At 37.6% G+C, this 71,470-nt stretch overlaps 2 protein-coding genes across 2 annotated transcripts in view; one reads left to right on the top strand and one right to left on the bottom strand.

Annotated features, from left to right (window-relative positions):
* LOC108678875 (synapse-associated protein of 47 kDa) overlaps nucleotides 1–17,038 on the top strand; it is a 67,770-nt gene extending 50,732 nt beyond the window's left edge. Inside the window, exons 4-7 of the mRNA XM_018167370.2 lie at nucleotides 5,852–5,991; nucleotides 6,536–6,660; nucleotides 9,023–9,166; nucleotides 15,194–17,038. Of these exons, the coding sequence (XP_018022859.1) occupies nucleotides 5,852–5,991; nucleotides 6,536–6,660; nucleotides 9,023–9,166; nucleotides 15,194–15,357 (573 nt within the window). The 3' untranslated portion in view covers nucleotides 15,358–17,038. The remainder of the gene's footprint in view (nucleotides 1–5,851; nucleotides 5,992–6,535; nucleotides 6,661–9,022; nucleotides 9,167–15,193) is intronic.
* Nucleotides 17,039–38,882: 21,844 nt separating this feature from the next.
* LOC108678873 (homeobox protein GBX-1) lies at nucleotides 38,883–52,812 on the bottom strand. The gene is made up of 6 exons (XM_047882281.1): nucleotides 52,067–52,812; nucleotides 43,150–43,227; nucleotides 42,438–42,682; nucleotides 41,421–41,511; nucleotides 41,124–41,381; nucleotides 38,883–39,434 (listed from the first exon to the last, which is right to left on the bottom strand). The coding sequence occupies exons 1-6, from the start codon at nucleotides 52,734–52,736 to the stop codon at nucleotides 39,148–39,150; spliced, it is 1,629 nt and encodes a 542-aa protein (XP_047738237.1). The 5' UTR covers nucleotides 52,737–52,812; the 3' UTR covers nucleotides 38,883–39,147.
* Between the last annotated feature and the right edge of the window lie 18,658 nt (nucleotides 52,813–71,470).

The following is a 71,470-nucleotide window of genomic DNA, read 5'->3' as shown; positions in this document are numbered from 1 at the left end:
TCTCCCTCGCCACGGTGGGTGAAGGATACTATCCTCTCCCTCGCTACGGTGGGTGAAGGGTGTCTATCCTCTCCCTCGCTACGGTGGGTGAAGGATACTATCTCCCTCGCTATGGTGGGTGAAGGATACTATCCTCTCCCTCGTACGGTGGGTGAAGGATACTATCCTCTCCCTCGTACGGTGGGTGAAGGATACTATCATCCCCCTCGCTACTGTGGGTGAAGGATACTATCATCCCCCTCGCCACGGTGGGTGAAGGATACTATCCTCTCCCTCGCTACGGTGGGTGAAGGATACTATCTCCATCGCTACGGTGGGTGAAGAGTACTATCCTCTCCCTCGCTACGGTGGGTGAAGGATACTATCCTCTCCTTCGCCACGGTGGGTGAAGGATACTATCCTCTCTCTCGCCACGGTGGGTGAAGGGTGCCTATCATCTCCCTCGCTATGGTGGGTGAAGGATACCATCCTCTCCCTTGCTACGGTGGGTGAAGGATACTATCCTCTTCCTCGCTACGGTGGGTGAAGGATACTATCCTCTCCCTCGCTACGGTGGGTGAAGGGTGCCTATCCTCTCCCTCGCTACGGTGGGTGAAGGATACTATCCTCTCCCTCGCTACGGTGGGTGAAGGATACTATCCTCTCCCTCGCTACGGTGGGTGAAGGATACTATCCTCTCCCTCGCTACGGTGGGTGAAGGATGTCTATCCTCTCCCTCGCTACGGTGGGTGAAGGACACTATCCTCTCCCTCGCTACGGTGGATACTATCCTCTCCCTCGTCACGGTGGGTGGAGGGTACCGGCGTCTCCATGAATTTCTTCACTTATTTTTTCTGTCATTTCTGACAGAAAATCAATCCATTCCTTTCTATAATGAATAGTGCTTCTACTTCCCTTAACTTTCCTATGTAAATGATCAGAAGGAATGACAATTATATCATAATTCAGAATTTTTCTGTCAATTTCTATTCATGACTAAAATGTCATGAACTCAACTGGCGATCAAATATCAGAAGTAATCTCTTGACCCGCCTTCTTCCAAGTTTCTGTGATCCAAGTCTTGCAACTTGAACCATTAATGCGGCTACATAAATACCAGCAACATGTCGAACATGGCATACAATTATGCTTTCTGGCGTGTTGGATGAGCTTTCTCTCGACTTATACGTTGATTTTGTGTTGCTATAACGTATCAGTTCTTTGTACGAGTACCGGGTACTATGACCTCGTTTGCAAAATACTCTGATGTAGTTTCATTTTCTGGGTTGAGAATATATTTATCCGTATTGATCTACAGTGGGGGAAAAAAATATTCGTACACTTGAAAAATCGTATTTTAATGTATGTAAGTACACAAACTTACAATGCGCCTCTATACATAATATAAATCACTTCTCCTGTTCAGTTTGTGTACTTACATACATTAAAATACGATTTTTCAAGTGTACGAATATTTATTTCCCCCCACTGTATATAAACATCGCTGTCGTTGGTTAATGTGATGAAAACCTAGCCTTAATAGTTTTAGTCACAAAGCTGTTTGGATTGTCTAATTAATTTATTGAATTTATTTATACTTGGCTGTTATTTTTGAATTTTTTGGACAGTCATACGCGGTTACGAATTCCGCCTGTGCGACTCAATGAAATTTTAGTGGCGATATCGCCCAAATATTTTTCGTAAAGCCATTCTCCAGTCGATTTATTTAGGTACGCTGTACCTGTACCTCAAAGGAGCTGTACGGCAGGGGCCGTACAGCTCCTTTGAGACGTACTCGACTCTTCATTCCGTAAAATTTTTCCAGGAGTTGGTTGACTACTGTTGACTACTGTTTACTACTGTTTCCAGGAGTTGGTTGAACTATACTGTGATTTCTTTCCACCTCTCAAATAGAATATTCATATAACGAGTCGCATAACAATTTTTTTTCCTATTGTAGGTCGATTTAACGACTGACTGTGCCTTCTTAACGATCATATCTGTTTTTTTTTTCACGTCGCATCTTAGACATTGTCAAATTTTTTTTTTATTGTTCGCATTGTTAATATCCTGGCTTTTATTCATAATAATACCAACCCTGGGTGGTCATTATGCTGGTCATTGCCAACGAAGTTTCTGCCCTCGAGTTGTTGGTTCTTTGCTGTCTCCAGAGCTTCAATTAGAATTCAATTACCGGTATATCTGAATAATTAATTCAAATGTCATCGAACCTACTGCTGCGCGGTCATTCATTTCGGTGTAATCTGATTTCTTTTTGATAATTAGTATTAATCCCTAGCTGCTTTCGGTGACGAATTTGCTAAAGTTTTAATAACGTTATACCTACATGGATTGCCAATTGTGATAGGTTGTTGAAAATAAATACCTACGGTCTGCCAATCGAATCACCTTCGGAGTAGAACTTTTTCAAGTTAATTAGCTATAGCTTAGGCTGTTCATACATATTTTTTTAGAAAAAGCGATTGTGCAATATGTACAACCGTATCGATATTACCAGTCATAATTTTAATCAATTTACCAAAATCAATTAATCATCATGGAAAATCAAATTTCAATTTTTGATCCCATTCCTTCTGCCAATTCCTTCCTATTCTCCCAATTATAAAGAATTTTCAGGTCTGCTTGACGGTGACAAACTCCTTTATGTTCAATGTTTGGAAAAATAAAATTTTAGTTTATTACAAATCAAACATTATCTAAATTTCCTTGATTTATATTGTTGTTTTTTTTTTTGGTAGAAACAAGATATTCCAATTAATCCCAAAGAAAACTTTTTTTAACCGTGGCGCATTAAGTAACACCACTAAGGTTGGTAAAATTTTGATTCAACATTTATTTGAACTGGATAAATAAACTTGCCATCTCCTTACAAACTTTGAACAGAAACATCACCCGTTTTATTACGAGAAATGTTTGTTTGGTAATGAGGTAGGAAATCGTTGATAAAAGATGATGCGAACTCAAGTCTTTTTCTAGGCAGATGGGTAGGAGGCCGTGAGGGATAATCTTGGAAGTTCCTAGAGTGGTTCTCTGCGCGGGCGGAATAAACCGAAAAAGTTATTTTCCTAGACTAGGAAAGTTAAGTTACTTAAGTTAATCTGTGCGCTTAATTGATTTTTTCCTCTTTCTTAGGAATACTTTTGACGATATTTTAATTCCGTGCAATTAATTGGCGGACTTGGCTTCAAGATGCTAAGTAAAATTTATAAGGAATATATTCATAGAAAATTTAATCAATGACTAATTTTTAAATTATTGGTGTTGCTGATGTGTGAACATATATAATTTGGGTCCCCGTAAGCTAACTTGGTTGCATATTTACATGTTTTTCGTAACTATTTTCATAGGGTAAGAGAATATCGAAGAAATGATTCCAGGCAAATTTAATTGTGATGCACGAACCTTCTCAATTCGACCATAACTGAAGCATTGCACATGAATCTTTAACCGCGTAACCTTTCAGCGCCGTGATCAAACCTGCTTACGTACACAAGTTATTATTCTTTGATTACGGTATGATGCATTTAAGAGCTCGCAACTACAGCACAAACCTACTTACGTACACCTGTCATTATTCTATGATTTTGATGCATGTAGAGGCCCGCAACTGCAACACAAAACTACTTACTGAAACAAGTGATTATTCTTTGATTATGATGCATGTAAGAGGCCGCAACTGCAGCACAAACCTACTTACGTACACCAGTGATTATTTTAACTATGATTAGGATGCATGTAAAATAAGAGACTGCAACTGCAACACAAAGCTGCTTACGTACACCAGTGATATTGTTGACTATGATTACAATGCATGTAAGAGGCCGCAACTACAGCACAAACCTACGTACCCTAATGATAATGATGACTATCATTACGATGCATGTAAGAGGCCGCATCTACAGCACAAACCTACGTACACTAATGATAATGATGACTATCATTACGATGCATGTAAGAGGAAGCAAGACACACCTGCTGACGTACACTAATGATAATGATGACTATATCATTATGATGACATGTAAGAGGCAGCAAGACAACCCTACAAATACCGCAGTAACTCTGTTGCTCTGCGGTCATTTGTTTGGGTCTGGGCGGCCATAAATTGCGGCTTTGTACCAGGCTCGGCATTATGACGGGCTTTATTTAACTTGAATTACCTACCGGACGACAGAGATACTCGATCTTGTGAGCAACACTGTTAGAAAAAACATAACTCAGTACTCACAGCAGTGAGTGACAGAGAGCGCATTTTCTCATCAACGAAAACTTGAGGTCACGGACGGACGGACAGACAGACAGACGGACATGGCGAGCACAATAGTGCATTTTTTCCATAAATGAGAAAATGCGCTAAAAACGGTGTAAAAACGGTCCCACTGGCGTTCTAGTGGCCGGTCGACTCGTGAAAATAAACTGTTTCGCCGTTTTTATCAGATGTTTTACGGATTTCTAGTGTTAAATTAGAGTAAAAACGGCGACACGGTGTTTCTTTTCACGTGCCGACCGGCCACTGAAACGCCGGTAATACCGTTAACGGTAATTTCTCTAACAGTGAAGTTACTCTAAAATATTAAATAGCTCTAGGTAATTACCCGAGTTGGTACATTTCACGCAAGGATTCAGTCTCATTTTACCTTCCTTATCATTTTAGATGAGGTGTGTTAGGAAGGCCTCGAGAATGCTTTGTAATACGTACAGACTTGCGAAATATTAATTACATGTAGTGCTAAGAGGTTGTAGCTTGTCAGGCTGACATTCTGCTCCTTTGGTTGGTATTAAGTATGTGCTGGTATGTTTCTATGGTATTTGTCGTGGTGCCTTCGACTGTTGTACATCATCGTGTTTATATGGTTTCGTTCTGTTGTTCTGTTTTTGTTTTGAGCCCACTTCAGATTTTTACTTAGTTCCCTCAATATGTAACGTTCCCCTTGAATTTCTGATTGAACGAGACATCACGATAATTAAAGTAAAATCAAAATTAAGAAATTGTAATCGCTTCTTATAAAAATAATACTTATAATGATAATATTAATAATAATGGTTGGTTTGCCTGACTGTCTACATTATGTAGCTCATATCAAGTCCTGATGATTCTGCCCATAAATTATTTATCAGCGTCTTAGACCAACGTTAATATTTATACCGATACTGTGAAATTAATCGAGTATTGATTACCGATATCTCGCTGGTGCTGCTGCGCCCGTTTCTACTGGTAAATGTTTTACTGTTATTTATCCTCGGAAATGTGGATATTTCGTCTCAAAAAATTTGTTTACAGCGAAATAGTGTACAATTTTGGTCCTGAGTCAACACCAATAATTCACTTCATTTACGTATGCTTTTCGTTGAGTGTTTATTATTAACTATTCGATTTTTCCAGTTCTAAATATATTATTAAAGTTTACTTTTTGACACGTTGAAGGTGATTGGGCTGTTGCGGAACGTATTTCTTGAAGGACTAATTCTAGTAAAATATGCTTAAAAATAATGAAATGATCCAATTAAAAAAAATGTCGATGAACATAAAACTTTGTTTCAATGGGGAAATATTCCCTTTATAAAATACCTAGCATGACGTAGACTAATACTAATGAATCAATTGCATTACGTATTTGATGCACGCATTATTTTATTATTTATCTAATGTGCAAAATTATCTCTACAGTTGATTTTCACTATCACTGAGCGGCACGCTATACTGTATTTAGATTCACACTCATTTAGCACATTTCTATGCTCATTGTACATATATTACTGACCTTACATTGTAACAAATTTCGAAATAATGACAAGAAATCAGTATACGAAGCTATACGTGGCCCCGCTAACGCAAATGCGTTATGTGCAGGAGAGAAAGAACTTCGTACGCAACCCTCCCACGGGCGTGATCTTCGAGTTCGACTTGGACCAATTCCTGCCCGTAGCGCAGGCCACCCTAGCCGCCGACCCCAACCTCGACAAGATGCGCTTCGAGCTCGTGCCTAAAGTGTGAGTGCCTAAAGTGTGAGTGCCTAAAGTGTGAGTGCCTAAAGTGGAGTGCCTAGAGTGTGAGGGCCTAAAGTGTGAGTGCCTAAAGTGTGAGTGGCTAAAGTGTGAGTGCCTAAAGTGTGAGTGCCTAAAGTGTGAAGGGCTGCATGCAATGCGGAGTGTGAAGTGCTGCGTGTTATGCGGAGTGCCGGGTGCAAGTGCCATGTGTCATGTAGAGTGTGAGTGATGTCACAGTGACAGTGATCGGACGACATCACTATTCATCACTACCGTATACTAATAATGAAGTGTGTGGACGACATCAATATTCATCACTATCCTGATGGTGCGTGGACAACATCACTGTTCATCACTACCGTGTACTAATAATGAAGTGCGTGGACAATATTCATCACTATTCATCACTATACTAATAATGAAGTGCGTGGACATCACTATTCATCACTACCCTGATGGTGCGTGGACAACATCACTGTTCATCACTATACTAATAATGAATTGCGTGGACATCATTCATCACCACTGACAATGAATTGTATGGCAGCGTGAGCGAGGAGGTGTTCTGGCGTAACTACTTCTACCGCGTCGGGCTCATCAGGCAGAGCACGGAGCTGTCCTCCATGGAGCAAGATGGAGACGCTCCTAACGCCAACGACGCACCAAACAAAGGTGAGTCCACTCACTGCAACGGTTTTTATTTTCTTTATTTGCTCTGCAATCGAAAATTCATTTGCTCTGCAATCGGAAATTTATTTGCACTGCAATCGAAAATTTATTTGCACTGCAATCGAAAATTTATTTGCTCTGCAATCGAAAATTTATTTGCTCTGCAATCGGAAATTTTAGTGCGTAATGCAAGTGAATATTTAAGTGCGACCTGCAAGCCTTTACGTCCTTGATTGAAGTGGTTCACTCCCAACATATCAGGACATATGTTAAAGTCGCCATAAATCTTTGACTCTGAATAGGAATTGGTGGATAATTGCTTGTTGATCATGTCCAGGTTGATGTTCTTTTATTTTGGCTGGTTCCCGCTTCCGTTGTTGTTTTGTTGAATTTGTTTTTGCTATATTTTGTTTAGCGCATTCGATCTCTCCAAAAATTTCGACAACTATTCAATGTCTTCGTTGCGTATTTATTTTTTGGCTTCTTTTATTAAAATCTGAAAACAAGGTTCCAATTTTTTCTCAAAGCCTGTAAATAAAGGAAAAATTTTCACGGGTTGGTTATTGTTTCTCCACCTAAATTGGAGCCTTAAATTGTTTTTAAATCTCCCAATTATCTAATAAAGGCGTCGTGGCAAGCGCCGTCAAAGTCCATTCTCAATTCTTCTTTTGCATTATTGAAGAAAAAAGTTTTTCAAATGCAATTGAATCCCCATAATTAAGCTAGGTTACCAAAGTTTAGTCGATATGTCACCTGAAAGTTTGGAGCCAGCCTCGTCACCCCATTTCTTTGCACATTCTTATTTATCGTATTGTCTTCATGTCATCAATGGTTGCTGGTGATGTCAACAAAGTCTGTACAGTAATCGTGAGCGATAGGTTTACTGAGTATTAGTTTTACTGGGATTCATAGTGTTACTCGTTCCAAGTAAGACGTTCCAAGTGAACGTCTTTCTAAAATATTTATATCCTAGAATTTTTGGTCGATTCTCATTGGGCTCGAATTTTCTCTTCCACAACTCATTGACCGGTCACTTTATATGCTTTACCATCACTTTATTTTATTACTTTATTTAGTTTAATGTTAAATATCCTTATAATAACCTATCCCCGAATTCTCATTTTAAAATGTTTCATGCCTTATACGTCCATAAATGTTTATAATGCCTACAACCTCATTTGCATGTAATTCCCATTGAAATGTTTCATTGGTGCTAAATGTGCTTTGTGCATGTGACATTAATGAAGAATCTTGAATGCATTTTTATGCCGATAAAATCTAGCCATAAAAAACGTATTCTATTTCTACAGTTTGAAAATATCCACAGTAACTTGTACGTGATTTTTGCTCTAAATAAAGCTATTTAATTCAGCCTTTGACATTAATTAGTTATTCCGTGCATGACTGTCTCAAAGAAAAATAGTATATATTTTTTGCCGTTACATTGAGCGTTCATTTCGGTATTGTCTGCTCTTGGTCTTTCCTTTATATTGATCCTCTTTATATTATTATTAACCTTTATTAATCATCTTTATACATTATTTTTATCCTTTATTGATCCTCTTTATATTGTTATTAACCTTTATTGATCATCTTTATACATTATTTTTATCCTTTATTGATCCTCTTTATATTGTTATTAACCTTTATTGATCCTCTTTATATTATTATTATTATCCTTTATTGATCATCTTTATATATTATTTTTCCTCTATATTGAGAACTTATACTCTCCCTTTACAATTAAATTCCAAGCAGCATGGAATTGGTTTTACTTATCCTTGTTTCCCGTTGTCCATTTCCAAGGGCATACTCTAAAATTATAGCTTATTATTTCTTAATATTTAGATTCGGCTGCTGCGTATTTTTCTTCAGTTGAATTGTCATTTCAACTGATCAAAAATATTCGACTATTACTAATTCAAATAATTTGAATATTTACCACATATTGCCCTCTGTACCTTGACCCTGTTTTTATTTTATCCTTCGTTTCCTTACTAGCTTGCTTCATAATCTTACTTTATTACCTCTTTATAATGAAGCATCAACACATAATTTTTTAATATATTACTCTGAAACATCAACACATCATTTGTTTATTTTATCACTTTTAAACATCATCATTTGTTTATTTTATCACCTTCAAACATCAACACATAATTTGTTTATTTTATAAGCTTCAAACATCAACACATCATTTGTTTATTTTATTAGCTTCAAACATCAACACATCATTTCTTTATTTTTATCACTTCTAAACATCAACACATCATTTCTTTATTTCATCACTCTGAAGCATTAAGACATAATTTTATCAATTATTTAGTTTATTACCCCTCCTCTGCTAACCCCACTCCCCCGCTAGTCCCCGCGCCCGAGCCTCCTGTAGACGCGGCGCCAGAAGTTGCCGCCGCTGACAGTCACGAGTTTGTGTCGGAAACTTTCCAGCCGTCCAGCCAAGACTTGGAAGACGTTAAACGCGGCGTGTCCACCATCACGCAGGCCGAAGGTAATCGCTGGCGTTTGGTAGAAATTCTGTACAAAGAAGTGTGTGAAAACAGCACTTGTGCATTGGTTTTAAAAATTTCCAGCGTAACGCAGGCCGAAGGTAATCGCCGGCGTTTCGTAGAAATTCTGTACAAATAACTGTCTGAAAACAACACTCGTGCTTTGGTTTTAAAAATTATATGGGGTCATGCTGTTCGAATTTAATACGTAGCAGCACTTGTACTCTGGAGTAAAAATTTATATGGCATCGTGCAGCTCGAATGTAATACCTAACAGCACTTGTGCTCTGGATTCAAAAATTATATGGCACTGTGCAGTTCAAACGTAATACCTAACAGAACTTATGCTCTGGATTCAAAAATTATATGGTATCGTGCAGTTCGAATGTAATACCTAACAGCACTTGTGCTCTGGATTTAAAATTTATGTGACACCGTGCAGTTCGAATGTAATACTTAGCGTCATGAGATGCAGGGAAATCACTGATGAAAATGCACTCGCACTCTGTTTAAAAATTGTACTCAGTGGTCAAGCGATCCGTATTCTATTTTGAAATGGCAAGCAGCATGCAGGCCGAGCCACAGGACACTCAAAGAATTCATAAATTGTTTCTGAAACCGAATTTATGACACAAACTTTAAATAATGACTGGATGGGGCTTTTAATTGCATGCATAACGCTTGCCCTGTGAAATGCGAAACCTGTCTATTTCGGTTATACGTCGCATATTATAAACTACTTCATCGAAAACTTATTTAGTTCTACAAGTTCAAAGATCAAATGTTGACAGTTCAAAAAAGAACATGTCATAAATTGCGTGAGCAAAAAAAAAATGAAAAGCGCTCAGTTTGTCTGGGCAAATGTTATTAGAACTTGTCTGTTATTGTCGCACTTAAACGAATAAGTGATTAATATTAAAACCTTCACTTCGTCGAGTAATTGTAGTGAGGCTTTTAAGCGATAAGATAATAGCAATGCTTTATTCCGAGTTATATTTAAAGTGGCATAGCAGGTAAACCGTTCATTCATCATCTATTCCCGTCAACACTCAGAGAGATAGGGAGATTTTGTCCAAATCGAGATGCACTTCTTGCCATTGTGTGGACCATCACTATCTTGATAGTGCGTGGGCGGCATCACTGTTCATCACTATCCTTATTGTGATGACCCACTTCTGCCTGGCAAAAAGGCGTATCAATGCTACGTCGCGAAAGTATGTCAAAGTTTGGACAACATGACCTATTTATTTTTTTGAGTGCGTATTGCGTTTAATATTGACTGCTAAATATTGCTCGTGGTCACGCCTCGAGGTTTCAAGTAGCGATTATCGGTTTAATCTTTTTGTTGCTCACTGCCTTATATTAAAATTTGAATTACTCGGACTTGACTAAAAAGAATTTCAAGCCTTATTTTTTGAGGTGTTTTTAGACCACCATCACTTTTTATGGTGCAAAGTTTTGGTATATCTTGTTCCCCGCTACGCTGCTTCGGCTTCAATATGTATCTTTGAATAAACTTGCTGTTTGAATGAATATTTAATAACCTGCATGACTTATCTTTGTATTCACGCATTATTTTTGCACGCGTCCTGCATGTGTCTAAAAATTAATTACAATATTTAAAGTTTGAAAATCTTCAAGCAAATGAATCCAAGACACCGATGAATCTTTCTGTAAATAATAGCAAAATTATGCTGTGTTTGCTGTATGATGTCATGTGATATTGTTAGTGTATAGTGAATATGAGCATTCAAATAACGCCGTCCATTTCTGCCTTAGCTGCTCATATTATTCGGTGATCAAATATTGTTGATGTCTACCAACGTCATCATTAAAATTTTCATGTTTTTGATTTATGTAAATTCCGGAAATAATTTTCTTCGCATTGCTCTTTGTAAATCCTGCGTACCTAAAGTATCTTGGCTTGCCGTAAACCATCATGCGTATCTCATAAAACTTCCAAATGATTTTAATTCTAAAATCCTGTCCTATATTTGAAATTTACTTTATTTGGATCAAATTCCGCAATCCTTGGTAATCCATGACTCGGTTTACCAGACAATTTATTCGTTTTTTCCCATCAATTTATGCGATTTGTACTTTTTTCAATTGCATTGGCCGGCAGAAATCTATGACACCTTACATTTATTGTATTTTAAGGTATCAAAACCCATATAAATAGAATTATTGCACCAACAATCACATCTTCACTAATAATTATAGAATTTTGGTCTGTCTTGGCCTTTTTTGTGAGCAGATTTGGCCGTTTTTTCTTGCCTCCCTGTCTGGCAACCCTGGACTAGTATTTTGGCTTTCATGTTGGAATAGTTTGGACATTTTCTCTTTCGAAATTATTTGTGAATATGCAATTTAGATTGAAGCTGACCTTTGATAGGCAAACGACGAAGATATACATGAAGTTTTCTTTCACTAGCCAAAGAAAACTGTTTATTTCTTTGTAAATATTCCCAGTTTTATATTTTTCCGTTATGCATCTTCTGATTTCCTGTAATGTTTTTTCCCAATGTTATAAAATTTTGCTTTATTTTCTCATTTCGTCCGTTAACTCATGATTGTTCTTGTTTTTTATTGCCTCTGACTTCGTCTTTTCTACTTCTTTGGATAATCTCGTTTCTTTTCTATTTGTCCTTAACAAATTTTCGCTCGTCTTATGAAGATTTTTTCGGCAATTGTCTCTCATGACAAATTTTAATCTATTTCAAAACACTTAACCTTCTACTGCCTAGCATTGCCGCTTCATTCTCTTCTCAATATGATATTTCTACTAGAATTGTACACTCGAAGAAATGAGTGGGTCATATTCCAAGAACAATGCACACATTCCAAGAACTTATGTCATAATCCAAGAACTTTATTAATCATAAATCACTAAATTTTCGTACGTATCTCTGCTCCGCATTTTTACCTGACCAGACAGCGTTGTGATGACAGATGAAAGGACATATATGTCGAAAAGTTCACTTTTTTATGTACGATCTTTTTATATTCTCTATCATAAATCTCACTACTTTGCTAGAAACTGTTAGATTAAGCAAACCTCGACTGAGTTCGAGTTTGAATGAGCTGTGCTCGCTTGATCAAACTTTCTCGATCTTTCTTTCAAACGTAACACTTTCAATTTAAATAATAATCCTGCGGGACTTGAATATAAGTTGGGCAGTAGAAGGTTAAGTCTCGCTAACACTTGTGATTAAAGGTGCTTATATATGAGGCCTCTAATTGCGGCCAGTAAAACTTTCACTTGTACTGGCCAGTACAACCGTCATTAATTATCATGCTACTGTCCTCGTTTAAAGGGTTGTTACTTGGTCCTTTCTTGGCCAGTAGCGCCTATACACGAGGCCAATATCACGGTAAATAGTGGCGGTTACTATACGTAAGTTGTACTTGCCGCCACTACTGTCATCGTCTAGAAGCACCTTAAGCCCTGACTGCGTATTTGGTTTGGTCTGGCTTCTTGAGCTGCATTAACCACAGCGTTCTTTGTATGTCCCTTAGGTTAAAGCTTCATAGTCTCCCGGCCATACGCTTAATGGAGACTTGGACACGCTGGCGGTCAGTACTATACTTCTACTGCTACTACTGTTACTACTGCTACTTCTGTCCCTACTGCTACTTCTGTCCATACTGCTACTTCTGTCCCTACTGCTACTTCTGTTACTACTGCTGCTACTTTTTCTGTCCCTGCTGCTGCTACTTCTGTCCTTGCTGCTGCTACTTCTGTAGTGATATTCTATTACCGCTACTTGAATTACTGCTTCGTTTATCTCCTGCTCCTACTTCTGTTAGGCTGCCTCTGTTTCCTTGCTGCTATTCCTTTTCATTTAAAACAGCTCCGGTCTATTCATTAATACTTCGACTTGAGTTACTGCTGTTCTTAACTCACCAGTGACTGTTCTTTAGTAACTGTCATTTTTCACGCCAGCACTTCTATGTTGCCTCCAATTAGTGCTACCTCTAGTTCTCCGTCTTGTATTGCTAGTTCCTCATCCCGAGCTATTGCATATTGCAGTATTGCTGCAACCTACACCTACTTATTCATCCTTCACGCTATTTTGCTCCCTTCACTGCTTTTTTGCCCTCCCTTACCTCCTGCCAGCTTTCTACAGTTTACTATCGCATGCTCCTGTTTTTACTGGTTGGATGCTGCTTCTTTCCTTCTACATTTTTCAATGCTGCTATTACTTCATCAGATTTACACACTTCTCGCAGTTTTTTCTTTACCATTTCACTATTGAATTTGTCACTTTATATCTCAATTATTCTAGCCTCTTTCTTAAACCGTCTTTTGTTCGTGGTCGTGTCTCCAATTATTATCATGTCTTCCTCATAGCTGATTCATTTCTTTCACTCGCTTATCTCAGTTTAGGTCTCGCAATGGTAGCATTATTATTTTGCTTGCGTCCTGTTATTATGTTTTGTATTGGTCACGCTTCTGAAGGTTTTTTTTTTTTTTTGTTGATACCAGAGACTTTGATCTTCCGATCTTATTGCACTGTATAATTTTTTAGTTAAAAATCAGATCAGACTGAACTGAGTGGAAATCATTAGAAACTTGCTCTACTGCATTCATTATACTCCCTTACCGTTCATACCCTAAGTTTGTGTATTAGTTACCCTGAATTTGAAGCGTTGAATATTCGTTCTACTTGATGTGGAATCATCAGTAATATTAGGTGGAAACCTACCCTATACCGCATCACAGCGTATAATTATTGATCTCTAACAGTCAGATTCTAACAAAGTAACGAAGGTTACAGGGGCCATACTCTCAAAACTCGCTAAGTGAACATAAGTACTTGCGCTCTATTTTCTTGTCTGTGATTGGTGGATTTTGCTTGAAAGGCCGTCAATGATTGGCTGATGAACTTACGATCTCCTAACTTTTTTTGAAAGTATAGGCCCAGCTGGTCTATAAGTCATGTATAAGACCTTATAGGACTTATAGTCCTGTATAAGTTCTTTGACTATAAGAACATGTATGCACCGTGATTTACGGCACCAAGTTATTAATGGTTTCGAATAATGGTAATTATCACAAGACAAAGTTAAGACGCAAGCTGATTTTATTTATCTCGCATAATACGTATGGAGATCAAAGCTCTCCGCTGTCCCGTGTGCAGGCAGGCACGCATTTTAATTAAGCCCCAGGTATGCATCATGTTTCAGATTATTAATTATGAAACAAAGTAAAATGAAATATTTCTGCTGTCGTACTTTGATGACATCCATTAGGCCAGCCAAAAGTTTTATTTGTTGATTATTTTTCCACTTGTAATTATTTAACGCATTGTAATGAACCTCAAAGTCTTGTAGGTCTCAAACAAAGGTTGGCTAGAATGTAGCTTTATTCAACTAAATTATCACCTGAAAAGAGAAGACATACAAAAATTAACACCAGCATGTTCCTAACACTATACACTGAAATTTATAGACAAATTTCACATCACGCATATCTATATATTTATACATCTTGTGTACAGTCTGCTTTGTTTTTATTTGCTGAATATTTATCATTTACAAATTTTCAATTTATTATCGACTGGTGTACAAGCATGAGTTTTGTTCCATTTTTATTCACAATATTCAATAACAGGCGCGTATCATCACTACTTTTGCTAGGTCATATTTGCTAGCATTGCACACTCGTGTAGTTCGTGTATTTGTGTTAAGCTTTTAGTGATGGTTATTAGTAACAATAGTTTGTAATATTTTAGCATTGTACTGTGTAGGTCGTGTATTTTCGTTAAGCTTTTACAGATGGTTATTAGCAATAATAGTTAGTAATCTTTAAGCATTGTACTCGTGTAGTTCATGTATTTGTATTAAGCTTTTAGGAATGGATATTATTAATAAGAGTTCGTAGCATTGTACTCGTGTAATTCATTTATTTGTATTATAATTTTAGTGATAGTTTTTATTAATAAAAGTTAGTAATATTTTATCATTGTACTCGTGTATTTAATCTATGTGTTTTGCGCTTTTACTGATTGTTTAATTTGTTGCAGACAAAGGGGAAGAAGACTGGGAAGCAGAGCTGCGGGAGGAGCTGGGGGGGTTCGAGGTGGTGGAGGGCGGGGGCGCTAAGCCCTCCAAGGGGGACGACCAGTGGGAGGAAGAGATACAGAACATGATCGATGCAGAGGACGACGATACCAGCGATCTGCGATAATTTCTTTATTTTACGCTTTATTTTACGTTCAGTAAGAGGATACCAGCGATCCGCGATAATTTCTGTGTCTTGCTTTATTTTTTGTTCAGTAAGAGGATACCAGCGACCTGCGATAATTTCTGTATCTTGCTTTATTTTACGTTCAGTAAGAGGATACCAGCGATCTGCGATAATTTCTGTATCTTGCTTTATTTTACGTTCAGTAAGAGGATACCAGCGACCTGCGATAATTTCTGTGTCTTGATTTATTTTATGTTGAGAAAACCAACGGAAGAAACAATTTTGAACATTCTGGTAAACCTGCGAGAATTATAGTTAGTATTATTTTAGATCATATGTGTGATTATTGTATCTTATTTTCCTATATTTTTGGGCAAACGTGCAATAATTCAATCTTTTTTTTATATTTCTGCTAGCCAGGTCGTTCACCGCAGATCATTTATCGACATTATCGCAGTTCAGTGTCACAGTTATCGCATTTATCGACATTATCGCATCGTTTACCACAGTTTATTTATCGACAAGCCCCAAGAGTCGAACAATTAGTATCCCAATTTCCCAGTGTTCGTTATTTTGTTTATATTTAGCTCATTTATAATTTTTGAATTTTTCCTAGCTGGACTTATTATTTACTACTGTATTGTTCGAAGCGATCAAAAAATCTTGTTAGAAATAGTGAACTCGTTGTTAAAAATGGGGTTTTCCGTTTGCAGGAAGATACATTAAAAAATATGATTAATAATAGTAATTTATTTTTAAGCCTTTGAAGTATTTGAGTTGGGCGTTGTCGAAAAAACTTTGATAACTTACGTCGTCTGCGCTCGGGAAATTTTTCATTATAATCTAAGGTCGTTAATTACTTTTCACGTTAAAATTGCGGTATATTTTGTTGTGCAGGGAGATATTTTTTACTGGTTCTCAAGATATGTACAATGCACATGAGTCGCACTCTCGATCATGGAAAAATCGCTGTCGACTGTTTGTTGGTTCACACGTTACTGTTTTCTTATGTTAAATATTTAGCCAAATATAAAGGCAACAGGTAGAGAACCATGAGGAAGTATATTGGTCGGAAGTTTAATTTTCATGGGCATTATAAATCGGATTCCTAATCGGATGTTGATCTTTTCTTTTCTTCATTTCTGTACGATCGTTCGTCAGGGTATAGGGTTCAAGTTTCTGCTGAATAATGAGTCCGATTATTAAGAATAATTTACAGTAGGATTCTACAATGGGAACGAAAAAACTGCGCTCACCAATTCTCTGAAGTAAAGAAATGTTGCAGCGAGTACACCAAGTGAAAATAATCTCGATTTTATCATAAACTCAGTATTTAGAATTTGTTGGAGGGTTTTGTGTTCCTCTCGGTGGACTGCTGTGAATTTTACATATTCTTATTCCATTCCAGAATTTGTCGTTCTTTTTCGGTTTCATAACTAAAATCATGCCTGCCTTCCTCGAGTCTCCATCAAATGGTATCCATTAAATAAAGAGCGTTTTATGAAATCATTTGATTCTTTTCAATCGTAAATTAACTATTAAACAATTAAATGGTTAAGAAAATCACGATATTTTCATTGAGAATTTTTCTATTGAATTTTTTATTTATGACAGTTCTTTGCGAGTGAAGTGATCGAATAACAATTATTAATAATTATAATTAATAATAATTTTAATTAATAATAATAATTAATAATTATGAGTGATTGGCGTACAGCTCAACTCTGGCATGTCAATTGCCTTCCTCCTGCAGACTTCAACTTTCTACAAGTCTCTGATTCATCATTCACAAATTCATAAACTTGACATTTTCCAAATATTACATTAATATCTGTCTGGATTCCATGGGTAAAATATTTATTAATTAAAATACATAGTTGGACATTTAATGATGGGTAAAATAGTTATTAACCAAAGAACGTAGTTGGGCATTAATGACGTCAATTAATTTATTAATGCAGTGTTATTCATTGAATAATTTAATTATTAAGAATTTGTTTTCTCGTTAACTTAAGAGATTTTGTTGGCAGGTTTACCGGTCGCTGGTCGAAGAGGTCGCGTTATTTGCAGTCGTAGAAAATTGAACAAAGTTTTGGTATTATTATCAGGCAGCTAATTTAACGCAGGGTTAATGTATTAAAAAAATAAGAAATGGAGCTGTTTACATGAATTTCAGTAATAATTAAAGTGGTAGAAGATTGATGTCGAGAGGCAGTTGATATTAAGTGGGATAATTTATTTCAAGGGCTGATTGAGTGGGTAGCAGTGTCATGTTTTCATTATTTAGTAGAAGGGCTTATAAAAATTTTTCGTCGCAGGGCGAATATATTTTTCATGCGACCAATCAAAAGTGGTGTCATTGCCGGGTATGAGATATAATTTATTTGATTTTATGAAAGAAAATAAATTCGTGATCAGAGATGTAGCTTGACGTCCATCTCCGTAGGGTTGATGTTGATGGTTTAGTCAAGTTAATGAGGTTGATTAGGTTAGTGGGGCTGTTTAAGTTAATGAGGTAGTTCAAGTTCACGATTTGGGTTAAGTTAATGAGGTTGTTCAGTACGTTAGCTCCTCCTTAACAGGGTGACATTCTTAATGGCGTGGCAACGTTCTCTTCAATAAAGATTTTACCCACAAGCTTTGTCACTCGCGCTCCACTTCCAGTAAGACAACGAAGTTTATTTATTGCACCATTAAGTATTTAAGTAAACCATTTGATGATTAAGTACACCATTGGGTAATTAAATAAATCATTCAATGGTTAACCATTCTATGTCGCAGAGAACTTCAATGTTCATCATCATCAGACAATTGCCGATGAATTATTCTGTTGAAAATTCGTGCCTCTAAACGGAACACTAAATTAGAAAACAAACTTTCCTGCTTACGATGCTACGTGAAGAACAAAACTTAGTGGTTTTTAAGGGAATGAGTGCACAAGACTTAAAGAAAACAATTGACAAAGAATAAAATGAATATTAAAGGAAACGATTAAAGTAATATTGAAGAGAACGTTGCCGCCTCAGCGTCGCTCTGACGTTGCTGAGATCGATGGTTGAATTGATACAAGATTGACCCATGGTTGAATTAATACATGTATTAATTCAACCATAATTGAATTAATACAAGGTTGACCCATGGTTGAATTAATACATGTATTAATTCAACCATGGCTGAGATCGGTCTCGGCGTCACGCATCTTCCATGACTGACTTAAGTCAAGTCTCAATAAATAAATAATTGGTTCTAAGTCTCGTTATTCAACGTAAATTATTATTAAACTTTGAGAAATGTTTATTGATTGATGTATTTCGAACCGTATCTTATTCGGAATTTGTGTGAAATTAGCTAACTTTAGAGATTGTATTTATTTTCCACATTATTTTTATATTAATGCTTCGTGGTGTACTATGATAGTGTGTATTTCTCATTTGTATTCAGGATAATTTGCTGTGTGCTTTATACATCGCTTAAGCGTTCCATACACGGCATAGGCTCTGTCCTTCCTTTACGGCACGTTTTTTAACTACGTATATTCACGGCCTTTTTATTAATCCAGGTTCTGTTTATTGTGGCCAGAAAAAAATTTCGCTGCCGAGATTTTGTCTCCTGATGTCATTTTACCTGAAATTGATGAAGAATTTCCCGTTAGTGGTAAATTGCAAGATTTTTTATCAAATATCTAGGAGGGCGTAATGCATTACAAAAGAAGCTATTGACAATTTTTGTTGAATATTTTTTAGCATTTTTTTACGACAAAGCGTGGGGAGGCCGTTTCTCTAACTGCAGCGTTGCCAGCAAGAATACGAAAGCCATTCATAGTTAGTTTTTCCTAATTAATATTTCATGCTTATTAAACATTCCGTTGTACTCTTCTCACACAATCCTGAACAATCTGTAGACAATTTCTCTGCATTGTTACCTTCAATAAAGTCTCTTATTTTGTACTATATTTTTCACGATTTCAAGTTATGTAATATCAATGTCGATAATTTAAAAGAATCAAAAAATATCTATTTTACTCTTGGTAATATGTCAATATTACTTCTTGTGTTATTATTGTTTATCAATGTTTTATTTGATCAAATTTTGTTCGTGATAAGAAATTCACGTCGCCGAGGAATTAGTGACGTAGCGACCCTGTCTCTCTACACTCACAGAAATGATTGATTTTTGTCCAAATAACGACCACATTTCAGTCCTTATGTGAGTCATCATGATCATGTTTGGCCCAGCAAAATAACCTATCAGTGCTAAGTCTGTTCTCTGTGCGGTAGGTGAGATATTTTTTATTGGTTTTCAAGATATGTACAATGCACATGGGTCGCGCTCTCGATCATGGAAAAATCGCTGTCGATTGTTTGTTGTTTCATGCGTTACTTTCTTCTTATGTTAAATATTGGGCCAAATATGAAGGCAACATAGGTAAGAAAATGTGGCACTATTTGGACAAGATGACCCATTCACTTATCTGAGTGAGTGAATTGTTCATTCTTTCCTGCTCGTCTTTGTTTTTTTTTTAAGATCTGACGCCCCGATTGTGGTGAATTTCGTTGCCTTTATGGGCATTCATTTTAAATTATGGGCAATTATTAAAGTTAAAAGCTTTATTTACTTTGGTACTCATTTAAGTATCCTGCAGCTGGTTATTTTCATTCATTCATGTGGCTTATTTTTTAAATGATAATATCTATTTCATTAGCATTTTCTTCTGTAATAAAGTTCACTCGCGGTTATAATTTCACCACAAAATATCCTAAATCAAATCTTTTTGTGAATCGCATTTTTCCATAAATTTCCCTCGCTTTAAACTTTCCCCCAAAAATAGGACGTTTCTAAAACCAACAACTGTACGGCGCTTTACATCGCGGGTCAGTCCTGTAGTCTGAGGCAGTGAATGAAGCTATATATTCAATATATATGGACCAGCGGCATGTATTTTACATTCATTGGCTGGCGCCACATATGTGATGTGATAGCAACATCCCTTGATCGCAACTTGCACGGTGCGCAAAGTTTTTTGGTGAAACCCAAAATGATCGCCCCCAGTTTTAACTAGACGGTATTGATTGATTTAACTAATTTCTTGGCTGTGCCATGTTGTGAATAAATTTTCAGCCTCAGATGGCCCTGTTTCATCTAACTAATTTTATCAATTTTTTCCATAAAACAGCTAATGTCTCCCTCGAAACCATATTCGATTATAGTTTACATCAACTAGAACTTGCTAGAAATTAATGCTACGAGCATTTGCACCAATTTAATATCTAAATCAACCAAAAAAGTTGTTTTTCGTAGCGCTTGCTATTAATCTCAGTTATTTATTGTAAGTGTTACCTAGAAGGCCTATTTTTCGTTTGCAAGGCAACTTGTTAAGAGATTTGCACCAACTTTGTTGCGAACATAAAAGATACAGATATTTTACTTAACAGTTCTTTATTATTGGCTAAAATATTACGTAAATATGATAATTAATGTTATTATATCATTACTGTACTTCAGGGTTAAGGTAATTCAATAAGATGATGTATTCCAACAAGAGTGAAGCTGAATTTGTGAAGCGTTTTGTACGTGTGACCTCGACCGCTGCTGAGAAGCCGGCACAGCCTGGAAACGAAGGCTCTTAGAAAACGTATTAAAAGTTTTACTTGTTTATTAAACGATGGCTAATATGAAACGCCATATGCACAATTCCAAAAATACGTATTAACTCCTCAAAGCTCGTCAGAAATAAATCCCACGGCGCCTGATGCAAGGAGAAGTTTGTGGGTACAAAACTGATGTTAAAATTTATTTGTCTCGTGTTGCCATTTTAATATTGAGGAGCTTTGTCTGCACTTCATCTCGAGTTAAATGAAGCATTAAATTTGATTGAAATAGTTGTATTATAAAAAAACTGTCACACTATATGTCATGATATTTGTTCATTAGCTTGATATTGGAAGTATAGACTGCAGTTTGCCTCTTCCTGGCTGTGCTGCTGGGCCTCTGCCGCCGCCTCTCCGAGCCTCACTGGGCCTCGCGGGTGTAGTCGCTTCATTCCAAGCGGAAGACGTTGAAACAATGCTGATTACAATCTGATTTCGTTGAAACAACTTTCAATCGACGTTATTTCAACCTGACATGCCTGGTGGGTAATTTTTTTTTGCATTTTTGCGCCGAACCTCGTTACTTTATTCACTCCTTGATAGTTCCTTAATCCTACTTCTGTTTCGCTTCCCCAGTTTTGTTTCGTGTTTTTGGATACCTTCGATTTTTAGCTTTACTTCGATTTCTTATCAATTCCTATCTATAATTTCTGTAGTTGTTTTATTATACATATTTTTTGACGCTTCCTGAAATGTTATTTTGACTTGAAATCATTAATTTTTACGAGTTTATGTTCGAGATTTTTTACACGTTTCTTCCCATGATCATTCTTTGGTTTGCGACTAGCGCGGAGAAGCGACGATAGGAACTTCAGAACTTGTAGCGTACGTGAGTGCAATTGTAAAAACTTCGACACCTCGTTGACGCTTTTAATTACTTCATTGGTGTATCCAACTTCATAATTTATATTTTGAATAAAGAGATGTCGAAAAAATTGCAAGTCCGTTATCCTTGCGCTTCAAAAGGAGGTCACTTGGTTGTGGTAGTCAATGGCTACCAAGTTCTGTTGTTTCTTGCCCGAATTGATAAGAACTGCCGGAATTTTCTTATCGGATTCCTCATTTTGCTATCGAAAGTGTTGTCTCATCCATCCAAGCATTTAATCCAGAAACGCCCTCTTTTAAATTGAACAGTAAAAGAAATTCACTTCTCTTTATGCCAACCATTATTCGCTTTGATATTTGAACATTTATAGGTTTTAATTTACTCAAGGGATATTCGTATGCATCAATTATTCAACTCGTCAATATGAAACAAAATCTATCGCCAATTATTTTCAAATTTTCTCGTTCGTTCAGACTTTGTCTGTGGGCACACAGTTCTCGGTATCAATTATAAGATGAATCCGGCAGTTTACGAAGAGGCTCGGAGACGCCTGTTGCTCTGCAGCTCATCTTCTCTCGATGGTCAGCTTACTTTTCTGCAATCGCGATTAACCCATCACATACGACCGTCCTTTATAAAACTATTGAGTGAAATTCTCCTCTCGTCTGCACGGTAGTCAAAGGTATTAATTAGATACAGTTCGCCTGCTCATAAACTCCTGTTCATTCCTTGCTAAACTGAACCAAAACTCGGCTCTGGCGGGACTGCGATGTTGCTTTTTCGTGTTGCTAAGACAGTCGTATGTGAAGGGCTTAAAATGTTCTAAAATGGTGTTCGTAACTGTTGTTCGGCAGCTGCCTCCTGCCTTCATGTAGATATCTTGTCCCCATGTTAGAAAAAATGCTCGGGATGTCTGCATCCCTCCAATAAATAATGAAACGTAAAGTGAATTCTTTATCCTGAATTTCGTTTTTCAATCTGCTAATCGTTTAGAATTTGTCAAGTTCAGAGCAGTTCTTTCTTCTGAGCGATAACTTTATGGCAGCGACGATTCTCAAATTAAAAAAATATTATTTATTACTAAAATTTTATATTTATATAGTATTATTCGTCGTTTCCATAGAGGCATCGCTCAGATAAAAGAACTACTCACGTTCGTGTTTCCGCAATGTTATTATTTTAGGAATAACTAGCTCATATAAGTCATATTTCCATTTTGTGGAACTTTTATTCAATTTAAACCAAGTCTATTAATATTTTAACATTCATGCAGTGAATATTTTGTTAAATGCAATTATTTAGTATTTGAATTGCCTTAATCCAGGCCCTCAAGCCTTTCGCGTGAGCTCGCGATTGAGTTCCGTTGCATGGGCAACTCGCTGGCCCCTGCTAACTGAATGAGAACGTCAAACTACTGACTTGTAGCCAGCGAATAAACTTTGTACAACTTGTTTACGCTGAAAAACGCTCACGACGGAATGTACAGGATCCTCGAGACGTCCATGTAAAATTATTCTATAACTTTGCTAATCGCTAATTTTATCGCTAATCGTGCTAAACTAATCGCTGAAGTAATATAAGCACATATCGATAATTTTCTTCTACCGCAAATTAACAACGAATTCGAAAAAAAGTTATGTCAAGTTTATTCACCATATACTGTCTCGATGTAAGCTTTAGGTTGCGCATGAACATTTGCCTCTATTTATTCATGCAATTGTCTCCGATCATTGATGATGCCCTGCAAGCCTTGGTTTATCCAATAACTTGAATTACTATTTCATTTATTTAAGCTGAAGGTGGGATGTATTCAATTTCTCAAAGGATTGGCTTTGTCCCACCCTTGGTGTAACACTTGATATAATATCACATACCAGAACAATTGCAGATGCAATCATTAATTTTATGATGCATTTCTTGAATATAGTACTTATTCTTCTCTTTTACGTTCAGGATGTGCACAATATTGTTCAATAAATAAACACATATATGTAAATATTTCAAACATTTACATACTTCATGCACGGAGTTCCTTTCAAAATTCTACACGCATTCGTTCGATAAATCCACGCATTTTTTTTAATGAACACGCTTTCACTCACAAACCCAGGGTCAGTTTCGGTCAATAAGTTCTTCGATGAACCGCTTAATCAAGTGGTTCCTAACCTGTGATGCTCTTACCACCAGTGGTATGCGGGGCTATCTATGCAAGTGAAACGCTAAAAGTTTATGGCTTATCAACAATTTAATTATTTACTGAAAATTTGTTTAATTACAGCAGATAATTTAGGAATATTTTTCAATCGTTTCCAAACGCCATCTAGTTACTCCCATGAGCCCATTGTTGAATTCAAACAGTACACTCACGTATTGCTTCAATTATTAGCGCTCTAATAAAAAAAACAATACTATTTATCGTCAGACAACACAGAAAGATGAGTGCTGGATAAAAAGAAGCTTGGGAACCCCTGCCTCTAACTACATAAGCGCAATAGTTACGGCAGTTTCCGGAATAATTGAATTATAAAGTTGAACAAAACAACAAAAATGGATACAAAAACGAAATTAATATTAATTAATAATTAATATTAATAATATATAATAAACGATACAAAATGTCCACACTTAACCATAATTCGCCGGCGCGTTGCTTGGGACCTAAGTATATGTATACGCCGCCTGCTATCGCTGTGAACCACAGACGGCAAATTATGTCACGCTAATTCCTTGCTTTATTCACTGCATAACTACGGAATGATCAATTAGAGGCTAACAGCGGAATGTAAAAATTACGCTAGTGGCCCACCAACTCACGCGTTAGGTTCCTTCCTCTCGTCCGGCCGCTCAGCGGCTCCGGTGGTGGCGGCAGCCGCTCATTTGCGGGCGCCTGCATGACGAGCGATCTTGACTGTCAGTTTTGACAGGTCGCTACTTAACCTCCACACTTCGATGGTTTGCTCATGACAGCTTCACCGTCCGTGATAAGGAGTGGTCACTAATGACCGATTAAGGTGTGCTTTGTAGCGCCATGAGTATAGGAGTGCTCAATTTTTGAACATGATTATCCTAATGGCCGATCAAAAGGTGTTCCGCAGGCCATTAGTAGGGATAGGTAAGAGCGCCATTTCTGGCGCGTTGTGGATGGTATTATTTTAATGGACCCTGGACTTGCGATAATTAGCGCTGAAAATATGAGCGCTTTTTAGCAAGCGAATTATATTCGTGATTAAATGTAAAAAAAACTTGCTGATGTAGTGAAAGCTCTATCTCATCTAGCCTCTCGATTCGCACTTTTGTGAGCTTAACAAACTAGAACATTGCATGGCCAGGATTTGCAACAGCGCTAAGAGAAGCAAATCTGCTAGAAGTGTGGCCATAAATAATATTATTGTAATTACCAACTGCATCATTTGTAGCAGCAACAACTATAACAATATTGTAGCAGCAGCAGAAGCGGCAGCAAAGTCATAGGAGAGTTTTAGCAGCAACTGAAGCAGCAGCAAAGGCTATAGGAGTATCTTAGCAGCAGCAGTAGCAGCAGTAAAAGCTATGAGTATCTTATAGCAGCAGCAGAAGCTATAGGAGTATCTTAGCAGCAGCAGAAGGAGCAGCAAAAGCTATAGGAGTTTTTTACCAGCAGCCGTAGCGGTAGCAAAAGCTATAGGAGTGTCTTAGGAGCAGCAGTAGCAGCAGCAAAAGCTATAGGAGTGTCTTAGCAGCAGCAGTAGCAGCAGCAAAAACTATAGGAGTATCTTAGCGGCAGCAGTTGCAGCAGCAAAAGCTATAGGAGTGTCTTAGCGGCAGCAGTAGCAGCAGCAAAAGCTATAGGAGTATCTTAGCGGCAGCAGTTGCAGCAGCAAAAGCTATAGGAGTGTCTTAGCAGCAGTAGGTACCAGCAGCAAAAGCTATAGGGGTATCTTAGCGGCAGCAGTAGCAGCAGCAAAAGCTATAGGAGCGTCTTAGCAGCAGTAGGTGCCAGCAGCAAAAGCTATATGAGTATCTTAGCAGCAGCAGTAGCAGCAGCAAAAACTATAGGAGTATCTTAGCGGCAGCAGTAGCAGCAGCAAAAGCTATAGCAGTATCTTATAGCGGCAGCAGTAGCAGCAGCAAAAACTATAGTAATATTTAAGCAGCAGCAAAAACTATAGGAGTATTTTAGCGGCAGCAGTAGCAGCAGCAAAAGCGATAGGAGTGTCTTAGCAACAGTAAGTACCAGCAGCAAAAGCTATAGGAGTGTCTTATTAGCAGCAGCAGCGGTAGCAGCAGCAAAAGCTATAGGAGTATCTTAGCCGCAGCAGAAACAGAGAAGGAAGGCCATGACCGCTAATCATATAAATTAGGCAGCAAGAGCACGCCTTTGACGGCCGCATCCTGCACCAGGAAACAGCCGTTACTTATGCTCGCTTCTCGTGCTACTTTGAACCACTCCTTCAGCTCCTATTAGCAGCTCGGCATGCCTCCAATTTGCTTCATCATAATTCCCTCTTGCACTTGTATTTTTGAGTGACAACTTAATTATGGATTTTTCCGGGCGGGTTAACTTGACATTTCTATGTTCTGAATAACGTAGTTTATTGGGTTAATGATTTTGTTTGGTAGAGTAGCAGTGCTTGTGTAGAGTAGAGTTTGTGGCAGTGCTTTGGAGGTGAAGTTGTTCGGATAAAAATATATGCAAATTTTTTGTTTTCTCTCGTAAATTCTAACATCGCGATTCGAGTGATCCAAACAAAAATATGTAAAGCTGCATGTGATATTCGACATTTTCTGTTTATGTACTTATGCTCTAGTGATATGTACTTCCATCTGTTGTTTAATTAATTTTTATGATACTTCCATTTGATAATTTCAAAAATAGACGTTAAGGATTTTTCAAAAAGGTTTTATAATTTCAAAAAGAGACGCTGTGTATTAATTCACGCCCCGCTCCTACTTCTGTCTTGGTGGCATCAGAGCTCGTAAGATTTCTCCCGAATTCTCTTCCCACGACCGTTTCGGTCAAAGCGCGAAAAATCGCGTCTTTGTATCGTAATAAGTTTACGAAGGCAGCGAGAGGCCGTTATAGTCAGAGTCCCCGTTATCGTCAGAGTCCGATTTCGTACGGTCAACGGGTCAGTGAATCTGCACCACATCGATCGTCTCGAGTCGCTAGCATCCATGATCGCGCGTGTCGGTGTTATCCGCGATGGAAAATTGTGCTAGTGCTTCTCAAAGAATATATTGTTACAAAAAATTGCCAGCTTGTGAAAGCTAAGAAAAATAATAATGATTAATAAATAAATTGTAATTTATAAATTGCGATTGGTGTCTTCTATCATTCGGTATCGACGATTAAATGTGCGTTTAATTAATAAACTTATGCCGTGGAAATTTTGAAGAACAAACGCACACGACCGAATAGAAATCGATTGAATTGAATTGCCTGCAACTTACTTTGACTGTAAATTGCAGTGGAATACCATATGACTCACATCCATTTAACACATTTTAAAATTAAATAGAATAATGCAACCATATTTCAGAGCGGCGGTTGCGTCAAATTGTCATATAACAAATAAAATTATTTAACTGCCGTAGAACAGTTAAAAAAATAAAGTTTCGCGTTTCATCACTCAGGGTTCAGGGTTTTTAACATTTGAAGGATTTAAATGGTGGGTGAAAAATTGCAAACTCTTTCATCGAAGTTCTTTCGGCGTCATTTTAATTTCGGGCTCTATGTGTCATGAGGCCAATTTAAGTTCTACCTGTATTGTGTTTCGTGGATTCAAAATAGACTGCAACAACGTGGGATTTCTCATTTGTTCATCTTATGGACAGAAATTCACGACCCCGTCCCGTTTTGAAAGAATTCAAAGTTGTGTGATCATATTTCCTGAAGCCTCAAGTGCACTCACTGATTCTAATAGCATTTCTGATTAGCACAAGGTGTTTATTTACCTACATTTATCATGGTCAAGTATCGTCTTCATAGTAGTGAGTACACATTCATTTACATACGAATGATTCGAGTACATTACTCAACGGTGGGCTGTCGCACGCCTATCGCTCTTTCCAAAAGCCACGCCACTGAATTTTGAACGTATTTTATTATTCATTGATGATCGCCGCGTATGTTAGATGATATGTGAATGGAACAAAGAAAGCTGTCTTATGTTTACCACCCCTTTTACTATTTACATGGGGGCCTCGCAACGACGATCCGAAGTTAACTATCGTGCCCGGTAGACTTCATTAGAGACTATTTGTCAGACCCAGGGTTCGTTAATGTTACTTCAGTGATGAAGCCTACATCGTAAATGACTGGCGACACGTGACGCTGAACAACGGACCTACTCTTAATGTAATAGATTATGTTCGGCTGAAGTGCCATATTTGCACCTACGTAAGTCAACTCTACAGGCTGTTATTGTGAGCGGGGTGTTTGATCAACTGTTCACCTATGATCATGTAGAGAAAATTTAAATATTGTCTTGAATAATATTAACCTGATTAGTGCGCAAAAGTTCGTCGTAACCTAATGATTATTATATGTCGCATTAACAAACTTGAATAATGAGAGATGGCTTCGTTCAGCTGTGGGCACATACCTAACATCTGAACTTTAATCTTGTCGCATTGTGCTGATGTATTGAGGTCATTGTACCTATATACTCTAAAATGTTCATCAATAGTGCGCAAGGAATTCGCACGTGGAGAATTTTACTTGCCTAGAAAACATGGAGCATAGATAATTTTGAATTGAGAACTATTCAAAACGATTTAACCTTATAATGTTTCAAAATACTTTCACGTTATTGGTTAAATGCTTCTATAACATTTCTATTTACACATCTATTCAATTTTACTCTTTCTCGACAAACTTGAGTGCTCAGTGAGGTCTCAATAATCCAGATGTAATATTTCAAGTCTCCGTTGGTATTAATGAAGCTGTAATTTCATTATCAGCATGAGCTACGACCTCGCTGATGTTTCAATAAAAAACGAGGCAACATTTGCGCTTTTCAAGTAAATATCAAAAGAGCCAAGTGATCCTCACTGGCCATTGCCACAGAGTAGATCTAACTCAGTCACGCATGTGCTCCCATTGCTTCAATTGAGAATTTTTTTCGGTAACTGTGGTCGTTTGCTGGCGCCTAATATGATGATTAGGGACTATTACGAGTCTAGTCGTCTCACTGAGGCTGGATAATAACGCACCGCTCACTCCAATTACCGTGAATGATCGTTTGTGTGAAGCTTACCGCCCGACTAAATGACCGTCATTGAAGTGCCTCTCTTTATTATGATCCCATTAAGTAAATTGCAACCAACTTGATTCGCATATTTTTACTCTGCCATGTGCTTGTGCTCATTCAGAAGCCCTGGCTCTAGAAGTGTTAAATTCAGCCGAACAAATAATTACATTAAATAAAAATTTTTGGTTAAATCTTTAATATGTTTTCAAGGCCTTAACAGCATACGTATAAAATTGTATAGTTTGTTTGTATAGATTATAGTTATAAAATTGTATAGTTAACTGGATTTTAAGAATATGAATTTAAATCAACTGGTTTTTGAGATACTAAAAATTCATTTCATTCTGTTCTATTTTTCTTTCTGGGGAGAATCTAGTCAACTTCGTACAGTTTAAGTACTAAATATGCATTTTTGGTTAAAAAATTTCCGGATATATCACCTATGCTATTCCAAAATTTCCAACATGCTTATTTTATCAATTCATTTTCATTCTAAACGAATGCAATTCTCTTCGCTTATATAATGAATTTATGACGAATCAATTTACTTGGCACCGTTGATCACGCGTACGTAAGATTGCCTTCAAATAACGTTTGCGTCGGGAAGTTTTTCGTCGACCGATCGCCACGAAGTGGTGGCTCACTTACCTGTCCCGCGGTCATCAAGCTGCCTAACGCCTCATTATCCTCAATAAGCGCATAATTTATCATCAATGCAAGAAATTATAAGCACCATCATCAATTATATCTCCCTCTCTTTTCTCTTTAGCCGTACGAAACGATTCATTATTTACGTTTGATCATTGCAGGTCATAAGGAATAGATAGTGTGCACGGCTGGAATTCTGTATTTTCGTGATATTCGTAGAGCTTAATAATTGAACTGTCGCTCGTAGATCCAAATAATGATATGAAGTCTACGAAACTGAAAAAAAATCTTTTTTCACAATATAATCCCGTTTTACCTTACTCACACAAAATATTTTTGATACCTATTCGGATATAGTTTATTAGTTTCACTGGCTTATTAGGATAGAGAAATTTGAATAATTTTCGTTTAAGTTGTAAATTGTGCCTTGTCTTTATCTTGGAATCGTAGTTATCGAAGCCCAGACTTTCTCGTAGGGCGTAAAGAAACTATTGACAAGAAAAGCAAAAAAAAAAAATTCTTGACATTGGAATTATTTCATCATTTGACTTTTTACTAGCTCCTATGCATGCATACTTATAACGACATGAAAATTAAACAGAATAAAATAAAGAAATATGTAGCAGCTGATTGTTCATAGCTTGCAGTAAGTAAGGTGGCTAGTTTCATCTTATTTTGTTTCGCCTCCGCTGTAATCTTTGTGACTGAATCAAAGATTGATGAAACGAGCATACAAATCTAATAATTCCAATTAGCCAAAAATTAATTAAAATCAATTTTGACCAGTTCCGGCAACATATGAGTGATTACTTGCTCGTTGTAGGCATTCCGTCTCACCGGAGAAGAGTGACGTGCGTTCAGTACGCAGTCGGCTATCCACGTTGTTGAATATATGATAATAATAATTTTTATATTTGTTAACTTACAAGCAATCCTGTTTTCTTGCGAGTCTTTACTTATTTTAAGAGCACACGATTACAGACAGTTTTGCTGACGGTGAACTGTATTGTCGTAAGTAAGAATGTTGATCTGTACGACAATCCAACGCTTACTTCATGACTGCAATTTCGGCTCTTAATTTAATTATTCTCTTCAGAGGTAGGCGGATTTTAACACTTTGTTGAGGATTTCGATTGATTTTGAAATGAAATGATTTTGAAATGAAATGATTTTGAAATGAAATTTCAGGAATGTCAGATACTTCCGGCAAAGCCAGGTCTTGCAGCAAAATAATTGTCGTAATTGTAAATTTGGTGCTGGATTTCAACTTCCCCATTTTAAACTTTACCAAACTCATTCTAAATTTAATGACCTTCTTCTTAGTGTCATCTATTTCCTGTATAGCCCTCTCCTCGCACTCCCTTCTTCTGCCCTCTCAATATATATTCCCCGTATAGCCTCCTCACACTCCCTTCTTCTCGCCTTCTCAATATATGTTCCCCGTATAGCCCTCTCCTCACACTCCATTCTATACGGGTATATTGCTGGCCCTCTCCCTCTCAATATATGTTCCTCGTATAGCCCTCTCCTCACACTCCATTCTTCTCTCCCTCTTAATATATGTTCCCCGTATAGCCCTCTCCTCGCACTCCCTTCTTCTCTCCCTCTTAATTTATGTTCCCCGTATAGCCCTCTCCTCACACTCCATTCTATACGGGTATATTGCTGGTCCTCTCCCTCTCAATATATGTTCCTCGTATAGCCCTTTCCTCACACTCCATTCTTCTCTCCCTCGTAATATATGTTCCCCGTATAGCCCTCTCCTCACACTCCATTCTTCTCCCCTCTTAATATATGTTCCCCGTATAGCCCTCTCCTCACACTCCCTTCTTCTCTCCTTCTTAATATATGTTCCCCGTATAGCCCTCTCCTCGCACTCCATTCTTCTCTCCCTCTTAATATATGTTCCCCGTATAGCCCTCTCCTCACACTCCCTTCTTCTCTCCCTCTTAATATATGTTCCCCGTATAGCCCCCTCTCTCCCTTCTCTCCCTCTTAATATATGTTCCCCGTATAGCCCTCTCCTCGCACTCCCTTCTTCTCTCCCTCTTAATATATGTTCCCCGTATAGCCCTCTCCTCACACTCCTCTCCCTCTTAATATATGTTCCCCGTATAGCCCTCTCTCCACTCTCCCCTCGGCTCATCACCTCGAAGAGAAATTAGTCGCTTTTTTGCGGTCGTAAGTCTCGCCTCAAACGAACTCAAGTCGAGAATCACGAGTCTAATTTCGCATGGCTGCTTGGATTTCTTAACTGGCTCGTGGTTAGAGGCTCTGATGCACAGACTTGATGAGCCACTCTGGCGCTAGTGTTAATTAATGCAATGCTTTATGTACCGCTACTGACTTGGACGAATTTCAAATCTGTGATTGTTCTTAATTTCATAAAACTTTAGACCTGCGTAAAATTGGTTTTATTGCATAGAGATGTTCCATTAGAAATGACTCGCGGCCTATAAATGAACGCATTTGTATATTTAAAAATTATAATGGGTCCTTGTGCACCTAATATTTTGGTTAGTGACGAATCATAACTTGAAGATTAAGCGGTAAATTAGACCGTCTTAGTCACTTTTCTCACTTCGCTGACACTTTAACGAGACGCAAAAACTGCGCCGCGGCTCAAAACGCGATGAGGGATCAGCACCTTTACTGAATTACGTGCCTGGCCCCTGAAGTAATTATCGCCTGTGTAATTGAACTTGTCTTGCAGCTCCAAATTTCAGCTCCTGATTTTATGCTTATTCCTCTGAGACAAGTGAAGGATTTTTTCAAGCTGTGCTGAATGTTTTAAAGCGGATTTATGTGGAAGGCATGAGAATTTGTTTCAAGTTTTTTACTGTGATGAAGCATAATAATTAAATTTCTTTAAAAATCATGTAGAAGAAACTTGTACCATAGACTTCACTATTAAGTATTACCACAATTCATCGCTACTAACATTTTCCCCAGTTTTCTTTGGTCCTGAAACATAAATTTTTACTAGGATTAAATTTCCATCAATTGATGACTTTAACTATAGAATTTGAAGAGTGAAGAAGAACAAATTAATGAATATTTTCAATTAATATTCTCACTAGGAATATTATATTGAAATGCCTTTTCTCTTTGCATCTATTAACGTGCCTTTGTAACTAAACGAGTTTAGGTTTCTCCCCGTTTAGAATTTTTTTAAAGATTGTTAAACGGTACTTGAATTTTTTATGAGAGTGTATTTGTTGAAAAAAATATTACCAAATGTGTCAGTAGATATAGTTAAATTATTGTGATTACGAAAATTATCCGTGGTCACGATGGTAAAAGTTTGATGTACATGCATCATAATTAAAACAATGAAATTGATCGAGAGCGCAGACTGCCTGTTCAAATCTAACATCGTTAATTATTTGAACGATCAAGCGTTGAATAATGGATCATAAATTATTGCTCTCTGTCTTTAATGTCCAGTCTATACATGTCTTGGATGTTCATGCATGTGCCTGTCTGCAGTGATGCTAGTCTGTCGCTTCATTGGCTCTTATGTTGCAATTTAGAAAAGTTGTTTACGTAGATCAGTGATACGACTGCTATTTGCACACAGTGCAGATAATTCGTGCGAACCCTTCTCGTGATAACCGTTAACGAGGTCTCTGGTGCCCGGGCATTGTGACGCTAGTTGGCCACCACAGGAGGTCTGTCTCCTCCGAAGGGCTTTTCAACAGAAGTCACTGAGAATTTAGCCGTCACAATTGATCTTTATTGTTGCACTTAACGTCGTGTACGTGTACAAAGCCTGCAAGGATCGTAGCTAGTGTGGCTTGATCGCATTAAGTGGAGCATTGTGAGCCATGTTAGGTTATATGAATACGCCCGGCAAGCGTGCGCGCTATATACGGGCTATATTGCCCAGTCAGGGTTGGCGTTTTGCTGCTTGTTTGTTAATCATCATGTTTTCATGTCCCAATCGTTTATCAATCGCAAATAGTATTCATTTGAATATCTGTTATCAATCACTAATAGTGTTCATTTGAATTTCGTTTATCAATCACAAATAGTGTTCATTTGAATTTCGTTTATCAATCACAAATAGTATTCATTTGAAAATCGTTTATCAATCACCCACTATTCGTGGGACAATCAATTATCAATCACCTAGTATTCATTTGTTGATTGTTTATTAATTACCTAATATTCATGTGAAGATCTTTTATTGCTCACCTCTTATTCAAGTGGCAATCGTTTTTCTATCACCTCGTCTTCATATAAAAATTGTTCAGCAATCATCTAGTGATCTTACGACGCTCATTTACCATTCACCAAGCAATCTTTCGTGCTTCTGTCTCTTATATTTTTATTTCATATTCTTCAACGCATCTATCCAAGCACGTTTCACTGGAATTCATATCCAAAACAGACAAATCGTGAGACGGTACAGTGTCGTTTCCGAAATTTCAATTCTAAATTTGCATAAAAATCTTTGCCCATGAACGAGCGCAAAAGTAAATAACTGATCTTGCGAAAATACATAAAAAAAATTATCTATTGAACTCATGTGTGTTACTCAGCGTCGTACATGTTCATCATATATTCATGATTTATTAATATCGTTGTGAGGGAGTTGAGTGTAGAGACGTCGTACGCATCATATTGGCTCATCTGTACACGAGGCTTGTCATTTGTTAACATCTTCTGACGTCGTTCATGCGAAGCCATGCATGAAGCAAGCCTGCGAGACGGCAACTCATGTGGTATGTTCTTTTGAGATTCTCTCATGAATATATACCTTCCGTGTTATTTATTGAATGAAAATAGACTACTTCAAAGGAAATTTTAAATATTAAATATCAATTAATGTTAATGTATAATTTGTGGAGATGGTTAGGAATCCATTGCTACAGATTCCAAGGGTTTATATGGTATTAATAACCGTTTTATCCCAATGCACTCTTTCCCTCTCTGCCACCGCATCCCCCGCACGATGTATGTAGGGGGGAGGGTGCAGGTGGGAGGTCGATGTGCGGGCTCTACATCATCTCTTATGGGGCCCTCCAAAAGAACCTCTTGGCCACAGCAGTCGTTTACGGCAGAACTCGAGAGCCGAGCCGTCGGCCCTTCAGATGTAGCCGCTCAAGAGTCGCCAATTGCTGCTTCAGACTCTAATAAATGATGGAAACATCTTAAGAAATTTTCATTTGATTTGTGTCTCTTCAAGAATTGGCAGGCCTTTACGACCCGTTGAATCGTCGATTCGACTTCCGACTTGGCTTGATTGAAACGAAACGAGCTCAGCAGATGATTTATGAGGCTTGGATGCCACGGAGCCACCGCCATGTAGTGGCTATACATTTGACGATTATTTGACTGATTGTGTTGTGATGGTTTTTGGAAAAGCGAAACCAACAATATTTGGCAGTCGTAAAAGCCTGATATTGGTAAACAGTTCTTCAGATGACAATACTACGAACAAATTGATTTTCGGTAAAGTGATTCAAAAACCTTGAACTGTTTTCTTTATATTTGAAGGTTAAACTAACGAAGAGCGCTAAAAATTGGAATAGCTATATAACCATTTGTGTGCCTCATAATTTAATTTAGATCTTCAATTGTGGCTCCATTCCTAAGTTATTCATCAGTTTATGGGTAGATTTGAAAGATTTGATTTTTGAATTCGCAATTCCGAGTATATTCATATCTTTTTCAAGTTTTCTCATCTCTCGTTATTAAAGCTATGGAATTTCTCCAATGCTTAGCCAAATTTTCCATGTTCACAATAAAGACACAAAAGTTTCTGACTGTGCTTTAATTAAAGTAAAAGAATTATTCATGAAAGCTGCTGAAAAAACATTTCGTGCTGAACAAATTATGCTTCATGCAATGTAACATATTTAAAATTTATTCTTTAATGCACTGAGTAAGTCTCCTATTTGACAGTTTTCAATTCGGTTTTGCTTATGTGAAGGAAGGAACTTACCTTTCAGATAAAAATAACAAACTTCGTTACTCTAATGGGATTGGCTTGCATTTCGAGTTCCTCCGTGTGCAGTTCCAGGGATGAATTTCCACAAATCATTTATCCTTTTTATGGTTATGGACAGATAAAATTAGTTATTTTCATACACGTATCAAATTTATCAACATCATTGTATTGTTAATGTGGCGATCGATTTTTTAAAATTCTAAACCAGATGCAGCCATCGTAGCGCTCACCGAACGGGCTGAGTGAGGGACTCGACCGAGGGATGGCGAGGGGAGAGGGATGCATATAGGCTTAGTAAGCCTCGTTTATCGGCGACAACACGCATGATGCAGGCCTAGTGGACCAATGCTCAGCGATTACCAGCCTCGTGGCAAGGCCTCGATGAGCCTTTAATTTGATCCGTTAAAAATTCAACTGAAAACTAAGGCGGCGTTGATCGCAATTGCTGCCGCTCAGCCACTTGGATCGACACTCGATTTGAAATTTATGCTTCGTAAAATTAGTAATTGATGAATGTGATTAGTTCTGTATTGCCATTACTGTAATACAATATATTTAAGCACACGTTCACGCTCTCTTGATTTGCTCAAAAAATTTAGATTCGTATTTTTCTTCGGATGTCTTGACAGACTACACTCTTGTTAACTCTAATTAATTTAAATGACTCACTAATCCTCCATGATGTGTTAATTTTACTATGATATTTATTACTTTATGTAATTTTTGTTGCCTTATACAGCTGCTCTCTGTGTTAGTCGTAGTATTTTTTTAAGTTTATGTCAATTACAGATTACGAAATATCATGTGAAATATCATATCAAAAAGCCAACTCATGTACGTGGAGCAGACTCACTCCGTTACTTTTTTGGTTATCTTTCGCCAACCTCATCCTTGCTTCGGCGCTGGACTAAGCATTGCATTTTTTCCGTTAGACCAAACCGTCGTCAACTAAGCCTTGTATTTATAGGGATTGAATATTTGACCAAATCTTCACATGGGCTCAATCTCGCGCTAATTTTCCAATTAATAAGGTATTATATCGTATTGCAGTTTCTGACTATGATTTCTGGCCGGAATTACTGGAGTTTTTACTCAAGAAGAATGATTAAATATCAGCAAAGGAATCCTTTGTATAAATTATTATCTGAAATGCGCTTGATTATGATTATTTGCATAAGAAACACCAAAACCTTCCAATATTGTTATGCTTGGAAATTTACATTTATCTAAAACGGGAATTTTTTTAACCCCGAGGATTATTAGCGATCAAGCTATGAAAATGAAAACGCAAGGCTTGTTTAAATTTGAAAATTTATTTAGTTTGTTTATTTTTATACATGAAAGCTGTCTGAACACAAATTAATGGCATAGCTTTTTTTTCTGTGTGTGCAGAAAATATGATTATGCAATGCAGTATAATTTTCGTAATTGCAATTGACGTATCCAGTAATACAGTATATATTATTTATACGCACAAAATTATTTTTTTGGCGTGCACTGATGAAATATTCTATTTTGCTTTATGTGCCTTAACGAAATGCTGTTTGACGATAATTCTTCAAACTACATATATACACCTACTTACATGGTATATAAAGGTAAGATGTATGGCGTACAATGAAATACAACAAATAAATCTATAATACAATGACACGAATAACTCAATTATAAGAACAAAGTGACTAATTTACAAAAACGACGCTGTGTATAATGCTGTATGTGTATAGTTAACGCTGTGTATAATTACGCCTGACACTTTTGCATCGTGAAACTCGAATTATTCTATAACATTTTCGAGACGCCAAGATACCCATAGATTATATCCCAATATTTGCTCAATATATTGGTAATATTTTATTTTTATTATATTATTATTATTGCTATTAGAACTCTACGAAACACTCATCGTTGCGGCTGGTTCAAACGAACACCGGTGGCACGTAACACAAATTCAACAGTAATAAAAATAAATAGACACGAGAAAGTATGAGAACGGACAAGAATGACTAAGCACTTGATTGATAGGCTATACGAAAAAGTTCCGTCTTTAGTCGTCGATGAAACTCCGCGGCAACGATGGAAGGAGCCGATTTTAATATTCGTGGAACATGAATTGATATGAACGAATCAAATGCCATGAATGATTTTGTTCGTAAGGGCGCTGATAAATGAAAAATTTTCAGTGCTTTTTCCTAATCACTGGTTCGAAAGTTTAATTTTTCTCTTGTTTCTTGTTAATTTAGGAGGTGAAATGATCGCGGTGAATTGGTCGCGTTGCAACTTAAATTTCTGAGCTTAATAAGAACTTTTCTCTATGAATTGACTTGTCCATGGAAGGGCATGGTAGAATTTCCTCCATGATAGAATTAATCCCAGACAGAAGCACGATAGAATCGCCTATTTGAAACAGGTTCACAGATTTATTTCGATGAGGGACAAAAATTTTCGTGCCGTCAACATTTACAACCTTCTACGAGTTATGATATGAGTCGTCAGTGTCAAGATGGATTGCGAATAAAGCGTTCGAACAGTGAAGTTGCTGACAATAAAATACTACATCAAGATCGAGATTTACGTTTCAAAATATTAACACGCTTTAGTCGTTCATTGAGGGCAATCTTAAACTATTTTCCACGTATATAATTTGCGCAAGTTTAATAATCCGTGAAATTTATATGCGTATTAATAATAAATACTGACATGCATATTTGTTTTGTGATGCTCATCGTGCCTGCCTTAACTCATTTCGGTTTCATTGCAAAACCGAACGACAAGCCTGAACGTGTCTAAATTTGGAAAGACAGTATTTTAGAAGCCCAAAAGTCTCACATACCTCGTAAGTAACGCTTATGTCAGTGATATATTCTTTGCCTTGGGAAAATTTTCGAAATAACTCAGTTGTGAGGCCTTGTTGGCTTCAAGACGAGTATTTGCCGGTGAACAGCTGTGTATATACATAGAGGAGCGCCATCGCTGCATTGCTTGTTCTCACACATAAAATTAGCTGCTGATTGTGAATTTATCAGAAGAACTTTAATGCACGTGAATTGTAAAATGTTGTCGAAAACTCAGATATTTAGAAATTTAGTGATTTTTTGTCCCTGTTGTGCACTCGATTACGATTTTAGATTTTAATCTCTACATTTGAATTCGATTTGGATACGCTCCCTACTGAAACTTCTCCTACTTATTTTCGCTTAAAAGGTAATATGGGGATGGAAATAATTACTTTTCCCTGTGTCTTTCGCCCAGATTATGTTCTGCTCCAGAGCTGTACAATTATAATGTAATTTACCTTAATGTTCAGATTTAAAAAGCCATAATTCAGTGTAAGAAGTGTCGATTCTCTCGAATCAAGAACATTTATTTATAAATTCCACCCAAAATAAAATAAAAACAATATAACAATTTTGAGGATAAATACTACAATTCTGGCTAATGATTCCTAAGAAACTTTAATTCTAAGATAGCGCTTATTCGCTAGGGGGACATTCTCGGAGCCAAGTCAGCCCCATGAAAGCGCAGCAGTTGCTGCTCGTCTTGAGCTTCACTGCAGATATTTTTGACTGAGTGAGTCACATTCGTGGCGGCCGCGTCTCGGCCGGCCGCGGCCACGGTGAGGCCGGCGTCGCTCAGAGGACTCGATGAAGTGAGGCCTTGGAAGGCCGAGCGCCGTGACTGAAGCGGGGCGCTACTCACAGGCAGCTGAGGCGTATGGATTGTCACGGATGTGGTCCGAGGACAGCCTGATGATCTCTCCAGTTCTTCTGCGGCGTAAAAACGTTCGCGAATGAGACTCAAGTCGAAATTGTTGTGTATTCATCTTGAATGGAAATGGGCAATAGATAGTTGAGCTATCATTGAATGGATTTTGTAACCTCAGTCCTGTATAACACGAAAAGTTATATGGTCATTGCATAAATTATTAGTTTTAGTTGTGCAGTAAATCATTATTTTTTTGAGGCTATTATTATTGTTTTTATACAGGTTTATTCCAAATGATGGACCCAATTTAATAAATTCATATATATTTAGGTATATATTTAAATAATTTATACTCTAATATGTTGTAAATAAATACAAGGTGTTGTAAATAAATACAAATTTATTAAATTGTGGCAAATTGTGTGAAGATCACAAAGAATTGTGATGAATATTGTATCGTGTTGATGGAGACATAAGAATTCTGTTGTTGATTTCCCTTAAAATATATGGTTATTGATTTCTTATTTATGGTAATTGATGGTTATGGTTATTGCGGCAAATTGTGCGAAGATCAAAAAGAGCAGTGATGGATATTGTATCGTGTTTGATGGTGACATAAGAATTTTTTTGCTGACTTCCTTAAAATGTATGGTAATTGATTTTTTATTTATGCATCGATTTAAATAACAAGCAATGGCCTCTACATGTGACCCATAACTTCTAGTAATCCATAGGATTACTGATTTGATCTGATCTACTGATACTGATTACTGACAATTTCTGATTCATTTTACGTTAAAAATCAGCCCTCGCGAGTTAGGCTTGACATATTAATACAATTTAATAATGGGCCTAAATTATCTACCTATTTGATTCTTCACAAAAATAATATCAGTTTATTTTTATACGCATTAGCTGCAATATTTGCACAGTTGTTCACTTCATTTGGGCGGAGATTTCATATCGAGTTTGAATGTTTACGCTCGAAATCTAAGATTTGCATCAGGTCAATACATTATGGTGCTGATGCTGTCATGAATGCAAATAGCATAAACATCATCAAGTCAATGCTTATCTAGATGAATTGATAATAATTAACCAGTCAATTCTTAACTCAATACGAGTGACGAACATTGAGTTGTATGCACAGGTGGAAGAGAACAGGATGAACTGCTGCAATTTTTCACAGGATAATTTTTCGCATATTTACTCATGGTAAAGGTGGTGATCTCTGAACACCTTTGAACGTCATGAAGTATAATTGACATAATTTATAGTTTGGCTATACAATTTATTTGATTAGTCAATGTAATGATTCTAGATCATACCATCGTACATTGAACTTAAGGAATTGGCTCCCAGAAATAAATGAACATTTATAAAACTGGTGAAGTGTACCGTCGCACGTCATGATGGCACATTATTTTAGAACGATCTTTACTGATATTTAAATTTCTGGTTAATTAACAACTTTTCAGAAATTGAAATGTTTCTGTACCTTTTATTTTATTTATTTTCAATTATCGTGATGTCATGCAGGACAAATGAGGAGGGGACATCTTATGTTTAAAGATTTGATCCTTTGCTTTGAATTGCATTGATCATGAGAGACCTACTGCGGTGAATTATACACGTAAGGCCTCAACCTATAATAAATTCGTTCACAAGCGATGCTTATGATATAAAATGAAGATGTCAAGACTAATATTTAAATAAAAATTTAATAATCAACTCTGTTTGTGTATGCTTACCTAATTTAAGGAAAGAAGGCAAGTGTGCCGCTGTTTTGTTCCTGTGTTTGGCTGCTGCATGCAATTGTAGCATCGCTCCTGTACTGTCACCGCCTCTTGTTTTGTTTTCTCCACCGCCGCTCTTGGCGTCGTCGGTTTTTCTTGCATCAGCCGCTCCACCACCTCGGCATTTATCCATCTGGTGGGCCTGAGACAGATTGCTGAGCCTGTTCACATGCACTGGAATTGGGACAATAATCTTGTGGCCTCCTCCTCCCCCTACTCCTGCCCCACCACCGGCCCCCTTGGACCCTATGCCCCCTCCTCCCCCGGGGGCGCCGTTCACCAGGCCCGCCTTCACTCGCTTCCATTTCGCGCGTCGGTTCTGGAACCAGATCTTTACCTGCACCTGGAAAGCAAAAACTGGACAATGTTATTTCTACCCGAATTGTGGTGTAGATAGATATATATTTGATGAAATATGTTCATGTTCACAATTATTCATTTAACAAAATATATTTTATGTTAACCTGACTTATCGGAAAGAGAAAATAACTTTTATTCGTAAATAGTGCCTAAACTTACATTCAAAAATACCATCATTGTGATGATAGTATATATAATTAGGAGATAATTTAATTAGACTGTATCGGAGCGTCTTGTGGTATTTCTTGTTTGCATTCCATTGAACTATTTGTTGATTAAGACAACGTAAGTTCACGCATGCCAAAATTTATTATCTCCATCTTCATCACCCAAGGCTTTTATACAGACTCCATCTCTAAGATCCTCTTCTTGAATATATATACCACTTTTAGATGAATATTTCGTTTCAGCTTGTGAATTTTAAAATCCATTGCCACTGCTCAAAGCTGTCACGGGTTCAGTGTTCATTGGGAGCTTGCGCGTGATAAGTAGTAATTAGTAGTAAGTAGTAGTAAGTAGTAGTAAGTAGTAGTAAGTAGTAGTAAGTAGTAGTAAGTAGTAGTAAGTAGTAGGAAACCCACCCCAGAGAGTCTGCGCGATGTGAGATCGCTCGCTGAGCGTCAACCCACCTCACTGAGATGCAGGGTCTGTGCGATGTGTGATGGCTCACTGAGGGTCAACCCACCTCACTGAGATGCAGGGTCTGCGCGATGTGTGATCGCTCGCTGAGCGTCAATCCACCTCACTGAGATGCAGTGTCTGCGCGATGTGTGATGGCTCACTGAGGGTCAACCCACCTCACTGAGATGCAGGGTCTGCGCGATGTGTGATGGCTCACTGAGGGTCAACCCACCTCGCTGAGATGCAGGGTCTGCGTGATGTGTGATGGCTCACTGAGCGTCAACCCACCTCACTGAGATGCAGGGTCTGCGCGATGTGTGATCGCTCGCTGAGCGTCAAGTACTTCTTGGTCTGGAACTCGCGCTCGAGTTCCATGAGTTGCTCCGACGTGAAAGCCGTGCGTCGTCTTCTGTTCTTGCCACCGCCACCGCCGCCGCCACCGCCGCCGCCGCCTCGGTCCTGATCACCGCAGTGGATGTTATTGCTGGAGGCTGTCGATGAGCTGTCGATTGGTGCGGCCGTGCCTTGAATTCCTGTTAAATAATGGACAAGAAATGTTTTTTATTCAGAATTAAATTGTAAGAGTGTGCTGAAATCTATGAGAATGTTTATCTTACGTGAAATATTCATTCCGCACCAATGTGAGAATTAAAGGTTATCTCGAAATTTTATTAATGAGGCGTCGTAGAATTTTTGATCACCGAGAGTTAGTCCGTCATAATAATGAATTAATTGTTTATGGCCTCAAGCGATGTTTTTTAAAATCCGCATTGAAAGTAATAATTTTTAGAATGAAATAGCTGTGCACTTCATTCAACGAGTAATGCTGAGGTAAAAGCTTGGGATTCATCGATCATGACTTGTGAGTACAGACTTTGGTCAGTATACGTCACAACGCGATGGTACTGAATTGCTCCTTCTGCTGTAGGAAGACTAGCACCATATATTTTTATCTAAACATATGATTAATAAAATTAGTGAATGGATGAAATGTACGCACCTGATATTGAAATATCAGCATCCTCATCATCGTCATCATCGCTGTCCACAGGATCAATGTGTTGTTCATCCATCTCATCTGAAGAAGAGAGAACATCTGTTATGTAAACATCGTTTCTGAATAATTTCTGCGTTTCATTTTATAATTTTCTTACTGCTGGCATTTTTAGATAATGTAATTAGAGTAATCTTGAGTATTGTTACGATATGTTTTTGATCTTTTGAAGTATCGTACTCCCGTTTCAGTTATCTTGTTCGAGCAAAATTTATTAACTGCTACATTATTCACGATAAAGTCAGGTTTTGGCGTAACAACTGTGGCAGCCCGGACCAAATTGGAATATACGTAAAAAATGAGTGGAGTTATTCAATTTGAATCATTTTTGATACAATGCATAGCTCGATACCGACTTCGAGGGAAATGTACGACTTTGCCTGTCGTGATGTTAACTTGCGATGAATGATTCTCGCAATCAATGACACTTCGCCGTTATCCTTATTGCACTAGCAGCTTTTTGAATGAGCTTCTCATAGAGGCTTGTATTTACAGGTCGCACTGTTTGGTTTTCGTCGCCATGAACGCTGGCGCCTATTGACATAATCCTGCCATTACTGGCAGTCCCATCAAGACTTCTCATTACCACGGCCATTAGTTCTGTGCTCTACATCATTAGGCTAACAAATTGTTAACCCCTGTGAGTCTCTAGAAGCAAAGGGTTATGAAAAGCCTCTTTTCTTGGTTCGTCGTGGTGGTACAATTGGAGCATTACAATTAAATATATGTATCCACCAAACGTCCTACATATATCATGTACAAGACATTAATGTAATCGCACATAAACTATAATTTACTGCATTCTTTATCTTTAGGGTGTAGAGTGTACCATGAAATGTACGTTTTCATTTTTTTCTTCTTGCTCTCGATACGCAGAATGACATTCGTATTTTCCTAAATTTAAAATATCCTGCTGTTTTCTTGTAGAGCAATTTGTACGCTTAATTTTCTTCTTGTATACAAATTGTCCGGTGTCACTGCTAAATATATTTCATCACGTATTTTAGATTTATAATCGAATGATAAGATTATAGATGAAACTGCATTTGCTTTTGCAGCTCAAAAAGGGTAAGTTTAATTCAGATTAATGAATTCAAATATAAATTTTTTTAAACACTTACAAGTCTTGAAAATAGACCAGTTTGAAGTTATTTTAACAGGAGACATAGCTATATACGGTTACAAAGCAGTTTTTATTGACCATTCTCTCTCGTATCTGTTGTTTTAATTTGTGCTCATTTATGAACTCGTACCTACTATTTTTCAGACTATGAATTGATAGTGTATAGTCTGCATCATTTGGGGTAGTCTAATTCAATTACTTCAGAAAATTATTCAATTCAGCACGCATGATTTACTTAGGGCATTCTACGTCATTTGCATTCTACATATTTGATATAACATTGTTTGCATATTTGTTTAGTGATGCTCATCGTGCCTGCCTTAACTCATTTTGGTTTCATTGCAAAACCGAACGACAAGCCTGAAATGACAGGCTTTTCTTAACATGTACTGTATTATCCCGTCATTAGCTTCGCTTCAACGCTTCTATTTGACACCAATTACAGTTGCCTCTACCGTAACGCTTCGCTCCTGTCCGCCATAACAGAAAAAACTGACGACTTTGACAGCCCGATGATTCCCGGATCAAATTTCATTGAAACCTTGTTTCATACTCCGCTGACAACGGCGTCAAGCATGTTCCCCTAGGTTGCCCTGGATATAACTGTTATAAATAAGTTCCTTAGTGATTATATAATAGTTCTATAACAGTTATATCCAGGGCAACCTAGGGGAACATGCTTTATTGATACGCACGAGTTTTGACTGGCGTTTCTTTGTCCGGCGGTTACGTCGTCAGGTGTACGATGGCATTGCGTCGTCGCCTCATGAGAACGTTTAGGTTATTATCAGTCATGCGTGAATACGAGTGTAATGCGTGTAAATATGTAAACCTGCGTGATGCTGTGAATGGAATACACACTACATGCGGCACTGTGAAAAAATTTCCACGTAAGTTTCTTGAAAAGTCACTATCAACTAAATTTTTACTAGTATGAGTAAATATTTTTAGGGTTTCTTTAGGGTGTGTTTACTAAATTTTAAATGGTCGAATTAATTTAAACCGCCGACAACATTACATGAGAACATTACACAGGTGACTTCGTCAGTTACTTCTAACAAAATAGGAAAATTGTTCATGCCATATGTGAGTACTACGCAGTACAGACGGGAAATTAACTTTGTCGTTTGAATGACACATGCTACCGTCTGAGATCACATGTCACTAATCGCAAGGAAATTTTATACGGGCTATTATCTAAATTACGGAATCGCCAGCAAGTTATTTCATTCACTCATGCACTGAATGCCGTGTGAGTCATGCACCACTCATGATCAGTATCGCCGCTATACGTATCACCACTCATGATCCATATCACCACTGCATATCACCACTCATGATCCGTATCACCACTACGCATCACCACTCATGATCCGTATCACCACTACGCATCACCACTCATGATCCGTATCACCTTTACATATCACCACTCATGATCCGTATCACCACTACGTATCACCACTCATTATCCATATCACCACAACATATCACCACTCATGATCCGTATTACCACTTATAATCCATATCACCACTACGTATCACCACTCATGATCCGTATTACCACTTATAATCCATATCACCACTACGTATCACCACTCATGATCCGTATTACCACTTATAATCCGTATCACCACTACGTATCACCACGCATGATCCGTATCACCACTACGTATCACCACGCATGATCCGTATCACCACTACATATCATCACGCATAATCCGTATCACCACTACGTATCACCACTTATGATCCGTATCACCACTACGTATCACCACTCATGATCCATATCACCACTACGCTCTACTGCACACCGCGTAAGTGGGCAGCGCATGCGTCGGTGCGCGAGCATCAATCCATCACACCATGCATCACACAGGAGGTCATCACGAGTACCGGGCCATCAGAATCTTTAGACGCGGTCACCGCAAGTCTTTGAGCGGTCCATTACCAGCAGGAAGCATTAGCTTCCCCTACTTCTTCGCTCTCATCGTCGTAGTCCTACAACTGCGGCAATACAAACTTTTGCTTAGATGTCTGCGTGAAATAGTTTTGGATGAAAGTTAATGCTCTTTATCTAATTTTCTTTTACTTGGTAAAACAGACATTAAATTCTTATGTTATTCTATATTCACATAGGATAATATGAAAGTAGAAGATGGATTCTCTCAAATTTTACTTATTTACTCCACTTCTTCATTATTTTATATTATGGCTGTTGCCTCGTGTGCACCTTCTTTTCATACCTCAAATTTCTATAATTTAGTTATCTTCTCTTGTCTCCTTATGCCCCTTTTTCCCTCGTTTTTCCCTCCAAGTATCTGAACCTAAGTCCAGTTTGTTATTGTTTGTTAAAATTCTGGCAAACAAATAAATTTCTGGTATTTTTTCTGTACGTATACACTCTGTGAGGCCATATGATTTGCGTTTCGAACGGGAGCGGAACAAGGTACCATATCCACAGGAGGATACCATAATAACGAAATTGCATTAATGTTAATATGGTGCGAAAGAGAGTGGTACCATATGGTGATGAAATTGATCGGTAGAATTTTATCGGGAACGAAACCGGGCACCATAATGACATTAGGGTACAGTGACGATGAAACTGAACGGGTAATGATCAGGAGCATTTTGATCGGGAGTGGAGAAGCGTACCATGACGACCTTAGGGTACCAGGATGATGATAACGACCGATTGTACGAATCAATCACCCGTTATCTAAGCTAAGCAACTAATGTTCAGTCATGCATGCAGACACTGACCAGCAGCAGATGCTTGCATTTTCTATGCATGTTACTGTTGTGAGAGACCTTCCAACATATAATGGGTATCCACCAATTTTTGACACGATAATGAAAATGAAAACTATCTGGGGTCTAGGGTTTTCTTTCTAGAAGTTTTCTGGAATCTAGAAGTTTTATTTAGATCTTCAATATTTGCGTATCATATGTGAGAGTAAAAGGTAAGCCCTCAGCAATAAGACGCGCTAAAATCGGCTACAAACACAAACCTCACTCCCCTTGTCGGACGGCCTTCAACCACAATACAAACGCATGAACCAACCACGAGTACTGAGAAAAACGCTAGATTTCGTGGTGAAAAAATTGGTCTCCAGGTGCACTTTCGACAAGCGAAAACTCCTCGACGCCGCGAAACTCGGGTTTCCTGCCAAATGAAGTTTGTGCTTTTCACATATCCCAGTCCATTGGAAAATTCAAAGCGTCCCATTCGAAGTGCACTTCATCATAAGATATAAGCTAGGTAATCCGGTGCCCATGTCCACCTGAAATATCCACGAAATGAAAAATTGAAATCACATCCCAAATTCACTACCGGAAAAATAGCAAAATTTAATGAGGAGTTGACCAGCATTTATCCCAGCATTGTATCACGCAGAGAGTAAAACAAACAACCGAACTCAAGTCTTGATAATCAATAATGGGTCATTTCCTTGCCTAAAACATCGGTGCATCAGAGTTGAACAACCATGGGTGTCACAACCAAGTAAACTAGCATCAAATATTGACGCTAAAACCTATATGTTGGGCTAGCGTGCTCACACGCCACAAAAAGGAGTCCAAGAAACAGTCTCGCAGTAATTTAAATAAAATGAGTTAATTGAAGTATTGACTATCGTATTCTAATTCCAAAATTCAAAGGAAAATCACGTGCCAACATCTCCAACGCTGATCGATAAAAAAACGGGTACATATGTCACCAGCGTGAACGGCTATCTATATAGTCACCAGCGTGAACCTGACAACAAAAGACGGAAGTATGGTGCAGCTATATTACTAGTGCATGTACATTAACATCAATCTTTTAATGTAATCCAGATCACCTCAGTAGCCAGATAATGAAATTAAAGACCAAACGGCTTGAAAAATTACCTCTTTATCAATTGGGCTCCAGAAAAGCTTGAGCTAAAATTTCGACTCGTTATCTATCCGAGAATTAATGAAATTAATTTTTTTGGAGATCAGGTTTCGCAATGCTCATCGAATCTTCTATTCAGTTCAGTGCATCGTCGTTCGTGTCATCCATACTGCATCGTTTTGATTGAGTGACGAGCACCACACTGACGTATCAAATGGAGATGAATCATGTGCTTATGGAGCATTACCATTATAGGCAGAATAGAAGTCCATTACGCACTATCTGCTCCTAATGGATTACGTCTGTGATGACCAGCAATATTTCTGCCCTAGCCTTACCCTTAAATGGACTTTTAGTGATCGACTTGTCTCTGTGTATTTAAAAAATTTTGTGTTGCATTTTTTAAATCCCCATTTATGTCATATATAGGGTCTCCATAACCTCTCGTAATATCATAGAATGTTAATTAATAACAGAACTTGTAATCTTACATCTAAGATTAATCTAAGTTCTGGTTAATCTAAGATCTAAGATTAAATCGTACTTCTTCTTTTATCATATTTCTTTCGTGTGCTTGAAATAAATAGTTTAATCAGTTTGATTTCAAGTAATTAATTGAAGTAATTTAATAATCAAATTAGTAATTAATTTAATAATCAGATTAATAATTAATTTAATAATCAAGGTAATATTTAATTTGATAGAGTTGAATTAATTTCATTATTATTTTATATGCAATGTGCATGAAATGAAGAGCTCGGATAAAAACTGATTTTTAACCTGAATTGATTTGTCATTCATTCTTTAGTAATAGGTGCACATGTTGTCGGAAGTTGGTAACACCCCAAACTGCCTATAAATATTGAAAGAAATGGATAGAAATCCTGCGGATGAAAATTTGCTTCCGTGTGAAGAGTTTTATTAGCTCGAATTTTATTTAGTTATGGAATTTTCTAGGTTCCTACTGTATTTGTGTCTAATATATAAATAATACTTATCTCAACTAAAATGATTCACTTCGATTTGCCAGTTATTTGCCAGTCTGGAATCGAAAATGGTGAAGATTTTCTTTGATATTCTAGACATTATTTGAAATTTCTCCTTTGCTTACAATATACGAGGCATTCTTTATGTGCTAAATGTCACATATGTCTCCAACAATGGAGTAAAAATATTCTAATATTAATTACAAAGACCGGCCTTATAATTAACAACTCGTGTTCTAAGTTGTTCACAAGTTGTTTTCGTTCACTCCTCTAAGTTGTCGTTTACTAACGAATATTATATAGAGGAGCTCGTAATTAAGTGCGTGTGGGATAGCAAAACGATTTCCCAATTCTGAATAGTTACATCTAATGTTACTTGCGCAATGCTACTATTTATATCGATGTCATTTATTGATCCTTGCAACGTCTTTACGTTTAATAAAAATACGCTTACATATCATGTGCACCATTAATGCGCAGGTTCTTCTCGGCTTGTGGAACCTGAATTTTTTTAAATCTCGAGATAAATTGATACGTTTTTAACATTTTCTTTGGTGCAATGAAGATGCAATGATCTGCCAAGCAGCCGGTACGCTGGAAATAAAGTTTTAACTTGAAAATTATCGGGAATATTCGTTTCCGGTGTGCGCACGATAGACACTTTTGGACTCGTCTCTTAATATGCCCAGCCTATGTATCTTAATCCAGTATTCCTGCGAGTGTAAACAGTCGCGTTACGTCAGTGTTATGGCAAGTGTAAACAGTCGCGCTACTTCAGTGTTATGGCAAGTGTAAACAGTCGCGCTACTTCAGTGTTAATTATGGTAAGGGTATTATTGCAGATTAACTACATCCAAAAAAAAGGGTGTTTTTTTTTAATTATATGTTTTTTGGGGTGTAGATTACGAATCTGAAATCCATTTTTGGCGGTCGGCATCGGAAAACCGATTTTTTTCGCGACTTACTAACATGGGGGTTACGTAACTTACGTTACCTCACCCTTTTTTTTGGATGTAGTTAATCTGCAATAATACCATGGTAAGTGTAGGCAGTCACGTTATTTCAGTGTTATGGCAAGTGTAGGCAGCTATATACTGTCACCTATCGATGAAATGCACAACAAGTTTTCTCTCAATAATTTGGTAAGTTATACGTTTTTTGCATAATTACCATGTAAATTTGTTTTATTGGATGTTTTTTATGCTTTAAATTTTCAATTGCGTATTAAGTTCCCTCCACATTCACAGCAAGTTGAAGGCTGAAATGAAAATGAACGCCAAAATAGCAGAAATATGCAATTTTAAGATACTGATGGAGTTGTTAGATATATAAACCAAAATTTGAACTGGGTTACAAATTTATAAATTGTAAATCAGTTCCTTCTAAGCCAGTATCCTATATAACTATAACTATAACTAAAATTCTTCAGTTAGTGTGGGGTGAGGTTCTTTGCTTGGCTTCGCAAATGCATCCACACACAATGCTGCGCAACTGAGAAAATTATTCATAGAATAGAATAGAAGTGTCGGCATTGAAGAAATAGGCCCATGGCCTGTTGCCGATTCTTGAACTTTTCGTGACTTGATTCACAAGGGATCCGGCCTTTGGAACCCGATCTTTCCATAACTGACGATTGACTGAGATAGCTGCTGGACTTAATTATTGCCTGGTCCGTAATTTGCTAGGCATTTTAAGACTGAACATATGTTCCTGCATAGCTTCATTCATTATGAATGATATTCAGCTGAAATGGTACTTCGCAATAGACTTTGCTGCCTTACGTATAAATGACGTATGCATATGCTATATAGGTACTGCTCTGAAGCAAAGACTGGCGATGAGAGCGGTACTATGACGCACGCTATGGTACCGCGCTGTACCAAAGACTGGCGACAATGAACAGTACCATTACGTATGCTATATATGGTACCGCTCGATCTGTACCAAAGACTGGCGGCAATTAGCGGTACCTTTAATTAAGCACGGTATAGTCTGGGCCACTCGATCTGCATCATGGTAGCATCATGCTATGGCACCATGTTTCGTGATTTGGTACACTCTGGGCCAAAGACGACATTCCAATAGCCAACACTTTACCGAAACAGTGCTGCATATATAGGACCTGCATTAATCACGCAAATCCATGGTTTGCACAATTATATCCGAAATTTTAAATTTAAAATGGCGGATAGATTAAGACATCATATCAAACAGAAACAAACATAGGCGCAGAGTTGTTTGTTTGCAGCTAATTTTGCTACATGCACAGAATTATCTGAGTTTACTATATCACTTCCATGGCAGCAAGTATATTATCGATAAGAATTTTTCCTTGTTCTTTGCATGTGATAAAAAAGCCCATTGTTTTCTTTTAATCTACTTCAGTTTGAACTTTCAGAAATAGCTAGATATTTATTGTAAATTTGTATAAGAAAATGAAATAATTATCGAATTGCGCGTCATTGACGTAAAATTTACGTCAATGTTACATGATACGAAATAGCAACACCTCTGGTCATAAAAAAAATCTATTGATCAGCAGCTTCAAATTGTTCACGCAATTGACGATTTATATATAATTACTAACCAATGATAGAAATCTATCATGCACGTACTTGACCTTTATTAAAAATAGCTGTAAGAGGCAGTTAAATTTTATTTTGTTTCTTGCAAGTTCGTTATATTATCTTTATTTACATTCGGGAATAAGCAAATTTTTGTAGCAGCTTCGAAGTTTACATGTGGGAGAATTAATGATGGCACTTTATACGAAGAGGCTTTAAATCGGGATATAATATGGATATTTAGTGTAAGATACATTAAATTGTTACTAGCTCTAAATCTAGGCATTCTTGTTCATATTATTTTACCACTCACTTGATTTGCTGTGCTCTTTGTACTCTGATTCCGTCGTCATTCCGCCCTCTTCGAGACCTGAACTAGAGAAAGGTGACAAATCAGACACGGAATCCGTGTTGTACGATGTCCGAAGCATGGAATTTCTTGAATTTTCCGCTGCCGACCCTGGAGGAGATCTTCCGAACAGTCCTGTACTGGCTGCCGAGCTGAAATCTTTCATGTGGTAAAAAGACGGGCTGATGGACGGGTGAATGTGACTAGGGAACCCGTTGTTAAACGGGCCCGGGAGACCACTGAATGAGACTCCCCCCATCGCGGGATTTAAATTTGGAGGGAAAGAATACGGGGAAGAAAGTCCCGGATGCTGGCCATAGAATGGCGGTATTCCCACAGCAGCTACTCCGCCAGAAAGGAAACAGGAGTTGTACAGGTGAGGGAGAGCTAAATTCTGGGATATTTGGGACAACTGACGAGAAATATCAAGCATGTGGCTTGACGCCAGAGCGCCTGAATTTGTGTCGTAATCGAACGGAGACAGCGGACCGAAGTTCCTGTTGGTCTTGGGACGGTTTTCTTGCCCTCCGGAGATTGTGAGGAGATACTCCATTGCGAAGCTCTTGGTTTTGGCACCAACGCGCGTGGTCGGGGACTTTGGAGGAGAATCGCAGATTTCCGTTGAGGCGATCATAGTGATGGAGTTGAATTAATCGATCGACGATCAAGATCTTGCTGGTCAATTCGAACTTGAAGGATACGAACACACTTTTTTTCTTCCACGCCTAACTAGTGTGGCTTGAATTTTCTTTCTGAATGTGATGTACAGTGCAGTAATTCACAATTTCTATTTAAAACTTACTGGACTGAAGGTCCTGTCCATCTTTTCCTTGGAATCCTAATCTTTAACTTGGTCCTATAATGTTTCTAGAAAATTGCGAAAAAAATAACGATTTTTACAAACAAATCTAAAGGTTTGTCTGAATATATTTGAATAAATGAATTAGAACTAGAATAAATTAGAAAATAATGTCGTTTAATCGATATTAATATCGACAGTAATTAATAATATCGATAATAAAATAGTTTTTTTTCTGTGCAAGCACATTCTTTATAATTCACCACCTCAAATGCACATAACTCATCTGCCGTTGATGCTCTTGAAAGTTTTTTGTTTATTAAAATTTTTGTTAACAAAAATTGGGGCCGGAATGCGCCAAACGTTTCATTTGAGGAGATATTGGGCTATTGACAAGCACTCACTTCAGCAGACATAAAATAAATAGTCTCATGTGTCAGGTAATTAAACTTACGTATGCACTGTAAGAAATTCGTAATTATTGGCTGTTATGCAATGATTGTTCGCTAAAGCTATCAATTTAATGCAACGAAGAACATATTTTTTCATTATGCTTGTTCTATATAATTTGGCCCGGAGAAAATAGCAGTCAATCACATTATAATGCTCTATAAGATATCAAAGAATTATATTACGCGAAAAGAACCTTTCAACACCCTGAAGAGCAACGAGAAACAGTTGCATACAATGTCTTCCCATTTCATAACCAGCACTTGCTCGAATTATACAACTGTATTCACCGACGAATTATATCTTGGTCTTGGTAATCTTGGTATTCAACAGTATTCACCGGCAAATTATACAACTGTATTCACCGGCGAATTATACAACTGTATTCACCGGCGAATTATATATTGGTCTTGGTAATCTTGGTATTCAACAGTATTCACCGGCGAATTATACAACTGTATTCACCGGCGAATTATATATTGGTCTTGGTAATCTTGGTATTCAACAGTATTCACTGGCGAATTATACAACTGTATTCACCGGCGAATTATACAACTGTATTCACCGGCGAATTATACAACTGTATTCACCAGCAAATTATACAATTGTATTCACCGGCCACACAGAGGCAGTTAGCTGCGCACCACGCACTTCGTGTCCCGACACTGAGCGGCCGCTGCCCTCGCGTCGAGTGCGGCTGACCTGGGACGTAGAGGGCGGAGTTACCCTCTCTGGGCAGGCCTGTGCTCGAGGTTATGTCGCTACTTCAGGCGGAGCTTTGGTCGCTCCCCCACCGGCATAGGAGGGATGTGGACCATCGCGGGCGGTCTTTCTTCTGACATAAAGTTTTCTTCCATAGGTACGAGTGTTATTTGATAATTGAACCATACGATGCTCGCTGTGACCATGTTGATCGTGATTTTTTTTCGGCAGATGCTTGGATTTCTTGTAAACATTTTAATGGAGCGTAAACAGACACGATTGCTCACGCTGGTTTTACCGCCTCCTCTGCTTAACAGCGTACTTGAGGAGATCCTCGAGCAGTCATTGGCCGGTCGATTTGGCAAGTCTTTTTGGACTCTCATTGGTCCCTGGCAAATCATCATGAAAATCATCGGTGGAGAACGTTCACAAAAATTGCCTCTCTGGCCTTCTGATGGCGGTGGGGGCAGCAAAAAAGGCCTAACGAGCGCCTGCTTGATTGCTCCAATCATAGGGCCAAATAGACACTCTCTCGCGGGCTCGCCTAACTAGACTAAATTGCAGCGTGCATGTCAGGTGACCAATTGTGTCATGTCAAGACCGCAGTTAACTTTTCATCTTGTCTTCTGAATCAATTTAACTATGTTTCACTTTCGCTTTGTCTCCTTGCATACAGATTTATTCGGAATTGTTGACTTTTTTTTGCCTCACTGTTAAAATTTTAGACGATTACGCAGTTTAGTTTTTGTGACCAGATGGAAAATGCACTTGCTGTATGTATAGGTAATTGGATAAAAATTTTCGCTATTTAGTTCGTTGTTGACAATTTCTATAGGGATAACATATTCAGTTTTGTAATATTCTTAGTAACTACACAATTCATATGAGAAATATTTTAATATTCAATGATTATATTTACTGACTCCATGGTACAGTATCTGCATTCAGCATATATTGTGATCTAAAAATTACTTTAGGTCACACAGTTATACAGTAGTCAGAACATATCATTGGCTTCGCTTAATTAACATTTGCATGTCGTGCTTTATAAAGTCTGTCATGTCACTGGCAAAGCTTTGGGCTACGCCCGATTAAGTTCAAGGGTTTGCACAATGTTGCAAATCAAGTTTTCTGGTCCATAGACAATTATAATCTTTCAACTACGAAGATTATATTCAGTAGAGACATCATGCCTTTCAGACAGTGAGATGAGGATCCTATATCGACGTTAAAAGGCATTTTTTGGCTACGAAATCAAAATTCCTGTTTTGAAAATGTAAAAGTGCATGATGATTGATGCGCGAGATGAACGATTTCAATATGTTTTATTAATTCTCACTTAACCAGCAGGTTATATATATAGCTGGTGCTTCTGGCGAATATTTAATTACTGAATTGTCTCACGATTTTACTATCACATAGATGCGTATCAATAACATATACTATCCATTCTGTAATTTTGTGCGCTGTATATCTGTTAAATGAATTTGGTATCCATCGAAACAATTAATGCTACCATACTGTTTAATAAACGTAAAAATTGCTCTTAAAAAACTTATATTAACTGAAAACGGTCACCTTGAGAATAAATTGATACTATTCATGAAGAAACTAATATAGTTGTGTGGTCTTCGATATTTCCTTACTTCAATGAAGTTTTAATCTAATTCTAATCATCTTAAATCCATAATATATTTTAAAATTGTCATATAATATTAAAACATGTTAAATTTACTTTATCGCAGATTTAGTGAAAAAATAGTTTAGCTTTGTGTGATAGTAAATTGTTAATTAAATACTATGCAGTTGATTATCTTCTTAGTATAATGAATGTCAAGTCTAAATATTCTTAACAGCGGATTGCCTTCTCGATCCCTCTCTCATGCATGCAATTTATTTTTTCGCCGAAACTTTGAGCGATGCGCTATATATATTACTCTTGAAAGCTAAATTTAATCATAATTTATTTTTTTTATTAATTTTTAGAGTAAGATGCAGCATTTCTGTGATTCTTAAGTTATTAATAATTCATATTCCATGTTTTCTGTAGTGTACATAACTGAGAAGCTGCTGCATTTTTATTCTGTCAAATAATATTTAATATTTAGCAGTCGATCTATCATGAAGTTTAAAATCGCGCGCTCCATATATCGTAATTACTTCTCTGTATTCATGTGCTATGAATATATAACAACTGAAACGTAATAGATGTACAGATTTTGCACATTCAATCTATTTATAGATCGAAATTTCAAAATTCTCCGCATTTAATCTATTAAATAATTTGCGTATTTTTCCAGACAATATCAGGAAATTGATATTTTCCCGGGAAAATTGGAATAAGTCCATTTGAAATTATAACATATCAGGCAGTCTATATGCAGATCACCAGCTTCAAAATGTCCAGAATTTCGAATCTGTAATTATAGTTTCGAAGCTTTATCGAATTATTCCCGAATAAAATTTTTCATAATTGATCACCGAGCTAAATAAATTTTCATTCCATCAATACAGGTTTTACCGTAAAATCATTGTTTTCAGCACCATTTTTAATAGCGTTCAAATAATTTCAAACCTCTGTCTATTTGAACGCAGGAAAAAGGATAAAATAATGAATTAAACCACATTCTTAAATTTTCATGCGCAAAATCGTTAGTAATAATTAAGATTGTGTTTTCAATGCTCAAAATTTCATTCAACTCTATAAAGTAAAATTCTACGAAGAAAACATTGCAATTGTCTGAAATCATTAAAAATAGTCTCGGAAAATACGCCTGCAAGTTGAAAACATTAAAATTGCTCAAAATAAAAAAAAAATTGTCCCGCAAAATATGCCTGCAAGTTAAATTCTCCTCCCTCCTGCACGGCCGTCATGCCGCCCTCGCTGGCTATCCATCAACTGCCTCGCATCACCGATGCTGAACCCATAAAATTACTCGCCTCCTCGTAAGCCTTTTATGTTCTTGCGCATCTCGAGCTTTTCACTCAACGTCTTCATCGTCGAATAGGTTAACAGTGCGCGTAATTGATCACAGTTGGCTGTGGTGCTACACGGCTTGTTATATCTATTAAATCGCTTTTATAATTACGTCAAATGTTAGTCCAAACATTCTGAAATATTATTTTCGTGGTTATTATTTTAAAGGTAATTGAGTAATTTTATCGTTGTGCTTAGATAGTGCAAGAATCCCTGGGAATTTAGAAACTGCATGAATTCATAACTGATTGATTTCCTTAATGCAATTTATACTGACCTTGTCTTTTCATTAATAAATATTCAATGTCGCTAATCAAAGCTCGGATTTAAGTTTGCTGGCCACCTCTCAGCAATATATTTTCAAGACCTTATGTTTGCTCGCCTGAGACCGATAATTTCTAGGATTGCCTGTCTTTTCTATAGGCAGAGTTGCGATGACCGCGCGTGTCAGCCAGTGAAAGAGTAAGGGTAAGGGTGAGGGTAGACAAGATTTAGACGCCGTCAGCGATGTCAGCGGCTCAAGCGCTGGCACTACATCAGCGGCAATCAGCGGGTGTAGCCGGGAGAACGAACGAAGGATCCGGCAAGCCAGACGAGATTCTTTCCCAAATCGCTGTCGTGGCGCTACGAATGTGTCGATGCAATCAAGGAATATAGATTTGCGGCTGTGCCACCACTTGATTTGATTTCCTTCGTCTTCGTTCATCGTTACGGTGAGACAATCGCATCATGGAATTAGTTTATGTCGTTTGTTGTTTTATCATTCTTGAACTTTCATTTTTTTCTTTGAAATATGATTTCAACGGATGAATTATATTTTCACAGCGAAAACCGATTAGATGTGCAATTTAGGTCAATGTTGTGTAAATATCTATGCACAATTTCTAAAGTCGAGATTCTAAAATTATCGAATTTATTATTTTTATGATGTTTTTTTCTAAATTTTGGAATAAATTTTGTTGGTAAAATATTTTTGAGATGAAAAAAGAATGGATTAAAACACCAAAATATTTTAAAGGTACGTTAAAATAAAATCACCAATACATGCTTTCATCAAGTATTTATGTCATTAGTTCGCTGACATACATCCCAAATTTATCTAGTATTCGAAAGCAAAAATAATGCAAAGGAAATTCACCATATCTTCATCGAAAGCGTTTTCGAAGAAGTCGTGGCAATTAAATTTACTTGACGTTTTCGTTCCCGCCACGCATTTTTAGCGCATTTTCTCATTTATAGAAAAAAGGCGCTATTGTGCTCGTCATGTCCGTCCGTCTGTCTGTCCGTCTGTCCGTCTGCCTGTCCGTGACCACGTTTTCGTCGACGAGAAAATGCGCTCTCTGTCACTCGCTGAAGTGAGTTATATTTTTTTTGCTCATGGAAGTTCTCAGAACGAGCGTGTGAACCACGTAAATAAGCAACGCTGCATAATGTGAAGAATCGCAACAGTGCAATGACCTCCTCTTCACCTCCATTCAAATAAAGTATTCTTCTCTCGAGGACGGCATTGTTGATCAACTTCAATGACCATTTTCTCGAGAAACGACGGCCTTGCTTTGTGTTGACGTTTACGTCATTATAGGATAATCATGTCGATTGGTGATCGAATTATACGGGCAAAACTTTACATAGACGGCCTGTTAGCTTTTTTTTAGTATTATACATACATGCAAGTTTGCTCGAGGTTAACTTGTCCAATTTGCTCTCTCCTACTAAACGCCAAAAAAAAGGGTTGAAATGTCAATTAAGCCTGTTAACCGATTTCGTGTTTTCTTGCGCGCCCACACAAAGTGTGTAAATTATAATCTTTCTGTACACTCTTTGTATTACTTTTCGCTCTATGACAAAAAATGGCAACAGACTTTAATGAATTTTAAAGTTTTATTTAGTTAAAGATAGTTAAAGGTTATATTATCGAATGGTGTCTACATTTATAAATTTCCTGTCAGCGATAGTTCATCAGTGATTTCGATTGTGATCGTTAGTACATCGTCTGAGTTCTTGTTTCGCAAACTAGGCATCGCTGTTTTCTAAACCATATTCAGATGCAAGTCTTGATCTCTGAACCAATTAAAGGATCACTCGAGGTTATTGGCCTGCATTTGTAATTTTTTAGAGCGCCTGACAGTTAATGAAAGGTCAACGATCGAGATACAATGCTGGCAAGTTGTAAACTTCCCTGATTGCCAAGGTTGTTTTGCCCACACTTGTTTAGCAATTCTTCTGTATGGCTTCGAAATTGAAGTAAGATTCTTCTATTTCTAGCGTAATTTTGACTGATTTATTTACCTGACTATGTTCGACATTTCCTTGTCTTTGAGTAAACTTAAATTATATAATTTTCTGGCACGTGTACTCGGAGTTACTCGGGTTATTAAATTAATGCATCTTCTGAACGGAATTATTTTTGCATTTTTTCCCATGCTTGTTGACCAGGGGCCATACTTTCAAAACTCGCTAAGTGAACGTAAGTACTTACGCTCTATTTTCTTGTCTATGATTGGTGGATTTTGCTTGAAAGGCTGTCAATGATTGGCTAATGAACTTACGATCTCTTAACTTTTTTTGAAAGTATAGGCCCTGGTCATCTTGAACCTCAGTTGGAGAATGTAGATTGATGAGTAGAGTATTACACGAAAGTGACTCTGAAAATTAACTCAAATCAATTTTTCTTTAACAAAATTTTCTACTGCGACATTATATGATTATAATAATATTTCAGATCCGGATTATTCCCTTTCATATAATCTTTCGATTGAGTCCCCCAAATCATCTACGCTTTGCATTTTTACCGATAGGATCGACCACAATCACACCAGTTTCTAAATGTAAATTGCACTTTAGCTCTCTATAATTACACTTACAAGTCGAAAATTAACCGGCGCGATTTACTGCGCACAGTCTTAACTAGAGCGCTATCTTATAATACCAAAATTTGTGGCGCTGTTGAGCGATTATAGCTGGTGTGTGGCGATTATATAGGCTGGTGTGAGGCGATTATATAGGCTAGTGTGAGGCGATTATATAGGCTGGTGTGTGGCGATTATAGGCGAGCGTGTGGCAGTTATAGGCTCGTGAGTGGCGATTCCAGGCGAATGTGTGGTGATTATAAGCGAATGTGTGGAGAATATAGGCGAGTGTGTGGCGATTATAGGGTGGTGAGTGGCGATTCTAGGCGAATGTGTGGTGATTATAGGCGAATGTGTATAGATTCTAGGCGAATGTGTGGTGATTATAGGCTGGTCAGTGGCAATTCTAGGCGAATGTGTGGTGATTATAGGCGAATGTGTATAGATTATAGACGAGTGTGTGGCGATTATAGGCTGGCGAGTGGCGATTCTAGGCGAATGTGTGGTTATTATAGGCGAGTGTGTAGAGATTATTGGCTGGTGTGTGGCGATTATAGGTTGATGATTGGCGATTCTAGGCGAATGTGTGGAGATTTTCGGCGAGTGTGTGGCGATTATAGGCTGGTGAGTGGCGATTCTAGGCGAATGTGTGGTGATTATAGGCGAATGTGTAGAGATTATAAGCGGGTGTGTGGCGGTTATAGACGAGTGTGTGGCGTTTATTAGTTGGTGGGTGGCAATTATAAGCGAATGTGTGGAGATGATAAGCGGGTGTGTAGCGATTATAGGCGAACGTGTGGTTATTTAGGCGAGTGTTGTAGAGGCGATTATAGGCGATTACGAAAATGGCGATTATAGGCGTGTGAGTGTTGGTTACATGTAAGAGTGTGGTGATTACAAGCGAGTGTGTGGCGATTATAAATGAGTGTGTCTGGTGATTAGAGATGAGCTAGTGGCGTTTGTAAGCAATTATGTAATGATTATTGGAAAAGTTGGCGATTATAGGCGAGGGTTTGGCGATTATTGGCGTATGTTCAGCGATTAGTATATAGAGAGGGTGTTGCGATTATTGACGAGTGTGGGACGACTTTAAGCGTGTGTGCGGCGGTTATAGGCAGATGTGTGGCGGTTATAGGCTAAACGCCTGGTGATTATAGGCAAGTGTGTGGCGATTATTGGCGGACGTGTGGCGATCATAGGCTAATCGCCTGGTGATTACAGGCTAATCGCCTGGCGATTATAGGCAAGTGCGTGGCGATTATAGGCTAATCGCCTGGCGATTATAGGCGAGTGCGTGGCGATTATAGGAGGACGTGTGGCGGTTATAGGCTAATCGCCTGGTGATTATAGGCAAGTGCGTGGCGATTATAGGCTAATCGCCTGGTGATTATAGGCAAGTGCGTGGCGATTATAAGCGCGAGTATAAGGAGGGCGATGACGGCCACGCGCTGACGACCGACACGCGCATCTTGGTTGCCGCGCTGACGCTTCAGCTGACCTGGCGAATATTGAGCAGCTCGTCCTGACGACCGAGAGGTCTGTTAGCGGCGGACATAGAGGTCTGTTAGCCAGGGATGGAGAGGTCTGTTAGCCAGGGATGGAGAGGTCTGTTAGCCAGGGATGGAGAGATCTGTTAGCCAGGGATGGAGAGATCTGTTAGCCAGGGATGGAGAGATCTGTTAGCCAGGGATGGAGAGGTCTGTTAGCCAGGGATGGAGAGGTCTGTTAGCCAGGGATGGAGAGATCTGTTAGCCAGGGATGGAGAGATCTGTTAGCCAGGGATGGAGAGGTCTGTTAGCCAGGGATGAAGGGGTCCGTTAGCTAGGGATGGAGGGGTCTGTTGGCAAGGGATTGAAAGATCTGTTATTGCCAGGGATTCAATAATCTGATAAAGAAGTCTGGAAACCGTCGATCGAGAGATCAGTTGTAGCCATGGATTGAAATATCGTTATGGCAATGGATTGTAAGATCTGTTAGCCATGGACTGAGAGATCTGACAGCCGAGGATCGTGAGATTAGATCAAGAGATCTGCTAGTTATTGATTGGGATATCTACTTGCCATAAATGGCGCGATCTGTAATAGACTTGGATCGAAAAATCTGATCTATATATCTTTTAGCGGTATATTGAGAGAACTGTTAGACTTGAATTAGAAAGTTTGTTAGCCGAGGATCGATAAATCCGATAAATGACATATTAATTGATCATAGTCCGATCTTATAGCCATAAGTTACTTGATTTGAATGCCGTAAGGCGTAAACCAAGAAATCAGATTTAGAGATAAGTTCGCCAACGATTAAGAAATCTTTTAGTGGAGTATAAAGATTTCTTTTAGCCAATGATTGACATATATCTGTTAGATGAAGATATCTGTTACTTGAGGAATGAAATATGTTAGCACGAGAATTAAGAAGTCTGTTGGCTGTGGATCTTGACATCTGTTAGCCGAGGCCTGAGAAGTCAATAAATGTTTATTGGGCTAATTGGAGAGATCGTTTGTCGAACTTGACGAGAAGGCGGAAAATCCTGTTTCTGAAAAGCATGACTCATATGATATATCAAGCCAAATCGTATTGGCTGTATTGATCCTGTGCCGATAGTTCAAGTACTAACAATTTATTAATCTGGTGGTATCTATGAAGCAAGAGGCTGAAGTAGCCTGTGCACCAGACTGATAAATCTGTTTATTTCTAACGGTATTTTGTTGGCTGGAATATAAAGTAACACATGCGTGGTCTAGAGATCCAAAAACTTGCGATTTTTTCTTGTGTAAGTTTGATATAATTTTTTTTAATTTCACCCTTGACTCTAAGAAATTAGCCTATGATTCTCGCCGTATGATATGCAGCCGTATGATACAAGATTAATTGAAAATAGCCGTATGATATTGAGGCATGATTGTTCTTTTCGCAAAATTACAGCAGCTTGTTTTTTTCTGTCATCTACTAGAGTTCAACCCATATATAGGTAATTGTATGAAAAATATTTTTTTCTCAAAATTTTAAGGCTACTAAAAAAATATTTCGTTAGTATTGTAGACACAAATAAGTTCGAAATAAATATTTAAGATTTTATTACCAATGGCAGGACTCAACTTCAAGATAATCGATAGAGAAAATACGAGAAACTTATTCTAATGAAAGCTATCAAGTGCTATTGCCTTAACACGGGACAATTTAGCGCTCCGTGTCCTATTAAGATCAGCCCGTTAACCTTTGACCTCAACTCGAGCGGAATGGCGCTCCTTAAGAGTCTGTTCCCTGCATTCAATAGGAACAGTACAAACACCAAGCAGCTGGGCTATTTGCCACACTGTTGGAAAAATTACTGTTAACTGTATTACAGGCGGTTCATTGGCCGGTCGGCACGTGAAAAGAAACACCGTGTCGCCGTTTTTATTCTAATTTAAAACTAGAAATCCGTAAAACATCCGATAAAAACGGCGAAAAAGTTTATTTTCACGGGGCCACTAGAACACCAGTGGGACCGTTTTTTCACCGTTTTTTCTAATAGTGCAGCCATCAGTCAACTTTGCTTATTATCGGTGTTCTTTCAAAAATGTTTGAACTTGTCCCACGAATTTATGCTTCTTTTTTGTTATAAGAATTTTGATGTTTGACTAAAAATAGCTTCTTTAGATGCTTCTAACCGATTATTTTGTCGATCTTTGAGGCGAAAAATGTTACATGCGGAGTAAACTGCAGCATTTATTTGATTTTGCTTTGGACTAATGTGTGAAACTCGAACTTCGCGAAAATATTTAATTTTAAATATAGAGAAATTACGATTTCGAGATTACACATATCCGGAATACGGATCATAAACAGCTTACTACGAAACTATGATTGGTTTGGAAATTAATGTTCTCTGCTAAAAAACTAGTTATTAGCCTGAAAATCAATAATTCGGATTCGCCATTCGTGAAACTCCCATTTAAACACATATATATTGTTTATTTGCAGTTATTTTCCATGGTACTCGTTATTTGTAAATGATGTCTCCGAATAACAATATAACACGCCATGCGATCGTGAATACAAGTAAACGATGTTCGAGTGCGCTGGAAATCAAAGTGGTGCTTCCAGTGACGTTACAAATTGTCTACAGGAACGTGTACGTAATGCGGTAATATATACTGTAGTGCTGCAAAAAGCTCATTCCTAATCTCTTAATCCTCATCATCCAAACGTAGCGTATCATGCTCATTAATTTTTGTACATACATCTAATTATATAATACAAATATTGCTCATATTACAAACATTTTTTATATCTTAGATTTATGGAAAGTGTTTTATGCTTTTAATTTGTCCCTGGCAACAAAAAGTATAAAATATAACTATTCGCTTTTTCAGTGGCCAAGGAAAACAATTGCTTTACGATCTGAATGTCAGGTTAAATCAACTCAGTAAAAAGCAATTAACAGCCTCTAGGTGACAATGTACTCAGTTTTCTATCATCCTATCAAAGTTTCTATCAAAGTTTCTATCAAAGTTTCTATCAAAGTTTTTATCAAAGTTTCTATCAAAGTTTCTATCAGGTTTCTATCAAAGATTTCTAGCCGATTACTTCATGAAAAAGCTCTGATGCTGTGCAAAGGTCTCCTAGCTTGGCAGAAGGACCAGTAATTAATTGACTTATATCAGGAAGCTAAAGAACTGCCGTTATAAATAATGACTACTGGAGCTAAAATACAAAGGCAGCGTTCCAGCGTAGCCTGGGTCTACTACGTTCAAAACACATGCTAATGAAGCTAAGGAGTAAGGATACAGTGTTAATGAGGCTAAAGAGTAAGGATACAGTGGTAATGAAGCTAAGGAGAAAGGATACAGTGTTAATGAGGCTAAGGAGTAAGGATACAGAGTTAATGAGGCTAAGGATTAAGAATACTGTGTTTATGAGGCTAAGGATACAGTGTTAAAGTTTCCAAGGTCCCCTCGAACTGAGGCTCGCAGTGTTAATGAGGCTAAGGAGTAAGGATACAGCGTTAATGAAGCTAAGGAGTAAGGATACAGTGGTAATGAGGCTAAGGAGTAAGGATACAGTGTTAATGAGGCTAAGGATACAGTGTTAACGTTTCCAAGGTCCCCTCGAACTGAGGCTCAAGGGAGGTTCCTTGCTCAGCGGGATCCCAACTGCTCGTCGCGGCGCGCTGTCGAAGATGCTGGCTCCTTTAGGACGTCTGTGCCGTCGTGCGATTTCTTGTTCAGGTTCTGGCTCTACTTTTGATGGCTTAATTTTTGTATTGGATTTTATTGGTGGCTTCCTGCCGTGCTTCTGCTCAGAGGTTCTTTTTCTTTGTTGCTTATGGCTTGGTTTATTGCTTGATTTCGTGAAGGTTTTTGGAGGCGGCGAGTTGTGTACACTTGCCAAATCCTGTTTCGCAACCGGCGTATTCTCACTCGAGGATTTGTTCGTTTCAAGTTTCTCCTTTAATTCCTTTGCTGGCTTCTTGTTCTTATTTTCTATTTTGTCAGCAATTACTTGGCTCACTTCATTTTCCTCGTTTTGTCTAACCAGCTGTTGTTCAGAGTCTTTCAGTCCTTCATTTTTGACGCTCTCAATGAACAGTGATAAATTTCCAAGCATCTTTAAAGATTGTATTTCCTTCTGCTTATTCCTTTCAATCATCTCTGGAGTTTCCTCAACAAGGAAAATATTACTCGAATTGGGGCCGACTTCGTACGAATCTATGGTCCACACCGAGGATCTTGGTTGGTCGAGTCTTGCTCGTAGCCCGAACTTTGCTTTCTCCTCTACAATATCATCATCTGCTTCATGATCTCTTTCCTTCTTTATTTTCACTTCCTCCAGTTCAGACTGACAGTCGTTAGTGAGGGAAGAAGTCTCATGACTTTCGTCAATAGTGGGCAGCAATGTCGCAGTGCTGCTGTCTACAGGAGACGAGTGAATTTCGATTATTGGGACATCAATGCTAGGCCGGCGCTCGATGGGCATTTTCTCTTCGGTAATCCGTCGCTCGAAATTTGCAGCTGTTGCTGGTCGGTGACGGGAATTTTTCTTGCAGCAAACGGCAGTGTTGCAGCAGCACACGCTCAGTAGGCATACGGAGAGAATGCCTGCACGGACGTTGCCCAGTAATTATGCTCCACAGTTATACCTTTTTTAAAATTATTCTTATCACGATAGCAAAGAGGAAAATATTATTCAAAATTAATGGGTGGAAGCAAATCTCTTTTATGAATCAAAAATACAGTTGGTATTATGGACCAAAATTAGGAATGTGTTTATCAACATTTATTTACTTTAGACTAAAATATCACAGCCTTTTTAGCAAAATGAAATCGCGTCGATATTGGTAATTGTTTTATATTAAAAATTTATTTGCAATTAGATAATACTATTTACCAATTTGCAGTCTAATTAAGTCTTGGGCTCTGTATTGAAGTTCTTCCCAACCAAGATATTTTTATATCTCCATCAAAGTTTTTGCAATTCCGACACACTTGCGTTAATTCCAGCAGGCAATTCACGCGCACATACTTTTTTACTTAAAAATTAATCTGGGGACCTAAAGCCAACCCCATATTCCATTTGTCAGCCTCAACCTAACACAAATACCAATAAGTTTTATTTTTAAATTCATCAAAATTCTAATTCTTTAATTTAAAATTTCTACCTACCAGATTTAGGATGTGACAGTTTGAATTTATTTTCTCCTACCTGCAGTTATTCTGACAACGTTCTCCAATTTATCCTTTTCTTGTGGGGTCCTCTCAAGCACCATGAATGTGATGAGCAGAGCAAACACGATGATGGCAATGGAGAAGAAGCTGGCTCCCACACACGGTGGGGAAGGCTTGAATTCTCGTCGTCCCCACCAGTTGCCATATTTGTCCCTTCCTCGACGAGCCTCAGGCGAGAGGTGCTCGCTCTCTGGGTCGAAGCTGATAATATATATAATAGAATGGAATGAAGTATAATATAATATAATATAATATAATATAACATAACATAATATAACATAATATAATATAATATAATATAATATAATATAATATAATATAATATTGGCCTTTGGAACCCGATCTTTCCATAGCTGACGATTGATTGAGATATCTGCTGGACTTATTGCCTGCTCCGTAATTTGCTAGGCATTTTAAGACTGAACATATGCTCCTGCATAGCTTCGTCTGGACTTATTGCCTGCTCCGTAATTTGCTAGGCATTTTAAGACTGAACATATGCTCCTGCATAGCTTCGTCTAGTCTGTTCTATAGGCATTCATACTCGGCGCGTCAACGATGCTATCTATAATACAAACTAAGGACAAAGTGACGTGTTAATTGAATCTGTATTTGATCAAAGCTTGTAATTGATCTGTGTTAATTAGGATTTTAGTCAATAGTGGCACTTAATACTCCTATATGAATTGGAATCTAAATAATTCATTTCATAAAATTCTTAAGGTTAGCCATAACCTATAGCTAGATACTTACTTTTAATGTTTGAACTTAAACGGAAAAATTTTTAATTGAATATTATTAAATTTTACTTTGAATTAAAAAAACACAATTTAGTGTTGTAACTCGGAGAATTTATACACTCTTTTGATCTTTAAATTATTATTAATAAATTAGCACTCAAACTTATAAATATAAGATTATCAAAATAAATAATATGCGTTTAAAAATTACTTTTTAAAGACACCACTTATGAAAAATCCATTGTCTTGGATGTTACACTTGTACAATGAATTTCTAATTTTATTTTCAAATATTTAAAAAAATATTTTTCAACATTTTTTATATCAAAATTTTGTATATTATCGAAATTATTTATTCTGCGAGCTGATTCATGCATTGTCCCTGACTTTATTCAATCGTGCAAAATTTCAAATCGATTGGACAGGTCAAATTGTGTCATATATGGATTATAAGATTTGTAGCAGACGAAATTATTTTAACTTTTTTCATTAATTAAAAAATTTTAATTTATAAAATTATTTATTCTGTCAATTGATTCATGCATTGTCTCCAACTTTACGCACGTGTGCAAAATTTCAGATCGATTGGACAGGTAGAAGTGTGTTAAATATCGATTATAAGATTTGTAGCAGACAGACAGACAAACAAACAACAAGGAGTGAAGTTAAAGAGAAGTATTGTAAAAATTAGTTTAACGAATTCATGCAGTCACAGCACGTAAATGATCAATAATTGATAAGTCCCTCCAGTAAACACACACATGCTCTCAGTTATTTATGAGCAAAAAAACTGAATCTACTTTCATATTTCTCATACCTTGATTCATCTTCTTCAACATCGCTGCCAGACGTCCCCCTGTATGGGGAGGCAGAGCATGGGTTCCCAAGGCCGCTGTAGTTGCCCCTGGAGCTCTGTTGTGGGACACCGTTTGATTTTATTAGATTATTTCAACCTCAGTCTTAAACATTTATATCACACGTTATTGATATATCATAAATACATATAACGAAAACCAGCCGCTGTTGAGATAATTTAGCATTTTGGGTGTTAGGATACTAGCTGCTAGTCAAGTAATGGTAATTAATTGTTTCATTTAATCAGCCGCGACAACTGCTTCAATATTTCAATAAACTGCCGTCAACGACCTTCAAAACTCTGGAGGGCACCGTTCACATTTCGGCGCATCTGTCTCTAATGGGAACATATGTCATCAACAGATTTTAGAATAATGGCTTATAGTATGTCATTATCGCGAGCTAAATATCTTGGCTAATTGGCTAATGCCAATACACGCTAGCATGATATCACCATCTTCATGTAACTTAGTCACGATCATCTAGTTACTTAGTCACAATCATCTAGTTACTTGGTCACGATCATCTAGTTAATTAGTCACGATCATCTACTTACTTGGTCACGATCATCTAGTTAATTAGTCACAATCATCTAGTTAACAAAGCTCACTCACGCGATTAGGCGCAGATCTGAGAATTTTTTCGACTTGCGAGTGCCAACTCTCCATCGCAGAATTCATCTGATGTTCTCGAACCTGCTTCAATTTTGATTATGGGTAGACTTTGTTGAACAATTCGGGTGAAATCTGTTAGTTATAAAGGTTGTATTATTTGTTGAATTTGATTGAAAGTACTGGGGCATTTTCTAGCAATTTAGATTTAGAACATGCACTTAATCATACAATTATTCGTCTTCCTAATTATTTTATTCCGTTCAGGTGTGTGCCGATGTGTTTATAATAGTTTCCGATGAAGCTCCCTCAATGGGATGTTCTTTTATATTGTATTACTCGCTTTTGATCACCATATTTCACCTAATTTCGTTAGTACTTATCACTTTATCAGTTACATTAATCACTCATAATTAAATTATATCCTTTTCATAAATGTGAACGCCAAACACGCCCCGTACTCGTGCACGCACAATAAAATTAGTCGAAAAATTTCTTTTAACTGTAGACACTTTAAACTAACACGGATTAGTAAACACGGTGTGGCAAAACTCGACCTGGTCTCGGCAGGCTGTCCGAGATAGCAATGCAGGTGGAACTGATCGAGCTTTTGCAGGTCGCTAAGTACAGTAATGGAACTTTTCTACAGGCGGCCGGGGCCGGCCAGCCGAAGGCCACTCGACAGGCCAACGTAAATCAACCAAGATTCTCGATACGGGCTCGCGCGCAGCACCTGCTCTGGAGTAACCTTAGGTTATCGAACTACTCATCGCGTTGACATTTAACAATATTTTTTATCGGATTAGTGATCAAATAATGCATTTTTATATATTACACCTTACTATGTTTATTAAACTTGTATTAAACTTATCTGGAAGCAGCGCAAATTGATTGTTTGGTTCACGAAAAATGATACTATTAAACTTGGAGATTGAGAGGTAAATGACATTTTTGATGCGTTATTCAGTGTTAGACCGAACTGCATTGTAGTTGCCGTTGCCATGGTTTTATTGAAACGACGTTTTTGCAGCCAAAGGTTTCTTGAACACTATGAAAACAGAAGTAGAAGAGTAAATCTGCAGTTCGTACTATTTTTCAGTGCTGCATAATTTACGACATACTTCGATTATCTTACTTTTTTTAAAGATCGATTTGTCTACATTCCTTTTTAGCGATCAAATGACCTACGGTCCAAATGTCTTATTTGAACTGATTTAATTTGTTCCTAAGAGTGAGTAATCCGAAGTCTGAAAGTAAACTTTCATAAAGTTCAAGGCAAAAATTAAAAAGCAAACGAACATAGAAAAATTAAATATGGATCTATAACATGAGTTTCAGGCAAACGTGTCCGTTATCTCGTATTTTTTTACGGTTGACGCTGTTGTATATTATATTAGTGGCAACTTTGGTTAGGCCCTGTTAGCCATTAGTTGATCTTGAACATACGGCCACTTTACCGATTTCGACCGGAATTTTCACAGCTATAATTGCTGGCCTCGAACCCCCGCCCCCCTCCTCACTGCTCTCTGCTCCAACAATGCTGATCTTATCCACTCGGCCAACCGGAACTAAAGTAACCATGTCGTGTAGGTGTAACAAATATATATGTTTTATCTTGTATCCTCTCCTTATAAAGTTGTCGTTGTTTCTTCTATCATGTTGCCGGCATTGATCATTTGTCATGCTAAATGATAGTTGCCATGTTACAGATATATAAAGAAGATGGATGGAGTTGAGCGATTGCATCTCGAATCATGAACGACTATTTCTAATATAGTTGGATGTTCTTTCATTGAAAGGAGATAAAAATTACTTCCTGAAGGCAAATTATTTGCTCAGAGCCCGTGATTAATGCGGAAACATTTATTGTATCATTTATTGAGACTTACTTGGAAATATGACGGGTTCGGCGGTAGCAAAATTACGATACGAAATCATACGAGTCCGTTCTACCATCGCTGCATATGCATCCCAGATATGCCTCATATTTTTTTAGTTATACTTGAAGGGCAGAATGCTGGTATACTTTTTTAAAAGTAGTTCATTAGACCTGTTTGAAGGCTTCACGTATTCTATAGAAGGGTTTTCCTATTAAAAAACGTGTTATTCAGGCAAAGATTGATTGCTCATCTCAACTTGACATGCGAGTCATCCCTGCTGAAGGAATCCTTGAGTCACCCTTTCACCGAGACCTCAGTATAGTCAGTCAATACGAGCTGAGGTCTGACACCACGACACCGGAAAACCAAATCAGTTTGGCTGTTACCTGAGCGGCGGTAGCACGGATACCTCGTGAGCGCGAGGCATTTCAAGTGACTCTTTTCTGGTAATTAGAATTCTAAATTTCTTCAATGTCTTATTGGCACAGCTCCTTAATTAACCTAATAAGATAATTCGTAAAAGGATAATTAGATAAAATCCTCAATTAAATGAATTGATGAATGATCTACAATGCTTTTCGTGGTGAAGGTTAAGCACATTTAAATATTGCACTTAAGCTTAATTTATAAAATTGTCATCTTCCACTATTTTCAGCCCAAATTTACAAAATTCAAAGAATATATCAACAATTCAGAACTATGCCTTACTTCACAGCAGGATATTGTCGCTATATCACTCCTCATTATAGTCTTGGTTGGTTGCCATGGTAACCGTATCCCTCAGTCCAAACGATATCA

This window comes from Hyalella azteca, unplaced genomic scaffold, assembly GCF_000764305.2.
Source record: "Hyalella azteca isolate HAZT.00-mixed unplaced genomic scaffold, Hazt_2.0.2 contig10088, whole genome shotgun sequence".
NCBI lineage: Eukaryota > Metazoa > Arthropoda > Malacostraca > Amphipoda > Hyalellidae > Hyalella > Hyalella azteca.
Note: the sequence above shows the minus strand (reverse complement) of the source record. Positions and strands in the feature narration are given on the sequence as shown.

Bases quoted from the DNA above. Each gene is read 5' to 3' on its own strand.
- LOC108678873 (XM_047882281.1), bottom strand. From the start codon at position 52,736: ATGATCGCCTCAACGGAAATCTGCGATTCTCCTCCAAAGTCCCCGACC. The intron at 42,683-43,149 runs GTGCGTACATTT...ATTATTTAACAG, and splicing joins TGCTGATATTTCAATATCAG to GAATTCAAGGCACGGCCGCA. The intron at 41,512-42,437 runs GTGGGTTGACGC...TTTGCTTTCCAG, and splicing joins AGACCCTGCATCTCAGTGAG to GTGCAGGTAAAGATCTGGTT.